General features: G+C 41.2%; 1 long non-coding RNA gene across 1 annotated transcript; it reads right to left on the bottom strand.

Annotated features, from left to right (window-relative positions):
- Positions 1–2,446: 2,446 nt before the first annotated feature.
- On the bottom strand, positions 2,447–31,421 carry LOC123348715. Its single transcript, XR_006573247.1, has 3 exons — positions 31,346–31,421; positions 21,868–21,940; positions 2,447–2,577 (listed from the first exon to the last, which is right to left on the bottom strand). It is a non-coding gene; the product is annotated as an uncharacterized LOC123348715 (long non-coding RNA).
- Positions 31,422–60,948: the final 29,527 nt, after the last annotated feature.

The following is a 60,948-nucleotide window of genomic DNA, read 5'->3' as shown; positions in this document are numbered from 1 at the left end:
AGCGAAGGACTCAGATAGCAGGGAAAGGCTGCGGCGGAGGGAGACAGCGGGGTAGAGCTGCCGCTGCCTTTCCCTGCTACCTGTACTTATACAATGCAGGGTGGATGCAGCCTACCTTTCATTGTTGTGTGTAGCTACATGTACCTTACATGCTGCCACAAGTATAGACAAGTCCTACGTGGAGTGAAAACATCCCTGCACTTTGATGTCAGAATAACCTTCCTTCCAATAAGTTTAAAAAATGGAAAATGGGTCCAGTTTGTACCCTGTTAAATAGAAACAATACTGAAATTCTGATTTTTTTGGAGGGGTGCGGCTGAGGGGGGGGGGGGATAAGTAACCCTGTTCTCAATTAACTCTACCTATTGCACTTTTGTTAATTTTGTCAATTTCCATAGCAGCACTTCATATTCCTTTGGCCTCCCTGTTTGCCAGTGATTGGTTAGCAGAGGTAAGAAATGCTTGCTCATGTTGATTCTAAAGGGACAGTTTGGTTAGTGTTAACTGTGAATTGAGTGTTCAATGCGCCCATTTATAGAGCTCTTCATTGCACAGGATCCACCATAACTAAAGCCAGGACTGGACTTTGCAGATAGAATTCTTCAACTGGTGGCCCTGGAGCATTTGATCTCTTTCTCCAACTGTTGGAATCTAAAAGTGCTACTGGCCAAATGACAACCAATGAGATCATAAATCAAGGATTCAAATAATTTCCCTTATAATTAGTGTTCTGTTCTCAAATCCCAGGGTACAATCTATCTGCAGCCAGTTTATCTGCAGATTCAAACAACACATAAAACCACTCAAGCCCCATGAAGAATTAACCTTTAGTAGTTTCACATGACAACATCTGCGAGTAAGATAACTAGAGAAGACCTAGCTCTCAGATTGACCTACTTCCTATTTGCAATAGATGAACCACCCTTACTTGCTGATCTCGCGATAGATTACATAACGTATACTTAAAGAACTAACCAGGAAAAGCAGAAAATTACAAATGTGGCCAATGCTTTTAAAATCTACCTAATTTTCAAACGTGGACGTCTTACTGGAATGTCAGCAGCACACTTTCGGATATACACATTGGCATGTAAAACAAAGAGAGTTCATATTTAAAGGCACTGAAATCTCATGAGCCATTCCCTCAATCTTTCAGCCAAAAGAGGAGAAGTCTCACTAGCTGTTTTTGTGAGATTTCAGCCACATCCAAGCCAGAAACAGAAAATAAGCTCCTTCCAGGTTTGAATCCACCTCAGATTCAAATCCTTAGGGACAGGTTCTGATCCAGTCACATGAATCTGACTTTCTACTAAATTTGAAGGAGTATGGATTTGAAGTTCTGGTTTTGGCCTCTCTAATTCCAATACGGCTTCTAGCAGTTTGATGGCTTCTTTCAGACAGGATTTTCTTTTTCTTTGCAGCAGGGTGCATCCAGTTCTGTCTCATTTTACCTATGTGTTTTCATCTCCTGTAATTTTTTTCTAACACATTTCACCACATGACCATCAGATAGGATTTGTATCTGCTCTTGGGCTATTTCAGCTGCCCTACATATGTCAGTGAATTTTTGCAGAGTCAGACTATTTTCCCTAAAGAATTTTCTATTGTCATCATTTATGATCCCCACTGTAGTTCCTGTCCCTGTTAATTCTCTTAAAAAGAATATTCAGACACATGTCATCTGCAGATCTGTGTTTTACTGGTCACTTTTACCTACTCTTTTTAGATAAGTCACAGCCTGGGTACAGTATATAAAACATACTATATATAAAAATCATATATATTCAAAATATTCAAATCTTAGTTTGTCATAAGCTAATTATGTTTGCACAACATTTTGAAGATACAAATTGTTATGTATTGTAAATGCTAAGTATTTTTATAGGGTGCTCTATTAAGTTTCTCCATCCCCTAAAATAGATGTAGAATACATTTCTAGACATCTGCTCTTCAGCACAGTATAGCTATGCTGTACATTATAGGAGAGATTTTCAAAGGTGCAAATGGGTGCCCAGGGAGGTTGGATAGGGGGTGGGATTCCCAGGAGTGGATGGTCATGGGACAAGGAGCAGGGGAGGTTGGATGGGTTGGAGCTTCTGAGGGGGGCAGTCAGAGGGTGGAAAGTAGGAGGGGCGGGGGCCAGGCTGTTTGGGGAGGCACATCCTTCCCTACCTGGTCCTCCATACAGTTGCGCAACCCTGATGTGGCCCTCGGGCCAAAATATTTGCCCATCCCTGTTTTAGTACTATGTTAATACAAACTAGGTATCTTTTAGAGCATGCCAGCAGGGTCTACATGGGGCAGTTAGAACACAATGTGTTTGCTGCACTTACTTTCCCTGCTCCACTGTGTGACCAAGTAAGGATTATGCAATAACCTTCCATTGAACAGTCCCATTGATTTAACTCGAACCAGTCATGGGTCAAGTGCTACTCAGTGTGAATAAGGGTCGCAGAATCTGTCACGGATATAATGTTTGTTTTCAATGATTCATGGAATAAGTTACTCATACTTACGGTAATGTATAGTATCATCTGGGGTCATCCACTTTTAGACTGAGCTGGCTGAATTTTTTTCCTACAGAAAATTTTGACAAAAGAAAATAAGGTTGTCTTCATCTATATTTTCCACACAAAACTTCAATTTTGGCAGAAATCTGAATGGCAGAATCTTGGTTTCAGCCAAAAATTTTTGGTTTCCAGCATACAGTTGTTTGACAACTCCCCCTCTCCCCCAATTTTCCATGGAAAGCAGACACTTTTTTCACTTGAAAATCCAATTTTCTGTTGAAAAACAATTATAGAAATTTAAACTTTCACCACTTTGTTCTGATTCTATACCTTCTCAGTGCATTCAGAAACCTCCAATGCAAACATTGTCGGAGATAAAAACTTGTCAGTTAGGGATCATAACATGAATACAGGAAAGGAAATGGTATTTTTGGGTAGCATTATGAGGAAGTGATACCAGATCATCATTGGGTCATTACATTAATTGAATCTATTTCCTCATGTTAAAATATCCTCACACCTTCTATGGGTCATCTCGATTATCACTTCTCAGGTTTTTTCCCTCTCTCCTGCTGATGATAGCTCATCTAAATTGATTGGCCTCTTACAGTTGGTATGGCTACTCCCAGCTTTTCATGTTCTCTGTATGTATAAATATCTCCTTTCTGTGTGTTCCATTCTATGCATCCGAAGAAGTGGGTTTTAGCCCACGAAAGTTTATGCTCAAATAAATTTGTTAATCTTTAAGGTGCCACAAGTACTTCTGTTCTTTTTGTATTTGTACCAGTATTTTTGGAGGGTTTGGGTGAAATCTGAGTAATCAGAAAATGCTGTTAAATGGATTTGTGTAGTTGTCCTATTCTTATTTTATGTAACAGCTTTATTATTCATATTCATTTTCAGTCACCTTTTCATTATTATTTGGTATTATAATTATCATGGAGTCGAAGAGCCCCAGGCATGACCAGGAGCCCTTTGTGCTTAGGGTGACCAGACAGGAAATGTGAAAAATCAGGACAGGGGAGGGGGTAATAGGAGCCTATATAAGAAAAAGACCCCAAAATCGGGACTGTCCCTATAAAATTGGGACATCTGGTCACCCTATTTGTGCTACGCACTGAACAAGCACTGAACAAGCACAGTTCTGTCCCAAAGACATTTGTTACTCTGCACAGTGGTAGTACTGGCTTGAGTTCCTGGAAAACAGCCACTCTCCACCATGAGGTGATAACACAGCAGGCAACTGCACACGTACGTATGATAAGATGCATATTTTGTTTTTCCCTCTGTATTCCACACATACTGTGCAGAGAACACAAGACAAATGGACTTTCCTTGACCTAGACTCACAGGACCCTTTGGGTGGGAAAGGACACCTGGTGACAGCTATCTTCTGTTGTTATTCCCTTCAGCATCATGGCAGGATTGATATGTTTATCCCTAGATGATCACTGATGGATGAGTGTCAACCCTAGACATCAGTTATAGTGAGGATGATAATTCAATTTCACTGATGCGACTGAAAGGGGAAGTTAATCTGCTACATTGTTTTATAAGGCTTTCCATTTATTATAAAGTGTTTCAAAAATGGTTCTCAACATCTTCCACACCATGACCCACTTTCCAATAACCATTTTTTCCTCTATCAGGACCACCCTGAGACCCACCTCCCTTTTAGCAGAGATCTACTGCTGATTCTCCTCTTGTTTAGCAATAGGGGAAGGTCACATGGTCATGACCCCCTGTTGAGAACTCAAAAAATCTTATATAATGATGATAACAAATGAACAGGTTTTTCTTTGTACCTACAAACTGCAGGCACTAATAATTCTGGGTAAAGTCTTTTGCCCACAGTTTGTGGGTTTCAGTTTCTGACACTTCTAAGTACCTGATTTTCAGGAACAATTAGGTATTTGGATGTTTAAAAGATAAAAACTTTGTACACAATGTCTAGCTATCTGTAGAGAGATCTCTATCTATACCAGGGATCAGCAATCTTTGGCATGCGGCCCATCAGGGAAATCCGCTGGCAGGCTGGGCCGGTTTGTTTACCTGCAGCATCCACAGGTTCAGCCAATTGCAGCTCCCACTGGCTGCGGTTCACTGTTCCAGGCCAATGGGGCTGCTGGAAGTAGGGGCCAGCACATCCCTCGGCCCACGCCGCTTCCCTCAACCCCCATTGGCCTGGAACGGTGAAACTGTCCAGGCCTGCCAGCAGATTTCCCTGAAGGGCCGCATGCCAAAGGTTGCCGATCCCTGATCTATACCCATACCTTGGGCCAGGTTCTATTATCTTTACTCACACTGAATAGTGCCTTGCTCCACAAGTAACTCCACTGAAGTCAACACTGAAACAGCTGAACCATTTAAAAAAATCATCTTCATGCAGACACTCAGTGTGAAAAATTTCAGCCCAAAAATTTAATTTTGGCAAAATTATAAGCAACTGAAAACATGATCTTATAATGGAAAGTGTTGGTAAACCTTAAGCATAGGTATGACTACCTGCCCAGGTTGTAATTTGCCGATACAGGCCATCAGTAAATTATTATTGCCCTACACAAAGGGAGAAGCAGGGAGAAAATTGTGCCTCTCAAAGGCACAATTGTTTTCCTGCATTGCTCCTGGGGTAATACATCTCGGAATCATCAGACACCAGGACAGATGCAAATGAAAGAAAATTAGAATGAAATAAATTATTATTTTTCACACAGAAACAGATGCACATAAATATATTTATATTAAAAAACGAAACAGAATTTTCCCAGAGTGAATAAACTGCATTCACTGTCTAGGTTGTGCCATTGCTCATAAAGATGATCTTGAGGTTTAGGCTGAGCCCTAGAGTGAATTACAGTACAGCCTTGTATTCACTCTGGTGCCATCTATTATCCAATCGTGTATACTGTTGATTAGGAAGGTGTTTTTTGATAGCTTAGTAGAGGAAAAAGAGCTAGAGGACAGAATTACAATAATGGTTAGAGGCAAAAAGAGGTTTGATATTAACAGCCTGTTAAATTTCTGTGCAAGAACATAGAGTCAAAAGATATTAAGTTGTTTTAAACAATGCAGTTGACACTTGTGAAGAAAAGATGTTCTTTGTTGGCCCTACTCCAAAATAATCTCCGGTTTAGTCCAGTACATCTCCAAGAATAATACAGGCATTCATATGAGGAGGACAGGCTGCCACTGTTAGAATGATGAAATTCACCACAGAAAGGTTGTTTGATTTGCCAGAATGTGGGATTCTGCCGTCAGAGAGACAAGAACTGTTGCTTCTGCTATTAACCAGGTTACAAAAGGAAATTACTAACACTATAAAGTTGCTAGGAAAATATGACAGACCCACGATAAACTGACTTGCATTTTAAAAAAAGTCAAACAAGTCTGTGGCATACCCAGGGTACAATCCAGATTAATGAGTAGTGTATCACCGCTGCCCTTTAACCTGGGGTGTCCTTTACAATGCTTACTGCTGATTGATCACACAAAGCCTCCAGCATGCAGGCCACTCCGATTTATGTCTTTGTGTGTGTTGCAGCCTGCCAGCCACACCCAGGTTCTTACCAACCTGAATTATACTGCAGGCTGACCCCAACACACTCCCAGTCCCAGATTTTGCCCCCAGGACAATTCAAATTTATATTGGTCCCTTATTTCGTCAATGGAAATAACATGCACAAGTTTTGATATCCCAAATGGAGGTACCCAGACACTTCAGTTTAACCACAATGGATTAGCTAAAACAAGTTTATTAACTACAAAGAGATAGATTTTAAATGGATACAAGTAATGAGGCATGAAAGTCAGAAATGGTTTTAAGCAAAATAAAGGAATAACTGGGCTGGTGGAAACCAGGGTGAGACCATTGTGCTGTGAGCAGGCTGCTGGTGTCACAGCACAGAAGCACCCAGAGCTGCAGATAGGTGGTGAGAAAACCTCTTAGTGGTCTGGATAAACCCCCAAAGTGTTACACTATCATAGTTACCCCCATGAAATTTTACGCTCCTTGGAAAAGGGATACTTGCTGATCTGTGGGTAGACTATGTACTTAACTAATCAGCACCCCACTACTTACTGGTGGGTCATCACTATGACATGGAGAAACATTTCCTCACACAGGAGATTTCCAGAACCAATGTTTAAGCACCAGAAATGCTATAAACAGGAATGAAATTTACTAGTCAGAGGACTGACAAACCTCCATTTAGAGAGAACGGAGCAAATGATAGTGGCAGTTGCATGTATATTCTGATCCTGCAGACCATACCTGGGCAAAACTCTCAGTTCTTTCAATGGCAGGTTTGACTCCAGGACAGAGGAAGAGAGAGAAAAACAGCAAGAGATGGAAAATTAACAGAATTGATCTGGTTGATAAGAACTAGACATATATGGCAGAGCAGGTTTGGATAAAATAAGATTCCACTTGAAACTTTGCTCCAAACTGTGCTGAACCATTTTTTGAGGATCAAAAAAGTTTAAATAACTTTCCCCTCAACTGTTTTAAATTTTTGTTCTGCTTCATGGCTCAAAGTGAGACTGAAAACAGACGTGACAAACAAAACTTTGCAAGAAATAGAGAACATGGGGTGGTAGGGAATTCCACTGCAGATGGCACTAGATTAGGATTCAGGTGTCCCGTGTTCAATTTGAGCTTTAAAACTACCTTGCTGTGAGACAATGAGCAAGTTTCTTCATTCTTTGTACCTCTCTTTTCTATTTAGATTGTAAGGCCTCTGGGGCAGAGACTGTCTCTTACTAAGTGTTTGTACAGCACCTAGCACATTGAGGCCTCTAGGTGGTACTGTAATACAAATAATACTTTAATAACAAAGAAAGAAGCTTTTTTGGGGTGCCTTCAGCCTGGTTCTACTTACTCAAGCTTGGGCCAGATTTCGATGACTTTTGCATCTATTCAATTGCCTATGCAAATGTGGTTACCTGTGCTTCTGTGGTATCTACTAATAAACACAAATAAGATGCATGGATACACGCACAGCTACAAAAATCTGGTTGAAGAGGTCTGGATAAGAGACACATTCAGAGTTGAGTGTTAGTCAAACTGAACCTCTAAATCTTTTAAGCTTTGTCCCTAAATACAGAAGAAATTACAAAATCCTCCCGTCCATTCATTATTTATGTTTATCCTTTGATAGATCAGCTGCAAGGCAGAGCAGTTGGTTAGTCATACACTGAGTGACTTTTTGTTTCCAAATAAGCATTCACTGTAGTGTGTTTCATTGGTAGACTGTACGCCTCCATCTCTGTGTTGAGACTGCGTGTTGGTTGTATTTGTTACATCTATCCTAACTGGCTAGTCTGAAGAACTGAATATACAATATGAAATTTTCATCTGTGCTCTGGATATGAAAATTTCTGTCAAAATGAATAGGGGGATGGAGTCCTGAACTAACCATTTATAACCCTCTTGCATCTATCTGGTATCCCTCAGGAATTCAGGATTTTTCTCATGACACACATGCCTTTAGAGGACAGTCAAAACTGCTTCCACTATCCTGTACTATCATCTGTTACTCTGCCATGTTTAACAGGATCTGTCTGGTACACAGCAAACTCTATTAGGCATGTGTTGACCTTGTAAAGATGATTGGGCAATAAAACAAACCCTCTCAGTTTCTTAAATATGTGATGGTAGGATGTGGACAATTTATTTTAAACTACACCTCTACCCCGATATAACGCGACCCGATATAACATGAATTCGGATATAACACGGTAAAGCAGCGCTCTGGGGGGGCAGGGCTGCGCACTCTGGCGGATCAAAGCAAGTTTGATATAACGCGGTTTCACCTATCACACAGTAAGATTTTTTGGCTCCTGAGGGGAACGTTATATCGGAGTAGACGTGTATAGAGTTTTTAAAATGTTTATACTGTTCTTGATATTATGCATGTAAAACAATGGGTCCAGTTCTACAGAATATATTTTAGAAGCAAATACTCATCCCTGCTTTACTATCATTCATTGCTGACACTGCTAATATTGTCTCTGCTGGCACAACAAAAGCGTTAACATATTAAATCACATTTCCACATGATTGTAAAAAGACAACCCATTTTTCATTTTTTACCTTAGATTCTTCAAGCTAGATTTTTAGAATTATACACACACAGCTGTCTGTAAAAATGTGCAAACATGGGAATTTCACAATAAACCACTCGAATTGCCCTTGCAATTGTAGTAACTGTGCATGCAAATAGTTCATTACCTGTCTGACAGATCACTTACATACAGAAAGTGAAATTCACTGCTGGGCAGAGGGCCAGCTCGAGCCCTGTGCAACACTTAAATATGACTACAGCCTTGGGCATACCCTCTGCACAAGGCTGAATTTCATCCACACTTACCATAATAGCATGCACAACTTAGTAATTGCAAATGCAAATTTACACATACAAAAGCACATGAACTTGTGTACACACAGTTGCATGCATGCAGTTCTGAAAAATGTGGGCCTCATGTTTTTGGGATGAAATGAAAGGCAACTTTTGAGTTCATCATTTGGCTACAAAAATAATGCAGTTTCTCTTGTTCACATTGAAACACTTGTAAAGTAAAAACTAGTGGTTTTACAAAGCTATTTTTACTAACTCTGGTATAGTGCTTAAAAACACTGAACTGGAGTCTGTACGAGTTTGATCACTTCACTGACACTGAACAAGGCTCTTCTAGATGTTCCGTGCTTCTATGGATTTTGCAACTGACACTGTATGTGGTTGGTATACAACAGTGACGTTTAGTTTGGTGTTGCAGTTTTTTATTTTGCTGACTCTGTGAGTTTGAGCTTTTCTACCAGAATTTCTCTAGAGGGCAGTAAGGATTCAAAGCTGCTTCAATATTTTTTTTTAGAAATGACAGATCATCTTTGCACAACATTAAAGGTTACAAGAGTGGGTGCACATGTTGCAGTGTAGGGTGGAACAGCTAAAAGCACATAAAGCATACTGTACACTGTTCCTTCTCATAACATCACCCAGTCTGATATCTCATTGCACATTTTTATTCTAAATTACTGAATGTACTTTGCTTTTAAACTTGATATAAAGGTAAGGAACACGTGGTTAACCATGAACAAGTAAAACGTGGCGAAGAAGAGAGCCTTTTTGTTAATGGAGAGCCAATTAATTCAATACATCTAACTGCACTGGGTGTGAACAAGAGTTAAAATTAGAGAGGGTCCTGAACTGAAATCCAGGATCTGTATACCCCTGAACCATGCTGGCATTCAAAAACTGGAGATTTGAATTTCATAGATAGCCCCTCTATCTAATATAGGAATGAAAGATCCTGAACTTTGGGGAATCAAAATCTAGATCTGAATCTAAATGTAGCAATTTTGAGCCTTCTCTAGTTACATCGGAATGTCTAACAATAGTGCATTTTAGGTTATTAGAAAGCAGAGCAAAACATATGCAGTAAGGCATGGGTTTATAGAAATAACACAGCAAGGTGGATATGAGACAAACTGAGCTGGAGAAAACAATATGATGTGTTTTCTAAGAAAAATGGCCTCTAATTTTTTGAGCACAAATGAAAGGACTTAGACAGCTGCCAGACTGCACCTGAAAAACAGGTAGGTGATAATATCTTGTTCTTATATAGCACTTTCCATGGGTAGATTGCCAAGCACTTTACAAAGGAGGTAAGTATCATTATCCCCATTATAATTTGAAGAGTGAGGTGGTACTCAATATGGGCAAGGGTGGCAGAATGGGGCCTTATATGTGCATTTTTGGGACATGCTGGAATGCCACTCTGAGAATTTAGGTGCAGTGTCAGCTCTATGTCAATATATTTGGTGGGGCCCTCTAACTTACCTTAGCAGCCCATGTGTTCATTAATTAAGAGCACTTATGGAAGTAACCGTCAGTGGTCTGCTATGGCTGTCTGGGGTTTCAATGGAGCCTGCTGTGACTGCGTTAGAAACCCACTATTAAAAAGGTACAAACTATACAGTCTGCAGCCCTGGAGCAGCTGCCCAACTTGGAACCTTCATCCGGAAGAGTTATTGGGCTAAGTGGCATTGGCCATTGAGCTGTCCCTGGCTATGGACAAGAGGACAAGCCCAGGCTGATTTTATCAAAACAGTAAAGTTACTTTTGATGACCCTAAGGTGGTATTGCATAGGTTGAATTAGTAGGAATGGATCGAATTACAGTGTAGAGCCGTTCAGCACATTTATAATTAATTGTGTTTTCATCCAAATATGCTTTTTTGGTTGAAGCTGAAACATTTCACAGGGGCATATCGATTCTAGTGATAGTTTCAATGGGAAAGTTTCTGAAGTCCAGGGCGTGTGCTGAACCAAAAATCTGATCAAAAGAAAGATGGTTTGATCCAATTCTATTTCATTAAAACAATTGAGAGGTTTTGTTTTCAGCAGACTGAGGCTCAATCTGCATGAGACAGATAATGTTGATGGGGGAGAGGCACCCAGAAGAGTTGTCTAGAATGATAACAGCACCATTAATTGATGATGTGCATCCATTGTTTGAGATTTAAGTTTGAAATTTAGGGAGATTATTAGACTTGAGGCTGTTACTGGATAGCCAGGTAGCAGTTCTGTTGAAAGGCACGATTTTCCACCTGTGCTTGGTAAGGTGAGTGCCAGCTTTTGTTTTGTATGATGGAACCTTGTGACATCATTTGAGAGTTGCGGGCGGGGGGGGGGGCGTGTGCGCTCAGTGCTTCTGAAAAATCAGATCTAGATATCTCAAGAAAGACACTCAGCAATTCAGGCAGCCAAAATTAATGAATGCCTTTAAAAATATTGACCTTTGCTTTCTCCATTACCCATCTGATGTGACGTCACTTCTTTCAATGATATTAGGTTGTAGAAGGCAGTATTCCTAAAATTGTAAGTTCAGTGCCAAAAATGCTGATGTCCTCGCAGACTTATTTCAGAAAGAGTGCTCTAAGAAACTGGTATTTTTGCAAATGACAGTGGATATGGTGTGCCACACACTCTGTCTTGAGGGACTGTTGAACCTGCACGGCTTTTCACTTTGAGGAGTTACAGTAACACAAAATCCTTGTGTCACCCCATAATTGGTAGATTGTATAAATTAGGGCCCATTGATACACCAATGAAATGGGAATTTCCCCCTGATTTCAAATGGAGCAGGACTGGGCATGGATCACTTGATGATTACCTGTTCTGTGTATTCCCTGTGGGGCACCTGCCATTGGCCACTGTCTGAAGTCAGAATACTGGGCTAGATGGACTTTTGGTCTGACCCAGTAAGGGCGTTCTTATGTTCTTATTTTCATCCAGCCTCAAACTTTTCTTATCCTACTTCTGTATGTGCATTTTGTATGTTCCCATTTTACACACTGAAAACTTAAATTTGTATGTGAAGCTCAGAGGGCTGGATGCCCAGTTGTTTACATTAAATACATAATGTGATGGAATTCCAAATTTTGAGGGGGTGTGTTTTCAGAATCATTCCCTATGACACATTCAATGAGTCTGAGAGTAGTATGCCCACAAATGAATGTGAGGCTGAAATACCAGTGGAGAATTTTTAATAAATTGCTAGCACATAACATTTTTTAAATGAGACAAATGGAAAACTTGAATACAATGAGGAGTGGGAGTTAGTTTTTATTGTAAGGGTCTTGTTTGTTTGTTTTTTCAAAGGAATACTAAATTTAGGGACCTAAAGAGCTTCATGCTTGAATCTATTTAAATAATTATTCTGTAAGTTATTCAACTTTGAATCTATGTCCTTGCTCTCCAGGAGTCTTGGCGTCTGGGTCTTTAAAAAGTATTGTATTGCTTCATTGTAAAATGAATTTAAACAATAACATAAGATGAAGAACCAGAGTTGCATGACAGTTTTTGGACTAATCTCTGATTTTTCCAACAGATTTTCACCTGCAGCCTATACTCCTTGCATTCATGTTCTCTGTCTTCTCTTAATATAAGAGGAGCTCATTACATAATGGACAAACAGTAGGGAGTACTTTATAGCCAGCAAAAACAACAAGGAGTCTGGTGGCACCTTAAAGACTAACAGATTTATTTGGGCATAAGCTTTCGTGGGTAAAAAACCTCACTTCTTCAGACGCATGGAGTGAAAGTTACAGATGCAGGGACAAGAGAAGGGAGTACCTCACAAGTGGAGAACCGGTGTTGACAGGGCCAATTCAATCAGGGTGGATGTAGTCCACTCCCAGTAATAAATGAGGAGGTGTCAATTCCAGGAGAGGCAAAGCTGCTTTTGTAATGAGCTAGACACTCCCAGTCCCTTTTCAAACCCAAATTAATGGTGCTAAATTTGCAAATAAATTTTAGTTCTGCTGTTTCTCTTTGAAGTCTGTTTCTGAAGTTTTTTTGTTCAAGAATAATTACTTCTAAATCTGTTATAGAATGTCCAGGGAGGTTGAAGTGTTCACCTACTGGCTTTTGTATGTTACCATTCCTGATGCCCAATTTGTGTCCATTTATTTTTTTACGTAGGGACTGTGTAGTTTGGCCAATGTACATGGCAGAGGGGCATTGTTGGCACATGATGGCATATGTAACATTAGTAGAGGTGCAGGTGAATGAGCCCTTGATGGTGTGGCTGATGTGGTTGGGTCCTCTGATGGTGTTGCTAGAGTAGATATGGGGACAGAGTAGGCAATGAGGTTTGCTACAGGGATTGATTCCTGGGTTGGTTTTTCTGTGTTGTGGTGTGTAGTTGCTGGTGAGTATTTGCTTCAGGTTGGGGGGTTGTCTGTAAGTGAGGACTGGCCTGCCTCCCAAGGTCTGTGAGAGAGAGGGATTGTTTTCCAGGATAGATTGCCGATCGTTGATAATGCGCTGCAGAGGTTTTAGCTGGGGGCTGTACATGATGACGATTGGTGTTCTGTTATTTTCCTTGTTGGGCCTGTCCTGTAGTAGGTGATTTCTGGGTACCCATCTCACTCTGTCAATCTGTTTCCTCACTTCCCCAGGGGGCACTGTAGTTTTAAGAATGCTTGATAAAGATCTTGTAGGTGTTTGTCTCTGTCTGAGGGATTGGAGCAAATTCGGTTGTATCTTAGGGCTTGGCTGTAGACGGTGGATCGTGTGATGTGTCCTGGATGGAAGCTGGAGGCATGTAGGTAAGTATAGTGGTCAGTAGGTTTCCGGTATAGGGTGGTGTTTATCTGACCATCACTTATTTGCACTGTATTGTACAGGAAGTGGATCTCTTGTGTGGACTGGTCCAGGCTGAGGTTGATGGTGGGGTGGAAATTGTTGAAATCCAGGTGGAATTCTTCAAGGGCCTCCTTTCCGTGGGTCCATATAATGAAGATGTCATCAATGTAGTGCAAGTAGAGGAGGGGCACTAGGGGACGAGAGCTGAGGAAGCGGTGTTCTAAGTCAGCCATAAAAATGTTGGCATACTGTGGGGCCATGCGGGTACCCACAGCAGTGGCACTGACTTGAAGGTATAAGTTGTCCCCAAATCTGAAATGGTTGTGGGTGAGGACAAAGTCACAAAGCTCAGCCACCAGATGCGCTGTGGCCTCATCGGGGATACCATTCCTGACAGCTTGTAGTCCATTGTCATGTGGAATATTGGTGTAAAGCACTTCTACGTCAATGGTGGCCGGATGGTGTTTTCAGGAAGATCACCAATGCATTGTAGTTTCCTCAGGAAGTCGGTGGTGTCTCGAAGATAGCTGGGAGTGCTGGTAGCGTAGGGTCTGGGGAGAGAGTCCAAATAGCCAGATAATCATGCTGTAAGAGTGCCGATGCCTGAGATGATGGGGTGTCCAGGGTTTCCAGGTTTATGGATCTTGGGTAGCAGATAGAATACCCCTGGTCGGGACTCTGGGGGTGTGTCTGTGTACATTTGTTCCTATGCTGTAGTCGGGAGTTGAGCAGATGGTGTAGTTTATTTTGGTATTCCTCAGTGGGAAAAGAGGATAGTGGCCTGTAGAATGTGGTGTTGGAGAGTTACCCGGCAGCCTCTTGTTCATAATCCAACCTGTTCATTATGACTACAGAACCTCCTTTGTCAGCCCCTTTGATTATAATGTCAGAGTTGTTTCTGAGGCTGTGGATGGCATTGCGTTCTGTACGGCTGAGGTTATGGGGCAAGTGATGCTGTTTGTTCACAATTCCAGCCTGTGCATATCTGCGGAAGCACTCTATGTAGAGGTCCAGTCTGTCATTTTGACCATCAGGAGGAGTCCATGCAGAGTTCTTCTTCTTGTAGTGTTGGTAGGAGGGTTCCTGTGGATCAGTACACTGTTCAGAGGTGTGCTGAAAATATTCCTTGAGTTGGAGACGATGAAAGTAGGCTTCCAGATCACCACAGAACTGTATCATGTTCGTGGGGATGGTGGGGCAGAAAGAGAGTCCCCGAGATAGGACAGACTCTATACCAGGGGTCTCAAACATGCGGCCCGCGGAGCTCTTCCCTGCGGCCCGCGGAGCTCCCCAGGGCCGCCCAGAGGGGGGGGCAAAGGGGGCAATTTGCCCCGGGCCCCCAAGAGAAAAGCGGAGGCTCCCGCCTCCGCCCCTCTCCTGGAGCTCCGTCCGAGCGCCTGAGCCGGCCCCGGCGGCTCCCGCTTTCCCCCCCCCCCTTACCCGAGCCGCCTGAGCCGGCCCCGGCGGCTCCCGCTTCCCCCCCCCCCTTACCCGAGCGCGTCTCCGTCCGAGCGCCTGAGCCCCGCCCCGATCCGAGCCGCGTGGGGAGGGGGCGGGGCTGGGAGCTCTGGGCTGAGCGCTGCGCTCGGCGTGGAGCTCACAGCCCCGCCCCCTCACCACGCGGCTCTGAGCGGGACGAAGCTCAGGCCTCGCCGGAGACGCGCTCGGGTAAGGGGGGGGGGGAAGCGGGAGCCGCCGGGGCCGGGCCGGGGCCTGGGTGGGAAGTGGGAGCCGCCGGGGCCGGGGCCAGGCCGTGGGGGGGGGAAGGGAAGCGAGACCCGCCGGGCCAGGCCGGGCCGGGGGGTGGGGGAGGGAAGCGGGACCCGCCGGGGCCGGGCCGGGGGAAGGGAAGCGGGACCCGCCGGGGCCGGGCCGGGGGGGGGGAAGGGAAGCGGGACCCGCCGGGGCCGGGCCGGAGGTTGGGGGAGGGAAGCGAGACCCGCCGGGGCCGGGCTGGGCCGGGGGAGGGAAGCGGGACCGGCCGGGGCCGGGGTGGGAAGCGGGACCGGCCGGGGTGGGGAAAAGAGGGACCCGCCGCCACCGAAGCGCAGCCCGGTCTTCGGCGGTGGGGGGCCCCTTCTGTTCCGGGACCCGCCGCCAAGCCACCAAACAGCTGTTGGTGGCGCTTAGCACTTTCCAGGAGGGAGGGGGGAGGAGCGGGGAGCCGCGCGCTTAGGGGAGGAGGTGGAGAAGAGACAGGGCAGGGGCGGGGCCTCATGGAAGGGGTGGATTGGGGGTGGGGCCAGGGGCAGCAAGGGGGCGTGTCAGTGATGCGGCCCTCGGGCCAATGCACTAGTCCTCATGCGGCCCTCGGGGTCATTTGAGTTTGAGACCCCTGCTCTATACTTTATAGCCAGCGGTATCCTTTATAAACAATGTGTAGATATGGCAATCTCCTGCAATATCTATGAGAGATCTTACCGTATTAAGTTTATGTATCATTTTGGGCCTGGGATTGCATGTAATTCCATGGGGGAGGGTGACCATAGCTGCTCCAGGAACTGTGTGTCAGGGGAGGGTTAAAAAATTCACTCAGGTTGTAACACCTCCAGAGAAGTAACCACCACCTGGAAAGGCTCATGTATACTAGCTCAAACTGGATTCTCCAGAGACCAACAGACAAAAAAGGACAGAACCTTCTGTCCAAGGGAGGCCCCAGTCCTTTCTGGGAAGGGTTGGAATGATTTTGGTTTACTGAGGCCTGCTTAGACTAATGGGTGACCTCTGGTAAGCTTTTAGCATGCATACAGAAGCTTGTATTTTTTATTTTTTCTCTGTAATGCTTTTGCCTTAAGAATAAATATTCTTGCCTATAAAGAGCTTTGTGGTAATTTGTGACTGCTGGCAATAATGCTATTCAATAGCTCTGGAAAGAAAGCAAAGTGCAATGCTGGTCTGTTTAGGCAGTCTGGCTATCACATTATAGGCAGAGAACATTGCAACCTGGAAAAACCTAGGCCAAGAGGGAGAGATCCCCAGTCTCTGCCCAAGAGAGATGATGACTAAGTAGCCAGGTGCCTAGAGTGGGTGCCATTGGTGGACCACAGAAGGGGAATCTGGGTACATTTGTCCTGAACTGTGACAACCAGCAGTTCATATGTGATGAAAAAAGACATGGGGGAAAAAAACACATGGGAAGTTTGCATTGTAGATTTCAAGTAGCTTTTACTCCCTGTTAGGTGGTTTGGTATATCAGTGAGCCCATAAATATGGGTGTCTTGGAAGTACCCCTTCAAAAAAAGGTTATCCAACTAAAATAGATCTATTTTGGAGACTGCAGCCCAAGAACATTTGCTATTTGTGGTCCACAATATAATTCACCACCGACTGTCTCTCAGAAAAAAAGCTTTTAGCTAAGAGGCCATGATTTTAGGAAGGCTTTATACTCCGTGTGTGCACTATGGATTATGGGAGTAGGAAGCGATAAAAGTTGAGCACAGCTAATATACCAGAGAGTGACAGCGTTACGACTTTTATCAATTGTGTGAGAAATAAGTGCAAGTCTCAGTAGAGGATTATGGCCCAACTAAACCAATAGGACCATACTCCTGTGCTATGGATTTATGGAACACAGTCCACCCTGTAAAGCAGTTGTTTAAAAATCAAGGGCCTGCAAACCTTATTCACATGAGTAGCTCCATTAAGTGTAGTGGAGTTGTCACATGAACAAGCACGATACATGGGAGTAGGGTGTGTGAGATCCATCCTCAACCAAAATATAATTGTTCTTGTACTGTGACAACTTGAACACCCAGAATGTTAAAATAACGAACCAATCAACCCACCTGTGGGAAAGATCATCTGAGAGACAGTGTGGCTCAACAGAGAGGACTAGACTGGGAGTTAGAACACCTGGGTTTCATTCCTGGTTCTATCACTGACCTGTTGCATAACCTTGAGCAACTTACTTTACCTCTCTGTGCTTCAGATTCCTTACCCGTGCAAAAGTACTTTGAGAGCTATGGATGGAAAGAGCTGTATAAATACTGAGTACACCTCTACCCCGATATAACGCGACCTGATATAACATGAATTAGAAATTAATCCGGTAAAGCAGTGCTCCGAGGGGCTGGGCTGCGCACTCTGGTGGATCAAAGCAAGTTCGATATAACACAGTTTCACCTATAACGCGGTAAGATTTTTTGGCTCCCGAGGACAGCGTTATATCGGGGTAGAGGTGTACTATTATGTTTTAAACCTTTCTCCATGTGGTAGTGAGTCGGGGGAGTTACTGGTGCTCAGCTCCTTTCAGGATCAAGCCTCTATTGGACTTTCTTGCTCCCAGAATATTCTTCCAATATCATTTGCCCAGACAGTACTTTCCTCCAAGAACACAACTGAACTGAAAGGGTAAAACAGGCCAAGTTTTTAGTAGTTCTGAGTCAGTCAGCTACCCATTAGTGTGAGATGAAAGGAAGATGGGTGATTTCTGTAGGGTACCTGCAGGGACATGCATGCCAGGACTCAAGCTTGGTGATTCATAAGCTGTTAGTCAGGAACTGTTAAATATCTGCTTTTTGCCAATGCTTGCTCTGTTTCGGTCTGCCAAAGATTCTGGATAAACAGTCACTGTCAAAATTTATAGTTACTCAGGGGAAAACAAAAGCTTTTTGTGGCATAATGCAACACCATAAATTAAAACAAATGGTTTAAAAAAATTAAGAAGTTACATCATGTTTTAATGTAATGTAACGTGGCAGGTCATGCTTTTAATTTGAATAAGCATTAAAGAGAGAGAGAGATATTTGGGAATGTGCACACTGCTTTTGAACTCATAACATCCCAAATTGGAGGCTCTGGTCAAGTGGGTTCACCTCTGAGACCTGGGTATAAATTTTGCTTCATGGAAATTATTTGAAATTCATTCTGGAGATGCACCGTCCAGGAAAGTGCCAACAGCAATATTAGCACCTATATAGTACTTGTCATCCACAGATGTTACAGTGATTTACAAAGCCCTATTACCCTTAGTTTAACGTTTCAAAATTATCTATTAACTTTTTGGTACCTCAGTTTTTAGGGTGGCCAACTTAAAACACCTGTGGCCTGGTTTTCAGAGGCATTGAGCAACCATAGCTCCCACTGACTTCACTAGGAATTGTAACTGAGCTCCTCTGAAAAACTGTCCCTAGGAATGGCATCTCAAGTTGGGTGCCCAAAAACGGAGGTACGCCATATTAATGGTCACTTGAAAATTTAGGCCTGAGTGACTTGCTCAAGGTCAGAACTGAGAATTGAACTTATTACTCTTGAAGTCTGTGGGAAATAAAAATGTTCGGCACCTCTCAATATGGGGCCTGCACTCAGACATAGGGAAGCATCATGGTCCAGTGAAGAATAGGGTGGTGTACTAAGAATTAGGAGACCTGGGTTCTCTTTGTTTTTCATGGCAAGGATTCTGCCTTCATATGTTTGTAAACAGCCTCTAGCACACTAGGGCCATGATCCCCAGTTCAGACCCCTGGGCACTACCACAATAGAAATATTGAAGAAGAAGAATTTGTAGGGATGGACACATTGGAAGCATGTCCAGGCTGTCCACAGGGGAACAGTATTCCATTCAAGATTTTGCTGGCTGCACTTTACTTCACTAATTTACCATAGTTCATGAAAGGTGCTATCTGAATGCAGCTGTTCATTTTTTTAGTCATATTTGACACAGCTTTATATTATGGCCTTTCCTCAGTTTAGCCTTGGGACACTGAGAAGTCTTGGAACTCTCACTCCCCAAGGCTGTCAGAAACGTGGCATTTTTTTGGAGACGTCATGCACAATCCTTGAGAGAATGAACCAGGGTATGACCACTGGAATATATCTGTGCAATTTGGTGTCCGGTTCAAAGCTGAGATAACCACCTGACTATATGCTAAACCTGATGTGACTGGTTGTGAGCTGCACTTTCTTCCATTCTCCCTTTTAATTTTTCTTTTTAATCCCCTTATTTTGCCTCTGTTTTCCTGATATTTCATTTTTCTTTCCTAATTCTCATTTTTGCCTTTTCAATCAGGTTCAGAATACAGGGGAAAGGGTGACCCAATGCCTTCATAAGGGACATCTGCCCTGTGACTTGACTGACAGGAGGTACCCTTACGAGCCATGCCACGAGCATCCCTCCAGTCCAGCTGAGACTAACAGTGTTACTCCTATGCACTCAGGGCTATATTTTGATCTCAGTTACACTGCAACAAAGACTGTAAATCATAAAAGACTGCAACAAAGTCCATAGCATTAACCTGGTATAGATCAGCCCAAATTAACACTTTCAGGCTCTGACAAAAAGGCCTATTGGTCTGACAGGGTCTGACATACTCATGACACCTCGCACACTGATGTCATGGTATTTATTTAAAAGGTGATGTTGTATATTTAAAATCTAATAAGACACTGGTCATTAATGTCACTATGAAATATTTGTAGGTGAAATTATGGATACTATGTCTTGGAGACTATGAACAGACAACGAAGGCTTTTTCCACATAAAGGCAAAAGAAAACATGGTGGGAGATGCCTTGTTCAGAGAAGAGAATTCTGACCTACTGATTTCAGTGGCTAACCCTCTGGCAGTTTTTCAAGTGGGGAGGTGTGACCCCAAGATGGCAAGGGACTCCCTGGTATGTAGCAGTGAGTTTCAGCTGGCCTGACCAGCCCAGTATACCCCAATTCTGGCAAACTTCATAATCTGTATTTAAAATGGGTCATGCAAGGTATCATATGCGAAGAGGTGACACACTGATGATTCATGTCACTGTGAAATGTTTGCATCAACACTATATAAGGAAGTGGCAGACATGGTATATCTTGCCTTTAATAAGGCTTTTGATACTGTTTCACATGACCTTCTCATGAACAAATTAGGGAAATGCAACCTAGATGGAGCTACTACAAGGTGGGCACATAACTGGTTGGAAAACTGTTCCCAGAGAGTAGTTATCAGTGGTTCACAGTCAAGCTGGAAGGACATAACGAGCGGGGTCCAGCAGGGATAGTTCTGGGTACAATTCTGTTCAATATCTTCATCAATGATTTAAATAAGAGTATAGAGAGTACACTTATAAAATTTGCAGATGATACCAAGTTGGGAGTAAGTGCTTTGGATGACAGGATTAAAATTCAAAATGATCTGGACAAACTGGAGAAATGGTCTGAAGTAAACAGGATGAAATTCAATAAGGACAAATGCAAAGTACTCCACTTAGGAAGGAACAATCAATTGCACACATACAAGATGGAAAATGACTGCCGAGGAAGGAGTACTGTGGAAAGGGATCTGGGGTTCACAGTGGATCACAAGCTAAATATGAGTCAACAGTGTAACACTGCAAAAAAACAAAACAAAAAAAACATAATTCTGGGATGTATTAGCAGGAGTGTTGTGAGCAAAACACAAGAAGCAATTCTTCCACTCTATATGGCCTCAATTGGAATATTGTGTCCAGTTCTGGACACCACACTTCAAGAAAGATGAGCACAAATTGGAGAAAGTCCAGAGAAGAGCAACAAAAATGATTAGAGGTCTAGAAAACTTGACCTATGAGGTAAGATTGAAAAAACTGGGTTTGTTTAGTGTGGAGAAGAGAAGACCGAAGGGGGACATAACAGTTTTCAAGTACATAAAAGGTTGTTATAAGGAGGAGGGAGAAAAATTGTTCTCCTTAACCTCTCAGAATAGGACAAGAAGCAGTGGGCTTAAACTGCAGCAATGGGAGTTTAGGTTGGACATTAGAAAAAACTTCCTGTCAGGGTGGTTAAGCACTGGAATAAATTGCCTAGGGAGGCTCTGGAATCTTCGTCATTGAAGATTTTTAAGAGCAGGTTAGACAAACACCTGTCAGGGATGGTCTAGAGAATACTTAGCCCTTCCAGTCCTACCTATGATTCTATGATTCTCTCACTAGTCAGGGTTGCAGTGCACGGGCAGCATCATATTTGTCACCAGGATCCCTGTTACATGAAATATATTGTGTGGCACTTCCTTCATTCCATTTTGCATGAATTTAGGACTAGCTGACAAAGGTACTGATAAAAAGGTTTCCCAAAGGAACAGGTGCCTTGAATTTCCCAATGAGCATGTCCATTCTGGCATTTGCCCTCAGTCACATAGACATAAATGCTGTGAATTTATGGTGTATTACTTCATTGTAAGTCATAACAGGGCAAACCAAAATGCACATCAGGTTTAACAAAGTATTTTTAAGGCTTTTTACTTACCACACTGTAAAAAAGCAAGGTCTCTTTGGGGTAAAGTTCACTGGACTCCAGCTTCAGAATTCACAAAGAGAGCCTATTGGAGATACAGAGACAAAATTCATGTTAGTGAGTAGAAAGTAACAAGACTAAAGTAACTGCGCAGAAGAGCTATAGCATAAGAATCAGAGGCAGCAGACTTGATTATGCTCTCATGCACCCTAGTTTTACACTGGTGTAATTCCACTGATTTCAATAGAGTTATTGCTAATTTACACTTGAGCAAAGTCGGGGTGTTAGAGAAGAGGTAGAAAGAACTGTAGATGTACTGTGGTTTAAAGGTGAGAGAGACAACGGGACTCTCTCTTTGTAACCAATGAGAAAAAAAGGATTTTTTAGAATTTGCTATTTTCTATTCTTTTTGCTATATTAAATTAATAGACCCATTTCTCATCTTTTTTATATTCATATAAAATTAGGAGCAACTCAACAAATTAATAGAATTACCCTAGATTAAATCAGTCATAAGTGAGGTAAAAAACAGGTTCAATCATTGCATTCAGTGTTTAACTAACTGTGACTGAAATTTCCACAGTACACGTTTCTGTGTATAAAAACATGCATTTGAGCCATAGAGGTATTTTGCCTGCTCAAATGGGCATTTGTGCACCTAACTCCCATTTTTAAAATCAGAAGTCAGAGGGCTCTTTGCATTTTGTGCATATGCGTGCATCTGCATGCTCACAGTATGTTTGCTTGTGCACATGCAACTGGGTATGTGCATGTACAAGTGGGTCTAAAACACTTGCATGTGAACTCTTCCAATTTGAATGCCCATGTGACAAATTGTACATAGAATAGTACATGCAGCCTTGTGCCTACAAGAGATTTCCAACATCTTTTATTTTTTAAATCAAGCTTCCTAATGTCTTCTTGGCTTGTGAAGTTACCTAATTTACATGCACAAATGCAAGTTTTTTGTGCATGCAAACACAAGCACTTGCAAATTTCAGAGCACGGTTGAAGAGCTCAATTTTGGGGACACCTTTGTACAAGCCTCTTGAAAAATTAGGCTCTGAAAGACTTTGGATTATTCAGACTTTGAGTGAATTTATCACTGTTGGCTTTCACAGCATTGGAAAACGTTGTTTGTATACTTTTACATGAGAAATTATGTTGCATACAGCAACTATCAATTTACTCTTTTTAACATGATTAATTATGAACCATAATAATCTCTTCTAGAGACTCTTCTATAGGGTTCCATCATTCCACCCTATATTGCATTCTTACTGGGAACTGGAAAGTTGCATCATGCAAACTGGACCTGCCCACTCCAAAGTTCTTTGTTAATGGTGGTTCACCCCAAAGCACTCCTTTGTGCTCACTCCACCTTCTGAAACCAATTTGGAAATTACATGCCATGTTTTATTTCCAGCTACCCCTAGACCTGGCCCCACAGGTCAATAATCTGAGTTGACAAGGTGGGTGAGGTAATATTTTTTATTGAACCAACTTCCATTGGTGAAAAAGACAAACTTTCAAAAGCTTCTCTCTCTCTCACCGATAGAAGTTGGTCCAATAAAAAAAATTACCTCACCTACCTTGTCTCTCTAATATCCTGGGACTGACAAAGCTACCACTACAAGCTAGGTTGTCAGAGAGACAGCAGAAATGACCTGGCATGCTGCTTTGGGCACACATGTCTAAAGTTTGCCAGACATGATGTAAAGCATCCAAAGCAACCAGCAGTTACATGGCATGTTTTATAATGGAACTGTAGCTTGCAAGATATCTTTGGAGTGCTCAGCTGTTCTGTCAGAGATTCAGTACCACTCACGTTATAACTAGAGCTTCAATATCTGTTTAATGGAATTTCATATGGAATTTTTTGTTTCTTGTGGTTTCTAATATCCTCAGTTTTTATTCTAGTTACAGTTTCAACAGAAAATCTATATTTACATCACAAACATACAAAATCTTGAGCTCTGTATTTGCATGGAAAACGGGAGCAACTTAACTTATAAACAGACCCATTTTTGTTAACAAATTTAAGGTATCATAGGGAAATTGTCCATGAACTTGAGCCTGTTTTAGACTTTGTGAAAAAAATGCAAAATATCTTAAATTTTGCATTTTGGTCCAAGCACTTCACACTGCTAACCATATTCCCCTTGTTCTATGGTCTCTGCAAAATATTACACATTTTATCTGTCTGGGTAGTATCACTGAATTACATAATTACAATTTATAAAATCCCCTTTACTGATTTTCCTCAAAAGTTTAAAAGTAAAATAAGAATCCATCCAAAAAAAGCACCCAAAAAGCTGCACACTTTTTTACATTTCATGATTACTGGGCTGTTTGATCAAATGGCAAATCACTAAAATAAACCATGCTTAAGGCTCTAAAATAGTTTTTAAGAATTGAAATTTCTGTTCTAAGGAGTTGGTCAAGCAGCTTTTTCAGAATAACCCTCTTATGGGTTATGTATGAAAGAGAATTTTAGGGTTTTTTTTTTTTTAGCAAAGGTCTGCTTATAAGCACACACTGATTTTAGTGGGGATCAAATTCACTTCTCTGCAGAGAACTAGTCCAGTCTTGTGTACCATTTGGTCCCCTGTTAAGTCAAAAAAGGTCTTAGTTGGTGCATAGATCTTGGGCTTATCCTCCACACTGGGGTGAATTTCACACTTAATAAGTAGTATGAGTAGCGCATAAGTGTTACAGAGGTCCTCGGGACTGTGAGGACCCTTTCACAAGGGTGAGTTTCACCCTAAAGCTGTTACAGGAAATATGAATTAAACAAATGTTGTTTCACCATTTATGTAATACCATTATTTCTTCTTTATACTAACTTACATCTGTCCAACCTATGCCTAAACCAAAGCTTTTGACTTCTCATTTCAGTCCTTCCTCCTGATCAGTTTATGGCATTTTCTCTAGTAACAGATTATCGTCTCTCAAGAAAACGTGAGGCATTCTTTTTTCATTTGAATATCCTATAGACACTCATTTACTTCATCTCACCAGTGATAACTTTTTTTACACTTGAAACAGGATGTCTTTCAAACAGAAAGTTGGCTATCTTACCAGAATATAAAGCAATGTGGATGAAGATCAGAGATGCTAACATATCATAAACAGATCAGACATTAACAACTACAATTTTACTAGCTTCAATGAAGGATGGACAATCATGACACTTCAACCCTTGTTTGATGTTCACCGCTAAAAGAACAGAGGGGCATTTCTGGCACAAGATGGTGTATATAACATTGGTGGATGTGCAGGTGAATGAACCAGTGATGTTGTAGCTGATCTGGTTAGGTCCTGTGATGGTGTTGCTGGTGTAGATATGTGGACAGAGTTGGCATCTACACCAGCAACACGATCAATACTCCAATACATCTGTTAGTCTATAAGGTGCCACAGGACTCTTTGTTGCTTTTTACAGATCCAGACTAACACGACTACCCCTCTGATACTTACCTTTAAAATGATTTTCACACAATGCAGCAAGGCCATAATAACAAACATTGCTAAGCTCACTCCCAGAGAAGTCAGGATTCAGTCCTCTATAGGAATAGCCCATTGTACAATATGGACAAAGAGCAGCAGCAGCAACATCCTCAGCGTTTGGCAAAACCACCATGAAGTTACCATCAAACCACATCTTCCTTTTCTGACCCCTTTACTTATTAACTCTTCATCACAGTAGCACGTGTTAAGAAGCGATGATTCAGACTTTATGTAACAAGAGTCCACACATAGAAATTAGGCCTGGAATTTTCAAAGGTGTGTAAGGGGAACTCTCTATTTTTACAATAGTCAATCTGTATATGAACACAACCACAGCAGCCACATTAGAGCATTCCTTAACAATATAATGATTAGGGGTAAAATTTGCAAAAGTGCCCAAGCAATTTAGGAGCTTAAGTTTAATTTTCACCTAAGTATTTAGACACCTCAATACCTTTGTCAATATGGACCTTAGGAGCCAAGTTCCACTGAATTTCAGTGAGATTTAGGCTCCTGAGTGACTGTAACTTTTGAAAATGGGACTTATGCAGTTTTGAAAATTTTGCTGTAGAACTAATTTTGCATGTGTCACACTCAAATCAAGTCCAGTCAGGAATCCCTTGGCTTCTCCCATACACTTGGGTACTACTTTATCATAGTCACAGAGGCCCAAGAAGTTATTGCTCTAAACAGAATTTCCCAGGAATAACGAACCCTTTAGGAGTTGCAAATCAACAGGAAAAGTTCTTAAAAGCGTATGGAACTATTGATCTGAGGACACAAGGAAGTTACATTTTTTAAACCTCATTTTATAGATGTGGAACTGAAGCACAGAGAGATAAAGTCAGTGGTAAAGCTGGGAACAGGCCCTTAAATACAAGACCATCCTTTCTCTACTTAGATAACCTTCTGACAAATCTGCTATGAATTTGGAGTTTGAAACAAACACAAAAATAGGTAATTCTTGCATGGTTTTGTAAAAAAATAAAAAAAGAACCAGACAAGTCTGGTAATTATCTTGAACATCTGGGATGAGAGCATTCTGCTTCCTTACTTGGGCTTCCTACCGACTTCAGCAAGTGCCATTGGCTTTTGAACTTTCTCTAGAGAACAGATGAACAGCTGGGTGTATGGAATGTTGATAAGACAGATTTATTTTGAATGAGGTGACTGTAAAGCATGCACAGGGGTATTACAACCAAGACTCTTGTTAATGCAAAAACATGGGGCATGTTCTGACCTACTACGGATGTCAGATGGGACAGATACAGAAATATATGAAAAGATTCTTCACTAGACAAATTGCTTTGCCGTCAGATTTGTTCTTCTGTTTCATGTGCACCATGGAAGAGAGGATGCAAAGAAAAGGTGAGAAAAGCACTTAAAGAGCAAAAATAAAAAATAGTGAAGAAAACTGGCCCTGGCATGGAGATAATGGGCTAGCTTCTCGGCCGCAGATGAGATAGGTTCATGGAGACAGGGCAAGAAAGTGGCTTTAAGATGATTTTCCAGTTTCCTTGTCCTGAGGTTGACCCTCAGTGTAAGTTAGAGCAGTCTCTGGCCTGCTGTAAATCACACACAACTGCCCAGAGCTCCAAGGGGCCATTTCCACATCCAGAGGCTGGTGGAGCAGAATGGTTCTCTGGTCACACTCCTTTAACTCCTAGACTGCTTCCTGTTCTGGGGACTGGGAAGGGGAGGGATGCATAAAGTCAGCTACACCAGCTCTACCCCCACCTGGGGAACCCTGAGCTCAGTAGCAGCACCAGTCACTGGCTGCTTTGTGCTGCCAGAACTTTATGAAATAGGTGGAATGTGTCCAAGGTTCTGATCCCTTGGGTCTAATTCACAATGTAGTTACACGGAGGCACCCTCTTGAAGTCACTGTCATTGCAACAGCACAGCTGAATGGAGAATTTACCTCAGAAAATATAGCACCTAGCCAATCTGAAATTCTGTTACCTTGGTGGCTAACATTCATGTTCTTAAATATATGTCTTGCTCTGTTTTCTCTCTTCAAGGGGTAAAGGCACATTTGGCAAATGTGAATTGAGCTTTTAAACTGGCACCAGAAGAGGACATTGGCTTATTGCACAGGGACCAGTACAACCACGGAGAACTCTTGTGGAGGTATGGTTAATGCTAATGAGGGAAGGATGAAAGAGAAACAGAAAGATGACCTTCTGAAGATGGTTTAATTCGAGTGCCACAAACCCTCCGAGAAACATGAACTGCCTCTATTGCTCTAAAACTGGTGTTAATCCTGATGCCTAAAAATGATCCCTCAATGTCAATGTTATTTACTATTTCATCGCTGGCAAAAACAGGTAAAAAAAGAGGTAAGATGATCATATGGGGAATATCTTGTACAATCTATTGTGAGTGGCATCTTGTTTTGACTTCTTATTTTGGTGGAGTGGGTAGAAGTTGGTTGGTGAGCAAAGCCTGAGAGACTAGCATTACTATTTTTTTGTTTTGTTTCTCCTAATTTGATCCCAGAGTGAATCGCTTCCTTGGCACAAGAGGATTTGCTGGCATAGGAAAGTTTAAATTACACCTCCCTGTGTTAGTAGCAGTGAATTTGGCCTGTGGTTATGATGTCATTTCATTGCTTTGCACATCAGAAGAAAACCCTCTGACACAGACACTGGTTTACCTTAACTGGAGTGACTCATCATTTTCCCACAATTAAATTTTGAGCTCTAATGCAAAGCAGACTTATCTGCTTTGACAGGACACTACAGAATAAACAGAAAAGATTAAATTTGTATTGGCAGCTACCACTGCGCTGCTGTTATGAGTAATACAGCATAACTAAAAAGGACACCAGGAAATCAACATAGATTCTTGTTGCTGAAGAACCAAAAAAGAAGAAGGACGATATGATGATCCCTGGCAAATCTGATTGTTCTGTACTATATCAAGCCACAGACTAGGAACAGCAATGAGAAGATTTTTCTTTTTTCCTCTCTCTGCATTTTTTAAAATTCATTCATTGTACTGGTTTATTTAAAATATGCCACTCCATCTACTAAAGGAGCAGGTACATCTGTTAAAAATATACCTTTGAAATATACATTGAACCAATGTTCACATGTACAGATTCCCTCTCCCTGCATAGTCTCCCTCCCACTTAATCCTCTTTGCACCCATAGACAGAAGAGCAAGATTAGGTACTATGGTGATGTGGGCTACTTCAATAGAAAGATTAGAACCACCACATATAACAAATTCAAGTTCTCTCAAACCAAGTCCAATTCCAGCACTGAGTCCTCCTCCCTGAAAACACTCTGCCTTTAGATTTTCTAATATCAAATCTAGGGTAGAGCTGGGTGAAATTTTTTGGCCCAAACTTTTTCCTCAGTGAAAACTGCAGATTTGGAGAGACAGAAACATTTTGTGAATTTACGTTGGATTTGCCAAGTTGTTTCCTTAAAATAACAAAAACCAAAACTAGAAAGTCTGAAAAAGTCAAAACATTTTCATTTCAACATTTTGAAACAAAATATTTTAATTATCCAGTTCAAAGCAACTTTTTGTTTTGAACTGTCCTTCAATTTTATTAAAAAGATACAAAGTTAAATGCTCAAAATCAAAACAATTTCTTCCCTGATTTTTCAGAATTGCCAGAGAACTGAAAAGCCAGTTATTTGCACAGCTCTAATATAGGGATGTATAGTTCCAATGCCTTTGCTGATCTCAGCTGCATTCATATCATACAAGGGAGAAAATGGTCTTTCAGATACAGTGCCAGGATCCAAAGCATTTACTCCTTTATAAGTTCATAGTCTATTTGAAGGCAATTTTTGATGGGCAAAGTGGTTCAGGAATTGAACAGACATTGAATCAAAGCAAAGCCAACATTTTTGGAGGTTCAAAGAAGTTTGGTAAACTTAATAAAATAAAATAAAATATAAAAAGAATCAGGCATGTTTTTATCTCTTGTTTTGAACCCAAATCAGCAGTAGCCATAAAAAAATATGATGAGAAAGGCTAGTCTTATAACATTTCCAGCTCAGTCAAGAAATCATATTTGTCATACACATTTCAAAGAGCATCAAAAAAGCACTTGAGGGCAGATTTTTTTTAATTAAAAAAAAAAGATTATGCATGCAATTGCATGAGCAAAACTCTCATATTGTAATGTTCCAAATTTAAATGCGAATTTACTGCGATTGAGCACACAGATCCGATAACGTCATGTGCAGACAAACAGAACTGCTCATTTGCATGAACAATTTTGTTAACTATATGAGCAATTAGGAAAATGATGCAATGTTGAAAATTTGGATCCCAAATCTTTGTATGCTCCTCTGAATTGAATCCCTAAAACTTTTGATATTTTGTAATCACTAATTGCAATAATGCTGATGCTGGGTCTGTAATTTCAAAATGAGAAGTATATTTAACAGCAGGTGACTAAGATCAGGTATTGAAAAAAGCAAAAACTATTGCAAACAATTAGAAAACTGGATAAAAAAGGCAAAGTCTAAACAGCCTCATTCATATTATATAACAACATAACTCAATTACCTACACAAAATTGGTAACCTTAAATAACACTAAATAATTTAAATAGCTCATAGAAGGTGGAATGACAGGGTTTTTATTTTTCAATATGCTTAGTGGTCTACTCTAATCTTGGTAAAGTAATATGGAGGAGTTCTGCTGGTAGGTTTAGATTTCAGACTTCAGGCCTGTAGAGGGTAAATTACCATTTCTTGAATACATCTCGACATTCATTTTCAAAATGTAGCACTTTAAAAATACTCCCTACCACAGAGACTAGGGGCACTGTGGTGTTTAGAAAAAGGTCAGTGTGGGGTTTGTTAACAGAAAGGAATTGGGATTGATTTCATTAGGGAGTTAACCTAGTTTTAATTTCTGGACCATAAATGATGATTTGAATCCTGACTTCTTTCCAAAAAACCCCAATATGAGCCCTGATCCCTCAGCCAGACCTATAGAGGTGAATCCTTGTGTCTGGTGGAGTCCCATTAAGTTCAGTGAAACTCAGCATGGTTGCAATGTTTGCACTATATGGATAAAGTGCAATGGTATCAGTATGCAGGGAAGGGCTCTCCAAGGAAAGACAAATGGAAGTGGCTCTGTGTCAATGTATCTTTGGACAGTCTTAAAAAGGTCTTTTTAAATTAATTTTTAAATACCAGGCATCAAGGACATGGCATCCTTAACAAGAAGTGAGAGTGACAACTCCAGCTTCCCCAGTCTTGGCAGGAGTTTGAGTAGCAGGTTCCAGTCTGTCCTCCTGATGGTTTTTCACACAAAGAGCTAGTTTAACTGTAACACTTTTAAAAAAAATATACACGTAGTGGGTGCAAAGGGTGCAGATATGACAGTTCTGCCTATGTTCTGGAGATAGTCATTATGACTATAGGAATACATGGTGGACAGACACATCATCACCATAAAGCTTTGGTCTGCGTTTGAAACACCAGATGGGGAGGACTCTCAGATACTAAAGAGAATCCTTTCTCATGTGTCTGGCTGGTGGGTCTAACTGAGCGCCATATTTGGGGTTGAGAAGGAGTTTTCCCCGTGTCAGATTGGCAGAGACCCTGGGGTTTTTCTGCCTTCCTCTGCATCATAGGGCGTGGGTCACTTGCAGGTTTAAACTAGTAACTCAGCCAGAGGTTAGGGGTCTATTACAGGAGTGGGTGGTTGAGGCTCTGTGGGCTCCAATGCACAGGAGGCCAGACTAGATGATCACAATGGTCCTTTCTGTCCTTAAAGTTTTTGAGTCTATGAGCAGCATGTCAGGCAGATTTTATGCTTCCATGAGCCAAATGAGTTCTGGATCCAGGCTTCAGCTATCAATCGTTTGAGATGAGCAGATCACTTAATAAACCATGCATCCCCTCAGGTACATGTCTTGTGTCCTTATCTTCTCTGGGATGGAATCCTATGATTCAACTACTCTCAGACTGGGGCCTAGTCCTCAGCACCCCATGTAACCTACCATGATTATGCAGCAGGCTCAGCTTAGTATGGCACCTGCAAGTCTTCCCTTCACGAGCGACCAGCAACCATCAGCTTTCAAAACAAAGTATTATGTATTTAATCTTAACAGTAGGAACACAGAAAAGCATATGAGAAAAGTTTTTTTTTTAACTGGAACAATCTATATGCATAGCTATCTTACCTAAGGCTTGCCATCCTAGTCCTAGCTTCTTCAGATCCCCAAGTGCCTGTCTGTCTGTCTGTCTGTCTGCTCCTCCTAAACATCTCCCTGACAACTGTCCTCCCCTACCTCTGGGGAAGGAAAGTGGTTTTAACTGTTTATGGTCCTTTTTATCTGTCAGTTCCCAGCCTTGGCAAAACTGCTGTGTATCGCTGGCTGAAACCTGGAAGTAGAATCTTCACAGCTAATAGCTCTTAACTGTTTACCAGGAGGTGTTTATCTTGATCCATTGTGTTGCCCTCCTATTTGTTTCGCAACAGCCATGCTATTAAAGTACCCCGTCATATGCATATGGTAAACATTCCAGCATAGTCATACAGAAAACATTTCCCATAGCCTGGTAACATACACTATTCATAAATTAATACCAAGCAGCCCCCACATCCTTCACACTTTTATTTTTGCTTTAAGAGTCCTTCTTACAGGAATAATGAACATCAACATCCAGTTATTGAGTAAAGCCAATTATTCAGTAAAGCACATTGGCAATTAAAATAAATTAAATTAAATTAGCACAGCCAAGCAAACAAAGGCACAATTGTTCAAGTCCTTTATTTAGGCTATAGTCACAATAATAGACTGAACAGTAACAATACAATCTATAAAGACAATGAATATTACATTTTTATTTTTAGAGAGCTTAAGCACTCAAAAATAGTCATTTTACCACAAAAGACTTCTATGTACTCTTCCCCCTTCACTTCTAAACATGACAAATCCAGATAAAATTAGCCTTTTATATGCGTCTCATTACTTGAGTATATTCAGCACCATCTTTTATATACAATGTTAGCTCATAACCTCCTGGGAACGTCCACTGCTTTTCTTGACCGTGCTAAAACAAGGATTGGCCAGTCCAGAACAGTAAAGAATGAAGGCATTAAAGAATAGTCTTGGGTCAAGAATTATTATTGCTTGAGGCCTCCAAAATCTAGTTATGGTTTCAGCAAACCCTGTGGGCTCTTATGATAATGCTTTTCTACAGTATTATTGTTATATGGCATTAAATCAGTCAGATTCATGAGCAACAAGAGGTCAATGTCTGATTGAAATTCATAAGGTCAAAAAGGAAACTAAAAATCAATTTATAAGATATGAAGATTTAGGCTCAAACTATATCCATGAGCAATAAAATTTCACATCCATAAATGTAAGAAATCAGTTATTAAACTTGAGGGGGGGGAGAAGACTTATTAAGTTTTACACACACATAAGGCAGCTAACACATAATTTTATCAGACATTACTGAAATCCTATGTGTAATATAAGAGATGATGGGCTAAAATGCTAAATGGTTTAGCACTAAATTATTAAGTGATGTATCCCTAAGGTATTAAACAGATAAGAAATGCAGAGCAGGTGTCTCTCCCACCAACTCTTGATCACTAGTTTAAGTGCATATTGATAACAAATGCACTTTAGAGGCAAAATAGTATTAGTAATATTTTTGCTGTATGAAAGCCTCATGTCAGAATGAGTAAAAGCTTCTACCTGACAAAGAAATGTTCATTTCTTTAAAAAAGAAAATTAATCATGTTAAATGTTAGCTCCCCATGGGCCAGAAGCAAAACTCTGAGGGGATTGGAGTCTCTCTCTTTCTCTCTCTCTCACACACAGAGAAATAAATACTGTAGGTGGAATAGCACATATATCACATTACAGAATGGAAATCATAGGCACACTTACCTGTTCTGAAATGAAACTATCATTTTATTAGCATTCAAGACTAATAGAAAATCATGTAAACTTTTTTTTTTTTTTAAAGTAATACCTCAAACAAGCAACTGATACTTCAGCTACTGGGCAACTACCCAATGTGTTGAGTATTGTGATGTAGCTCGTTTAACTCTTTGTTCATCTGCTTTTTAATGGTTCTATTCTATCAACTGACATTTTGATGCAAAGTGTAAAGAAAGCAGAATTTTGGTTCCTGTCTTATGGAATGTTAATGCCTCATTCCCTGCTAACACTACTGCATGCATGTGTGTGTTTGCGCCTGCATGTGCTTGGGAGGAGGAAAGCAGGTACTGAATGAGAAGGCTGTCTCTGACTTTCGTCCTGGATTTCTTGCCTTAACTTCAATTCAGAAAGTCCAACACAGAACTCCTCTCTTTCCTGAACAACTTTCGTTTGCCTTTTTCCATTGTCAACAACTTCCTCTCGCTCCTCTCTCCCCGACACCATCAGTAAATCCTACTGGTTTTCTCTCGCAACTTTTCCAGAAACCATCCATTCCTTCCCATTCCCAACAACAAAGGCCCTCGTCCAGAATTTGAGCTTCTTGAGCCTTAACAGGAACATCTCTCTGGTGTTCTTGACAATCACCTCTTTTCCTCTCCAATCAATTCAAAACTCAGATGCAAAAATTATTTCCTGGCCCAAACCCTTGGCCAAATTTACCCTTCTCCGAATCCCTTCACTAGCTTCTTATTGCATCAGTCACCAAATTCACCCTCCTTGTTCTCAACTTAATGCCCTTCCCAATTACTTAGCCCCCTCTTTATCTGTCTAGTCTTGTCTCCCGTTGCTCCCCATTCACCCATTTTGATCAGCTCTAGTCAATTGTCTGACTATGCCCCTTTGTCTTCTTTGCCCATGCCCACCTCCACATATTTTTCCTTAATGCCTAGAACTCAATATTGCTAATTCTCGTCATCTTATCATGAGTCTAGCAACATTTGATGGAGTTGTTTTGGAACTTTTTAAGACCCGGTTGTTGAAATCAGGAGATTGCCTGCAAATCTCAGCTTTCATTAAAAAAAATCCCCAAATTTAGTGATCAAAATGTATACATTTTTCGTGGCTTAATCTTTATCTTACTCAACAGAGGCTATCTGCTCTAGTTCAGGAAGTTGCTAACAATCACCAATAAAACTTTTGGTTCTAAAGTAATAATAATTAATTAAAAATGGCATCTTTGTTTAAAATGATTCTTTAGTAAAATTATCTAAAGTTTATTGTCATTGTTATTATATTACCCATGCTTTCTTATATTACAATTTAAATTATATGATGCAAAATTATAAATGGTTATGCAAAATGATATGCAATATAACTAGCAGGAAACCTAAACACAACTGTAAAAGATGAAATAAAAATCTATTAATGCAATAAAACTACTTAATAAGAGTTGCTTTCGTATTCAAAAACAAAATATTAAAGCATGCGCCATATCTGAAAGTCAAAAATGAAGGAATAAATTAACTAAGGTTAAGAACCTGGTAGCAGCTGACTAACAAAGCTCTAGGGGATGATAAAATTTCATGCTCTTGTAATAAAAAGGATAAAGGATTGGCTAGAAGACCACTAAAAGTTAAAATAAATGAACATAAAGATGATGAAAAAGCTTGACAAGACTGGGACCACAAACGTGTAAAGACCAAAGACACAGTTTTAAACCATTAGAGACCTGAATTAAATGAAAAATGAATTCTAGTAGTAGATTAATAAAAATTACAAAAAGGTAAATGAGTTTGGTTTCATGGTTATAGAAAACTTTGTATCTCTCATTTTTTCTTAGTACTCGTAAATGGAAAAGCATAATGAGTTAAATTCTGGCACATCCCCAAAACAGTTACAATTCCTAATATTTTTGCATACAGAAAAAACACATTTTTAAAGGCATGATCACACAAGCTATTTTCTCCCAAAGAAAAGGAGGGTGAGATTACCACTGAAAGGTTTGGATGTACACTTGGAGGCTTGCAAAGAACTAGATTTGTCTAGTGGATGAAAAAAAGCATTCAGTGTGACCGCTTAAACTCAGTCCGACCTTCTTTCACCTGAAGCTTTAAAGGAGATGAAAAGTACATCTCTGCCCTGATATAATGCTGTCCTTGGAGCCAAAAACTTACTGCGTTATAGGTGAAACTGCGTTTTATCGAACTTGCTTGGATCCGCCGGAGTGCGCAGCCCCCCTCCCCTCTCCTCCCCCGGAGCACTGCTTTACTGTGTTATATCCGAATTCACGTTATATCGGGTTGCGTTATATCGGGATAGAAGTGTAAAAGATTAACTTTTTTCCAGCCCTTCCTTCAGCTAAAGCAGTGCTTCTTAACCAGTGGTTCATGGCCTATGGGGGTCACAAAAAAATTTGGGAATTGGCATGGGGGGCTCAGTCGTGAGGCATTGAAAATGTTATTACAATCTTAAAACCAATGTATTTTCCAGAATAATTTTGGGGCATACGGAGTTTGTGAGGTCAAATGTAGTTGAAACATACACATACAAATAAGTTATAAAGGCTTATCATTGTTATTAAGAATATCTTACTTTTATAATAACTGTAAGGGAGTCGTGAACATTTTTGACTTTGAATAAGGAGGTCGCCAACATGAAAAACCTGAGAAAAACTGATCAAAAGGATCAGTCTCTTAGTTCACTCAGGAGCCAATCCAACTCTCATTAAAATACATGGAAAAGATTTACACTGACCTCAGTGAGGGAAGGATTGGCAATTGACTTATAGTGAAGACTCATAGATATCTGTATGGGGTGAAAGTATTCTGTTTTGACCTTTAGACATTGATCAGGATATGTTGATAAAGAAAATTTTTTATGTTATTTGGTCTACTAATTGTGATATCCCGGAGAATATTAGGAGCCGGATCAAAAGGCTCCTGTTGATTTCAGTGGGTTTTGAATTAGAGGCGCTACAGACTTTTTTAAAAAAATGAATGTGACCAATCTCTCTAGATGAATTTCACCCCTGTGCAGAAATCCAGCACTTAAGTCTTATTTTTTAGGGCTTACCTGGGACTTAAGTGGTGCATGGGCCTTGTGTCCCTTCTTTCCACATGCGTGAATTTCACCTTAGCTTAGTATCCTTTGGCCTCACTGGTGACACTACCTTGATTTCATTCTTCCTCACCAAGATATGCACACAACAGTCAACTTGTCACTGACTTTCTGAAAAACTATTTAAAAAAGAAGGAAGATCTTACCTTACAGTTGCAGTACCAGTCAAGTGGATAGGAATGAGAAATGTATCTGCCTTTCAGATCTCCTTCTCGCCAACATAGATATGTGTGGCTTTTAGGGACCTCAGAAGAATGTGTCAGCCAAACAGGTTTGCACCTTTGTTTTCAGCTACTAGTTTCAAGAAGCTGTCTTCTTCCTGTGGTTATTTGATGGGATTTTATTTTTGGCCCTAGGTGCCTTTCACAGTTCTTATCTCACACCAATAACATTTTCAATACATTGTCACTCAGGAAATTGTTATTTAACAAGTGAATAATGGGATCATAGCCCTCAAAGATACAAAAAAAAAATCTAGTCCACACATTTACCAATGCTTACTATTCAGAATATTTTCTTGTGCTTGGCCAATTCCCAAGCAATAGAACTTCTACCACTTCACGGTTTAATAATAAATTTAAGCAGTGTGAAAAGCCACATGCATTATGGACTCACATTCAGACTCTCTGCAAACCCCAGGTTTTTTTGATACCAGTGATACCAATAATTCTTCTACAATAATGAATGTAATGCTCAAAGTCATAAACCATAGCCCATCTCTGAGATTAATCTCATTGTCACCTTCAGTAGGTTCATGTTGGTGTGTTTCAATAACCTTTAATGAACAAAGTTGGACTTTCATAATAATGATGTTTGCCTTGCTGTAGGCACAGCGGTGATAGTAGATTAGCAGGGCAGACACCCTAGCATATTGCTCAAAGTGCTGTAAATGACATGCAACCATTATTTAATCAGTGATCTACCTATGGGGATGACAGAATGACAGTAAGACCCTCCTCAGTTTGCTTCATTGCTCTTCTGCTCAAGCCTTTTTTGAGCTGTGAAATAGCTTTCTTGAATGTTTGAGAAGGCACGTGGTAAGGGGAGGGACTGTTCAGCCATGCCTAGTTTGCTGGACACCACATTGAATGTTAACACAGGTGAGCTCTACAGTGTAATTATTTGAATCTTGTGCAAATATATCTTTTGAGATCCAAGACTACAAGTCAACAGAATAAACCTCTGGAGCCATGTCAGCTGCTGTAAACAGATTTAAGTCCATTGACTTGAATGAGCTATATTAAGTCACACAATTGGAGGATCTCTAATTATTTTACCTTTTGGTCATTTATCACATGACTAAATTAACAATATTATAAGTTTTGGTTTGAGAAACTTGATGCCAACTTTGTACCCAGAATAGTTTAGGAGGTAAATAAAACTATCAAAAATAACCGTTCACTGGAAAAAGTTGAAACTCAATAACATTGGTGATAATGGACTCCAATACCATATTTGGGAACTTTTGTACAACAGCACCATCACTGCTCATCATTAATAAACTGTCCTCTTTCTTCTCCTTAGACTAAAGCTAACACATCAATCTGACCATTTGTAATGAGATATAGGATAATACTGCATGGACCAGACTTGCTGTCAGCCAGTGCCTGATGGGTTTAGAGTAAGAAACGATCCTTCATTAATTAACCTTCACTTTCTATGTAGATTCACTCATTGAGATGCAGGTAATTAAACCAAGGTCATTTCAAGGACTGTCAGGGAAAAAACAGCAGTGCGAAGGTGGTGTAGTGGTTTTGGTAGAGGACTGTCACTACAATTTTAAAACAAATATAGGCAGCCTTTTGAAAAATTAACTCCTTTTCTAATGATGTAGGTTATCTCACAGGTCTAAAGAGGTTTTGGAGCTAACTTTACAAGTACTATATAGTTTTCAAGGTAGATTTTACAAAGAAAACATCAATAGAATAGGGGAAAACTCAAATTAAAAAAAAAGTACAGGAGTCAGAAAATTCAGGAGCTAATTTACAGGGAGCATTTGATAGCAAATTTATGGCAAAGGTGGCTGTGGTTTTCAGTAGTGATACTTACCAATGAAAGCCTGACTACATCAAGTTGAAGACTTTCTGAAAAGATATGGGTTGAATTTGTCTTAGCTTCTGTATTCATGGTCTCGATGTCCACTGACTTTAACCCTTATGAAAGCAATGATGTAATACTGATTGAAAGCTACATACTAAAAATAACTGCTTATTCAAAGATAAAAGATTCCAGTTATGAGTTTCTGTAGCTTGGAGATATAACAGCAGAATTTTTGCAATTCTTCTAAATTGGCCCTCACACCAGCCCGAGACATGAAGTACCAGTCTTTGATCGCTACTGAGAGCAACATGAACATTTTGAACCTGCAAACAGCCTTTAGTTCTTTCCAAGTGGCTCCCTTATAATTTAAGCATTAGATTAAAGTTGTATGTTGTAGACTTTAATAACTATCTTCCATTTAGTTTACTGAGTGCCACTTGCTGTGGATTATATGACTTACTCACCAGCATGCCCCATTATGAGCACTTAACCTTGAAAGTTGTAAAAATGGAACATTTAATCTGTTAAACTCAGTAAGAATCAGAAGGTTATATAATTACAGGTAATTTGGTTTAGTGTTTCTTCTAATATTTTCCAATTAATGAAAGAAATTGTATTAGTTTAAAAACATGTGCTTTTTATTAAAAAATGAAATCAGTAGAGATGGGCAAACCATGCAAACAAAAATATTTGTTCAAATGTAAATATACATTTGCTCTGGCCATGTTTGTGGCCTCTTTGTGTTCATCTCCTGCAATCATTGGTGCAGTCAGTTTTTACAAGCATGAATACTCACTGAACACAGTGAGTATTAAGCTGTTATGCATGAATACTCACAGAAAAGAATTTCAAATGTGCTTTCTATTTCCATAAGCATTCATGCTAGAAATTGATTACAAGAGATATGCTCACCCAATCAGTGAGCAAAACGGATACAATGTGACTTATGTGACCAATTACAAGTAAGCAACTCAGCTTGGATTTTAGAGTCTGAATATTCAAATACAAAGCTATAGATTAAATGAAAGTCACAGACACACACACACACACACACACACAAATAAACTTTAGAAAATCACTATCTGCTCGCAGACATTCTATAGACAGAGAAAGAATCACAATTGATTGAATCACTTATTTGCCATAAATGAATTAATTAAAAATCAGCCAAAACAAAACCCTACCAAAACAAAACACCATACTCCACACACAATTCTCCTCCCCTGGCCCCCAGAGAGAAGATCAAAGAAAGAACAAACCTCACAAGACAGATGATAGTTGCTTAATGCACTGCAGGATGGTTTTCAGATACTGTGGTGATGAAGGCAGTACAAGAACCTGAATAGAATAGAATTACCGACTGAGTTCTAAAGATAAGTTAACTCTTCAACAGAGAAATAATGTTCTTTCATAGGGGCACTGATCCTGCACCATTAAAGTCACTGGAGGCTTTACCATTGACTTCAATGAGAAGGCCAAGTTCTGGTGTATACTGTTGTAAACTTGCTTAGGGTTGAACTCAGGAAGAAACAACAGACAGACTTTGTTGATGAGCTCTTCTAAAAGCGAAATACCTTCTCACTGCTTATAGTTCTTTGTTCCAGGCCAATATTTTTCATCTATTGATCAGCATTGTTTTTTAAGCAGGAGTTTTTGTAACCAGGTAGATGGAAATCTGTTGTGGTCTTATGAGTTCTTCAAAAAATATTTAAGCACTATGGCCACCCAGGATTTAATATTTTTTCTTTTGGAGACAGAACTTCAGGGTGGGATTTTCAAAGAGCCGAAGGGAGTTCCTTGCTTAAGTCTCATTAGAACTGGTCTCCTAAATTGCTTCTGTTTCTTTGTTCCCTTCCTAAGTCTCCATCTTCCAAAAACATAGGCCACCGCCACTCAAACTAATGTGAATCTCTTTTCACAGAAGCAATGTTGTGACACACACTTGAACTGCTCTGATATTCCATCCAGTACCAGGCAATGGCACAGAGATGATGCACAACTCTTGATGGTGGGGGGCACAACGTAAATGTTTGGGGGGGGGCATGTGACTGCCCCATGGCATTGCCTCTGGGCTCAGGAGCAGTAGCAGAGCCAGGAGTGCCAGGGCAGCAGTTAGCAAGCACCTCCATGCATCTCCTCTGCAGTGGCATGATGTATTACAGTATAACATCCTTCAGCATTCACTAAAAATGTGATTCTACTTGAGACTTTTAATGGCAATGATAATCTGTGCAGTTAGAAAGTGCATTTGATTTTATTTACTAGACTAAAAAGACTTGATTTGTAAAGAAGTTTGGTGTGAAGAATGAGTGCATTTGCATGTCAAATGTGCATATACATTTACCATCATTCCATTAACATGTTGGGTACTCAGATGCACAAATTCATTATTATGGTTATTTGTCTGCACAGTTACCTGATGTCTGAATATGATCGTGATTTTAGCACATGCAAAGTAGGTGTGCAGTTTGCATTTTGTATGTGCAGCTGTGCACCAAAGTGATTAAAAATCAAGCCCACATATGAGCAGTTTGAATTACATTTAATTTGGAAAAGTTGCCAGAGTTTTCAGTATCAACAATATTTTTTTCTCCCAAGAAGGCAATACTGTCAAAATAGTTTGTTTATTCAAACCTCTAAAAGTAATGGGAAAAACAAAACAACCCCCAAAATAAAACTAAAATACACTAAGTCAGGAACTTGAATGGAGCTCCAATTACTCCCAATTTTTTTAAGCTTTTGCCAAAAATGTTTGAGCTTAATTAGGTTAAGCTATTTAAAAGCATGCCCAGTTGCTATAATTTGTTTGTGATACAGAGTTGCTCTTTGATCAAGAATGCTCATTTTTATAGAAACCTTGTTATCATTCTTGGGATAAGAAATAAAGTGAATTAAGTCTGTGGTAGGAAAATACAGGAAATTAAAGAAACAGTGAAACAAAGTGCCTGATTAATAAAAGAAAGATGTGACTTCATTTAACTAGCAGGGGAAAAAGGGGGCGGCATGAGATAAGCAAACTGGATGGGGGAAATTACAAAGTGCTCACACATCTTGGATTTAATTAAGAAAAAGCATGAAACTATGGTAGTCATTGAAAATATGCTTAAAATCTCTTTATCTGGGCTCAGCGCAAACTCTTCCAGTTCTTGGGAAATGCACATACGATGTTCAGTCACATTTTCTATCCTTAGACTGCATGCTATTAATTCTGCTACATGTAAAACAGCTCTCCCATTGTGATATTCTGCAATGCGTGAAAGGCTGCAGACATACAAGTGTAGCATAACCAACCATAAGCAAGTGCTCTAGCTCTTCATTATAAAGAAAGACTAACTGTTGGTAGAATTGGGTAATAAGAACACACTCAGTCCGTCTTTATTTAGAAGTATGAATTTAGATGACAGGTTTGAGTCTGACTTTTTTGGCTCATCTCCCGTTTATTTCCCCCCATCCCTCCCAAAAATCTTTTACATGGTAGGGTGGGTGCATAAATGGGACAGTGTTCTAGCTGAAGATCATCCCAAATACATGACTGCATTCTGGCTTCTGGAAAGGGTTGCGTTCACAGAGCAGTTAAAAGAAGTTTTTCAAAGATGCCATGAGGATACTTTTGAGCTTAAAGGGAACAATACAACTCTTCCTGTGGTACACTGGAACTGCCTAGGGACTTGAACAAGAACTTTAATAGCAAATATTTAAGTCTACATTTTAAAAATTGTGTTCATTAGTGTAATTGAATACCTAATTTGTGCATGCACGTTTCATCTTTAAGCAGTCACACTGGATAACTGCAGATGGAAATGACCACTGCTAGTTGTGTTCACTCTTCCTTGATTTATACGTGCAGCGGCAGTAATTGCACATGCAAATTAGGCACACAACGTGTGTGCATTTTTGAAACATTAGGCCTTAACAGCTCATCAACCAAAATAAAATGAACGTTGAAGAGTAAGTCTTGAAGAGGAAGCCCTCGAAAAAGCGGAGGAAGTATGTGCTGCATTTACTACTAGGGTTTAGTGAATAATTTATAGCAAACAATTTAGTCAATGAGATAGCTTCTTTTTTTCTTCACAAATTGGATGTGCATTGCTTATCATTTTCTCAAATTTATTCAGTATTTGACATTTTCAGAATATTTTCTTTCATAAGGGCCAGATTGACAAAGGTATTTAGTCACCTACAGATGCAGATAGACACCTAGTGGGATTTACAGAAGTGCCTAAGCAGGTTCAGTTCCTAACTTCCACTGATTTCATAACTTCCTTGAAGTCAATAGGAGTCACTTGCACCTATCTGCGTCTTTAGGTGCCTAATTGCCTTTGTAAATCTGACCCAAATTTTTGGTCTTTATATTGTTCAGAAGCAGGGTTTTTTGGACTACTAAGTATTGAATATCGAGGTGAGTTGATTAGCTCCAAGTGAACTCATATGGTAATGTTTCTGTTCCCTGACTAGATGGTGTCCGGCAAAGAGACCCATATTATTGAGTTCAAAATTCACTTTCCACAAACACTATGTAATATTCTCTTAAAATTTGCTGTTTCAGGGAATATTCCTGCCTATAAATCACTCACTCGAATATTCACAGAAAGCAAATACTAAAAGGGTGTGAACACTGCTGAAGGGAATTCAGTGTTTTATTCAAGGGAGTATTCATGGAAAATATTTTGAGTTATTTGCCTAGCTTTAATCGTTACCATGGGATATGTTAGAAATCTGATAGTAACAGAAGTGCGAAAATTTGAAAGCAATTAAGGATGTCTGAATAAAAAAATCTTCACTTTATATTCGTGTTGGAATTTTGGTACAGGAAGGGAGCAGGCTAGTATTTCCACTGAACAGACCAGTCTTCTGTCAAGCCAAGCGCCATAATCCTAAGTGCCTTCACTGGCCTGGAAAACTTAGCTCTAACCACTTACTTACAGGACTTTTGATGATTTTTGCTACAAATTCGTATACTTTACAACATATAGCTAAACGTAGACTACTCACATCACCTGGAAATGATGCAGGTAACAAAGCCAACCTGTGATAGTTTCAGAAGTCCAACCGGAACAAGCATCACATTTAGATTCCTATACGCACCTCATCTAGCTTATGTCAAACTATTTGGTCTGAAGAAACAGAATCATTTACTTTCCTTATGCTTGTGGTATGTCTTGTTAGTAGGCCTGATCTTGTGAGGTGCCAGTGATTTGCAAGGCCATCTCAGACTCAGACTCCATATTCATGGGAGTTGAAGCTCAGAGGCTCACAGGAAGCTCTCAACAACCTAGAGAATGGGTCCTGCAGTTGAGGAGAAAACAAGGAACTTTTAGTACTTCGGATATATTTGAAGCAGGAAGTGCAGCAGTGCATGAAAATGAGAAAAATAATAATTAACATTTATTTTTAAAAAAAATATGATATGATTATTTTAATAATATGAGTAATAATAATAATAATTATTATTATAATATAATATAACAGAACCTTATTTGCCCCGAAAAAGTTCAATCAAATCTTTCAAGATTAGTTACAAAGTGATCTCAAAAAGTAGGATGGATAGATGCGGAATAAAAGGGTACCAGAGAAGTGTATCCTTTTTTCTGCAGCATTCAGTGCTTAGCAGCTGTTCAGTCACTGGCAAAAGATAAAGTATTAATGAAATAGCTACTTAAACTACTTCATATTTAACTTTCTCATCAATATAGAATTTTATTGCTGATCACATCTCTATGTCCTACTATCCACAGCTTCAAAACTGATGCCACCACCAAATATTTTCTTTATTGCATTTCAAATTGTATGAATACTCACAGAATTGTAGAAGCTCCCTGCTGCTACCGGCTTTCATTTAAGAAAAGCAGGAGGCAATTATATTCCAACAATTTGGAAACTCATTTATGCGGCCGAGGGGGGAACCATGGCAGATTTTGTTAAACATGATCAGCAAAAGCTTTCAGTCCTAACTCAAGACTGTTGGTCCATGTACCTTAGTGCAAATCAGCATAGTTTCTAGATACCAGGCAACATATATTTACTTTTTTGACATCTCTCATTGGCTTCAATAGCAGTGTTGCATAAGTAAGTCTTGAATTACAACTGTTCCTGTTGCATTCATAGTACATTTACAAATCTGAACTGCTTTTTGGGGGTCTTTTTTGAAAACATGCTGATTGTGACGTGAGTTGTTGGCCTAAGTCCATTTTTCAGTAGACAGATATCTGTCCTCCAAAACCAGCACACTCACAACTGGCACCCTTGCTAGCAAAGAGGCTAAGGTTTCAAAGGTGTCCAGTGATGGAAATACCCTTTCACTTTTAGGTGTGATCACTCCAGCAAACAGTTGGGGGAGACTCATGAAGTGGAATAGGGTAGTGTGGACGAGTTTGCACTATCAGTGCACATACTCTGACTGTCTTGTGAATAAGCAGAAGTGGGCATGCATTTGCCTGAACAATTTCCCAATTTGTGTGTGCAGTAGCAGTAATTGGGTACTAATGCATTTTGAACATCTGGAGGTAGCATGGAGCCTTCCTCCCTCTCCTCCCCCCGCAGTTCCTTCTTACAGTGCAACGGACAAAGAAGGAAACAGATCTTTAGGAATTAGTAAAATATTGTAGTGCTGGTGTTTGTGAGAATGTGCCCTCCAGGTTCCTGCTCTGTTATTGTTTCAAGTGGAATTACAATTGTCTTGAATAAATAACAGGCAGCAGCACAGAACATGATCTTACACCCTGTACAGCTTAAGTATGAAATTTGCTATCAACATAAAAGCTGCTATATGTTCTTTAGTACAGAGTGAATGGGCCCAATTCTGCCATATGCTGTAGGGTGCAGCTCTGAGTGACTTGCACCTTGTAATTGTGGCATACATGAGCCAATTTTCTCTACACTACCATATATTCCAAAACAAATTCTAAGGCGCTCCAAAGGGGCTTTCAGATAAAATGTCTCTATGCTTTGCCTTCATCACAGACCTTTTCATTCTGTCAAGTTTACCATGGTGCCATTAGAAAGTTTGCAACACTAATGACCCATCTTAAAAATGTTTTCACTGTAATGTAATTGGATTTATCCAATTTCTATGGTTTTTTTGAAGTATCAACTCTATTGAAATTATCCATTTTTAAAACATTTTTAACAGCAAAATCAAAACACACAATGCCAGATTTTCAAAAGAAAATCAGCATGGTGGTTGCTGAGCTTTTTTGAAAGTCTGGCACTGACTTAGGTGCCTAACCAGGAGCTGAGCTCTTGAAAATCTGGCCTATGAGAGAAAGGAAAAAAATCTTGCCAATTTCATTTCTCACTCAGGATATTAATATTATTTGTTTATATTTTTAATTCAGTGGCACTATTCATATGCTTAAACTAGGCACACACTTAAATACCCCAATGAATCTGTTGTTCTGTGACATTAGATCATGTTTGATAATTTTGTACAGTGTTTGAAAGATAGTTGGTGATTTCTCATCCATAAATCCAATGAACTATTAACATATCCTAATGGCTGGGTGAGATAAGATATCCATTCAATTACTAATGGGAAAATGTTGTGGCATAGTATGATTTGTTTTACTGATGTAAATGCTGTACAGAGCTATATCTTCTGCTTTGCTAATAGATCTGATACCAGTGTTATTCCTTAGGCACAATACTGAAGTATTATTTTTGGACCAAATCTTCTGGGGTCAGGCTTTTGAAGGCGTTTAGGTACCTACTGATGCAGGCAGTACATTTTTAACAGTGAGAGTAATTAACCATTGAATTGTTCTTCAAGTACATAGTCAAATATAGTAAAAATCTTAAATGAATCACCTTGAATAATAGGAATATAGTAGTGGAAATATATTACCGACCACCTGACCACAATGGTGATGGTGAAATACTCAGGGAGATTAGAGCAACTACAAAAACAGAAAACCCAGTAATAATGTGGGATTTCAACTATCCCCATATTGACTGGGTATATGACACCTCAGGACAAGATTCAGAGAAAAAATTTCTAGACACCATTAATGACTGCTTCCTGGACCAACTAGTCCTAGAACCCACAAGGCAATTCTTGATTTAGTCATAAGTGGAACACAGGATCTGGTCCAAGAGAAGAATATACCAGACTGCTCGGAAATAGACTCCATAGTGTAATTAAATTTAACATCCTTGTAGGAGGAAAAACACCAAAGAAACCCACCATGGTAGCTTTTAACTTCAAAAAGGGAAACTACGCAAAAATGAGGAAGCCAGTTAAATGGAAATTAAAAGGAAAGGTCACAAGAATAAAATGCCTGCAAGCTGCATGGAAACTATTTTAAAACACCATTATAGAGGTTCAAACTATATGCATATCCCAAATCAGAACAAGAACAAAAAACAGTAAGAGGACCAAAAAACTGCCGCCATGGCTAAACAGCAGAATAAAAGAGTCAGCTAGAGGCAAAAAGGCATCTTTTAAAAACTGGAAGTCAAATCCTGCTGAGGAAAACAGAAAGGAGCATAAACTCTGACAAGCCAAGCGTAAAAGTATAATTAGGCAGGCCAAAAAAGAATTTGAAGACCAACTAGTAAGACTCAAAAACTAACATCAATTTTTTTAAGTACCTCAGACGTAGAAAGGCTGTCAGCCAATCAGGGGGCCACTGGATGACCAAGGTGCTAATGAAGCACTCAAGGAAGACAAGGCCATTGAGGAGAAGCTAAGTGAATTCTTTGCATCAGTCTTCACTGCAGGAGACTATGAGGGAGATTCCCACACCTGAGCCATTCTTTTTAGGTGACTGAGGAACTGTCCCAGACTGAAGTGTCAGTAGAGGAGGTTTTAAAACAAACTGATAAACAGTAATAGGTCACCAGCACCAGATGGTACTCATTTAAGAGTTCTGAAGGAACTCAAATATGAAATTTCAGAGCTACTAACTATGGTATGTTACCTGTTGCATAAATCAGCCTCTGTACCAGATAACTGGAAGACAGCTAATGTAATTCCAATTTTAAAAAAAGACTTAATCAGAGGCAGTCCTAGCAATTACAGGTCATTAAGTCTAACTTCAGTACCAGGCAAATTGATTGAAACTGTGGTAAAGAATTGTCAGATACATAAACACATTTGGGAAGAGTTAATACAGCTTTTGTATGAAAGGAAATCATGTCTCACCAAGCTACTAGAATTCTTTGAGGATGTGAACAAGCATGTGGGCAAGGGTGATCCAGTGTACTTGGACTTTCAGAAAAGCTTTAGACAAGGTCCCACACCAAAGGCTCTTAAGCAAAGTAAGCAGTCATAGGACAAGAGGTAAGGTCCTCTCATGATCATTAACTGGTAAAAAGATAGGAATCAAAGGGTAGGAAGAAATGGTCAGTTTTCACAATGGAGAGAGGTCAACAGCAGAGTTCCCCAAAGATCTGTAGTGGGACCTGTGCTGTTCAACATATTCATAAATGATCTGGAAATAGAGATGAACAGTGAGATGGCAAAATATGCAGCTGATACAAAATTACTCAAGTTGGTGAAGTCCAGAGCTGACTGTGAAGAGTTAGAAAGGGACTTCACAAAACGGGGTGACTGGATAATACAATGGCAGATGAAATTCAATGTTAATAAGTGCAAAATAATACACATTGGAAAACATAATCCCAACTATACATACAAAATGATGGGATCTAAGTTAGCTGTTGCCACTCAAGAAAGATCTTGGAGTCATCATGGATAGTTCTCTGAAAACAACTGCTCAATGTGCAGTGGCAGTCAAAAAAGCTAACAATGTTAGGAACCATTAGGAGAGGGATAGCTAGTAAGACCAAACATATCATAATGCCACTATATAAATCCATGGGACTCCCACACCTTGAATTCTGAGTGCAGTTCTGACTACTCCACCTCAAAAAAGATATTCGAATTGGAAAAAGGTACAGAGAAAGGCAACAAAAATGATTAGGGGTATAGAACAGCTTCCATGTGGGGAGACATTAAAAAGACGGGGACTGCTTGTCTTAGGCCTGGTCTACACTAGGACTTTAATTCGAATTTAGCAGCGTTAATTCGAACTAACCGCTCAACCGTCCACACCAGGAAGCCATTTAATTCGAACTAGAGGGCTCTTTAGTTCGAATTCGGTACTCCACCCCAACAGGTGGAGTAACGCTAAATTCGACATGGCTAGCTCGAATTAGGCTAGGTGTGGATGCAAATCGAACTTAGTAGCTCCGGGAGCTATCCCACAGTGCACCACTCTGTTGACGCTCTGGACAGCAGTCGGAGCTTGGATTCTCTGACCAGCCACACAGGAAATGACCCGGGAAAATTTGAATTCATTTTCCTGTCTGGGCACTTTGAATCTGACGTCCTGGCTGGACATCGGGGCGAGCTCCGCAGCACCTGCAACGATGCAGAGCTCTCCAGCAGAGGAGTCCGGCCAATCCAAGAATAGAAAGAGGTCCCCAACATGGACAGACCGGGAAGTCCTGGATCTGATCGGTGTGTGGGGCGAGGAGTCTGTGCTGTCGGAGCTGCGCTCCAGCAAGCGGAACGCAAAGACCTTCGAGAAGGTCTCCAAAGCAATGATAGAGAAAGGATACAGCCGGGATGCAATGCAGTGCCGCGTGAAAATCAAGGACCTGAGACAAGGCTACCAAAAAGTCAGAGCGGCAAACAGACGCTCCGGAGCCCGGCCCCAGACATGCCGCTTCTACGAGGCACTGCATGCCATTCTAGGTGGGTCTGCCACCACTGCCCCACCAGTGACCGTGGACTCAGTGGATGGCATAGTGAACCTGGACAGTTCCTCCTCGATGTTCGCCGATGGGGAAGATGAGGAAGGGTCTGTGGAGGATGGCGCAGGCGACAGCGAACACAAAACCGCTTTCCCTGACAGCCAGGATCTCTTCATCACCCTCACAGAGATCCCCTACCAATCCTCCCCGGCCATTAACCCGGACTCTGAATCAGGGGAAGGATCAGGCAGTAAGTGCTAGAAACATGTAAACATTTATTTTTTATAAAACAGGTATAAAAAAATAGAAATGCTATATATAAAATTTTCAATGAAAAACTATATGAAAAGTAGGTCCACACATATAGGGATTGAACAATAATCCTCCAGGGACAATTCAAGAAAGGTCTCATTTAGGTCCTCGAAAAGCCTCTGCAGGAGGTTCCTGGGGAGAGGTGCCTTGTTGGGTGCTCCGTGGAAGCACACTCTTCCGCGCCAGGACATCCTTATGTAGATGGGAATCATCGCCTCCACAAGCATGGCCGCATATGGTCCTGGTCTCTGCAGGGCTTCCCTTAGCATCTGCTCTTTGTGACTCCGAGGGACCCGCATCAGGGTGATCTCGTTCATGAAATGCTGCATCTAATTAGGGCAATTAGTGTATTGTTACTGTTGTGAATGGTTGACTTTTACTTTGCATAACAATGACCCTCGCTTAACAGCCACGTGTTGTAGGCCACATAGGAAAAGCATACATTGATCTTTCCCGTGCACTGGCGGGAGTGGCTGGAAAAGGGTCAGAGTATATGATTTCCAGATTGCCTTTAGCGGGAGGGCACAGCTATCCATTAACTGATAAGCAGAATGTACTGTAAGGCTTACCAGGACTGTCTGCTAGACGGATTCAGCTGTCTCTCCCCACTTGTCCGCTCTCCTGTGCAATGCCGCAGCCAATGAGAGCGTATTCCGAAATCTCGAACTTGTCCTGAGATCTCGTGAGACTTGTTGCCCTGTATGGTCTTGTTCAGAGAAACTGACTAGACTGTGTTCACTGTTCGCAAACATGTATCTGTTCAAGGAAATCAGTTACTTTTCCCATCACACAGCTTCGGCTCTTTCCCGGACTGCCCCGGCATCCCCCTCGCAGAGGCTGGCACAGATTAGGCGGCGAAAGAAAAAGACTAGGGACGAGATGTTTGCGGAACTGATGGCCTGCTCCAGAGCTGAGGCGGCAGAGCAGAGACAGTGGAGGGAGACCCTATGTCAACAGCATCGCACACACATCGAACGGGAGGATAGGTGGCGGCAGGAAGACCAGCAGGCGACTCAAACGCTGCTTGGGCTAATGAGGGAGCAAACGGACACGCTCCGGCGCCTTGTTGATGTTCTGCAGGACCGCAGGCAGGAGGACAGAGCCCCCCTGCAGTGTATCTGCAACCGCCCTCCCCCGCCAAGAAGTCCTGCCCCCCCTCACCCAAAAGTACAAGACGGAGGGGCGGTAGGGGCCGTGAGAACTGTCACTGCACCACTGCATAGCGCTAATGTACCACACACCTCTCACGCTATACATTTGTAGAAGTGCTTCCCTTACAGGCTCACCCAGTCCCAAATCCAAGTTTCATCCCCCCACTGTGTATTAGATTATTAAAAGCTGTTTGCTGTTATTCACTGTTTCGGTCACGTCTTTCGTGTCAGAGGATTTTTTTGTGTATGGGGGGGGAGGGGATTTATAATTGCACGGTATAGCCTACATTACCAGGGTACAGACTTGGGGGCATGATCAACTGCAGGGCACACACACACTGCAGTCAGTAGGCACCAGGGTCACTCTATGTGGTGTATGCTGCCCCGGGTCATTCTGTGATGTGTATGCTTGTCCAGGGTCCTAGCGCCTGCCACCCCCTTAATGTTAAGGCACGCTGCCCTTACCATGCACTTCCACTGTAGCACCGAGCCTCTCCGCTGCCCTGAGCCCCAACAAGAGCCCTCATCCACGGACAGATACTCACCCTTCCCCCACACCCATTCACCCCTTCCTACGCCCAAACCCGCAGCCCACTGCCGTCATCCAAACCCCTATCCAAAGAAGGCACCACTCGCCCCTTCCTGCAAACCCACCCCTTCCTGCAATCCCTCCCCTTCATGCACAACCACTTGCAACCGTCCCCCACCCCAGAGACCTATGTAGAAGCAGGAGGATGTCATTCCTCTATGGAACAAGCGGTCTGTACATCAGTGCACACCGTGCCCAGCACAGTATGCGTCCATGTTTCAACACCTGAACAGAAATGCAAAGTAAAACAAAGATTTATTAATAATGAGTGTAACAATTAATTTGCTTTAAAACGTGCTTTGGAAGTGGGGGAAACTTGGAGAACGGGGTATGTAACCGCAGATCGAAATCGACACATACAGACACAGGTCCAGGGTCAGTTTCTCTTGAAAGCAAGTGGAGAGTCATAGGTTACCCTGCTCTCTGAGGAAACTTGCTTTCAAAGCCTCCCGGATACACAGCGCTTCCCGCTGGGATATTCTCTCGGCACGGGTGTCTGGCTGAGCGTAAACTGCAGCCAGGCGATTTGCCTCAACCTCCCATCCGGACAAAAAGGTCTCGCCCTTGCTCTCACAGAGATTGTGTAGCACACAGCAAGCAGCAATAACTATGGGGATATTCTTTTCGCTGATGTCCGAGCGAGTCAGTAAGCTCCGCCATCTCCCCTTGAGACGTCCGAAAGCACACTCCACCACCATTCTGCACTTGCTCAGCCGGTAGTTGAAGAGTTCCTTCTCTCTGTCCAAGGCGCCTGTATAGGGCTTCATGAGCCAGGGCATTAGCGGGTAGGCTGGATCCCCGAGCATCACTGTAGGCATCTGCACATCCCCAACCGTTAGTTTGTGGTCCGGGAAGAAAGTACCTGCCTGGAGGCGTCTAAACAGACCAGAGTTCCTGAACACACGCGCGTCATGAACCTTGCCCGCCCACCCAACGAAGATGTTGGTAAAACGTCCCCTATGGTCTACCAGTGCTTGCAGCACCATTGAAAAGTAGCCCTTTCAGTTAATGTACTCGCTGGCCTGGTGGGCTGGTGCCAGGATAGGGATGTGAGTCCCATCTATAGCCCCACCGCAGTTTGGGAATCCCATCGCGGCAAAGCCATCTATGATGTCCTGGATGTTTCTGAGAGTCACTACCTTTGAGAGAAGTTGCTCAACGATTGCGTGGGCTACTTCAATCACAGCAACCCCCACGGTAGATTTGCCCACACCAAAGTGGTTCGCTACTGACCGGTAGCTGTCTGGCGTTGCAAGTTTCCAGAGGGCTATGGCCACTCGCTTCTGCACACTCAGGGCTGCTCGCATCCGGGTGTCCTGGCGCTTCAGGGCAGGGGACAGCAAGTCACAGAGTTCAAGGAAAGTGCCCTTACGCATCCTGAAGTTTCGCAGCCACTGTGATTCATCCCAGACCTGCAGCACTATGCGGTCCCACCAGTCCGTGCTTGTTTCCTGGGCCCAGAATCGCCGTTCCACACCATGAACTTGACCCATTGCCACCATGATCTCCACGGTGCGGCGTACCCTGCTTTGTGAGAGGTCTGCGCCACTCTGTGAATTCCTGTCCTCACCGTGCTGCCGGAGCCTCCTCGCCCGATTTCTCAGCAGCTGACTGTGGAAGAGGTGGACGATAAGGTGCGAGGAGTTGACAACGGCCATAAGTGCAGCGATGATCGCAGCGGGCTCCATGCTTGCAGTGCTGTGGCGTCCGCGCTGTAACCGACCAGAGAAGGGCGCGAACAGATTTCCCGCTGGAGCTTTCAGGGAGGGAGGGCGTGATTGACGGTTCAATGACAACAGTTACCCAAAAGCACCCTCGACACATTTTTCCCCCAGGAGGCATTGGGAGCTCTACCCAGCATTCCAATGGGCAGCGGGGACTGCGGGAACTGTGGGATAGCTTCCCACAGTGCACCGCTTCCAAAGTCGACGCCAGCCCCGTTACTGTGGACTCAGAAATTCGAATTAGTGTATTTACTGTGGATACACAAATTCGACTTCATAAGGTCGAATCCACAAATTCGACTTAAGTAGATTCGAAATAGTCTTGTAGTGCAGACAAGGACTTAGAAAAGAGAGGGAATATGCTAGAGGTCTATAAGATGATGAATGGGATGGAGAAAGTGAATAGGGAAGTGTTATTCATCCCTTCATGTCGCACAAGAAGCAGGGGTGACCTAGTGAAATTAATAGGCAGCAAATTTAAAATAATTTCTTCACAGAATGCACAACCTCTGGAACTCATTGCCAGGGGATGTTGTGAAAGCCAAAAATATAACTGGGTTCAAAAAAGAATTAGATAAATTCATGGAAGATAGGTCCATCAATGGTTGTTAGCCAAAATCATCAGGGATGCAATCCTATGCTCTGGGTGTCCCTAAATTTCTGACTGGACAATAGGAAATGGATCACTAGATTATTATACTGTTCTGTTCATTCCATCTGGCACTGGCCTCTGTCAAAAGACAGAGTATTAGGCTAGATGGACCATTTGTTTGACCCAGTACGTCCGTTCTTATGTTCTTAATTTACCAACAGTCATAGTGGATTCTCAATCACTGACAGTTTTTCAACCAAGATTGGCTATTTTTTTAAAATATGCTCTAGGAATTATTCTGGAGAAGTTCTATGGCCTGTGTTAGAACTTCTACAGCAGGTCAGACTAGATGATCACAATTGTCCCGTTTGGCCTTGGAAGCTATGAATCGATGAAAAACCTTTAAAATCTGACCTGTAGCCCTTAACTCTCTTTGAAAACTGCCGGATTTGGCCCTTTGTTTGCATCAATACTTAATGAAAAGTGGTCTATTTTGACTATGCCAATTTATACAAGATTTATAGAGCACAGAACTTGAGTACACTGAATGCAGAGATAGACTTGAGCCTATTCCTTGGCTCCATCAACTGCCAGACTGCTGTATTTGGAAATTTTGAGACTTGAGCCCATCACCAGCAAAAAAGAAGCCACTTTTCCACATGAGAAACTTCAGTGTATGTCTCTGTGTAGGTTTTGTTTCTCCGTCTTCTTTCACAAGCTTATCAGGATGATCATTTAAAAAAGATGTTAAGAAATGCAAGATTTTTCTAGAGGCATTTCACGGCTAGATTACTGGATTTGTCTGGCTGCTTTTCTCTCTGGTCTCCACCCATCCACCTAAGGTAATTTCCAAAGTACCACATGCCGTACAGTGCAGCATATCTATGCAGAATGGTTTGCAACTTAGTAGGTGAGAGCCCCAATTCTGCAAAACACTTAAACCCATACTTAGTTTAAAACATGTACTTAAGTCTTACTGACTTCAGTGTTTTGCTGCTTCAGTAACCATTCACTACTTACTGAGTAGGGGTGATTTTAAGCCTGTACTTAAGTAACCTGCCTAATTGGGGCCTAATAACTTGGTAGTGTTTTCCCAGAAAAGTAAAGGTCACAAGAGATTCCAGATTTTCTAGCATTAGCTTTATAGTTTATGGAAGGAGTCCATTGACTCAGTCTATCCAAACGGGGGCTATATGGACTCCTGCATACCCACTCACTCTGAAGGACACAGGTATTTTCCACTGAAATCAATGGGAGTCACTTATGTCCTGCAAAGGGGAGGAACAGGGCCCCTGGATGTGAAAAGAGCATACGTAGTCTGATCTGCCTATCTTCCTTAACAAAGCTGACACAGCTTAACCAGGGCTGATTTCTGTGGTGTTCCCTCAGTGCCTAAGGTTCTAGCAAGACATCCAGCTAGCCTTAAGAAGACATTCACAGTGCCCTGCCTACTCTGTCTGGAAAACTCAGACCTTAAAGGCACGGTCCCCAATACCCCAGTTTCCACTTTCAGGTACAAGTACACATAAAACAATATTTACTATTTAAAATGACACTTTTGCCATAAAATAATAAAGTTACTTTGCCTTTCAGGCTCCTCAGCTGGATAAGGAGAAAGAAAAAGAAGGAAGAGAAAATGAATGAGAGAGAATGAAGAGGCAGAAGAAACAGCAGATTGTGGGTAAATCCCTCTTTTTTCCTCTGATAACATACACTATCAGCCTAACCTCAATTTGGCAATTCTTTTCCCCAGAACAGGCTACAACTGACAAGAAACATTGTTCTGGAGGTGTCTGTAGCCCTAGAAATATTGAGTGATGAGGTATTTGTCATACAGCCACACCGGAACTAGCTGAAGGGGCCGGAGACGCTTGGTGTGTGTGGGGGAACATATGTTATATAGCATTATTCAGAGACTAACCAAGAGCTCAAGTGGGACAGGTCCATAAAATGGCTGCTGGGAACTGGCGTACCTAGGCACTTCAGGCTATTAGGCAATCTGAATCTCCTCCTTACTCACTGACTGCCTGTAAAAATAGCACAGGGACAACAACCCTGCCTAGACTTAAATGCTCCTTTCACCACTGACGCAGTGCAAAACCAAACTACATAGAACATAGAATATGTACATCTGGAAACAGCACCAGTATCTAGCAAAAGGCCACTAATGCTGCCTAACTTTGTGACTGGCTAGCGGAAATACACTCTAAATCATCTGGAATAAGAACATTGTCTAATGGAGTGCTGGAATCATTTCTATTTGATGTGGTTTCTAGCCATCCTTCCAATAAATATAAAGGCTGGCTTTGCACTGCAATTATCCATCTCAAGACATTATTCTCCATAGAGATCTGTTTCATACTTTTACGAAGTTGTGTTTGCAAGATGTCTGAGAAGAAGGGCATCATGTTCATACGCTACAGTATGGGGGTCTCAGAGTGAGTGACATCCATCAGCACCTTGGGCCTCATTCTCTGCATGCTTACACCAAGTCGGTTGCGTTACAACGGTGTATACGAGAAGAGACTCAGGAGAGGAGACACAATCAGTCTAAACTCTGGTTCTGGCCCTGATTCCCAGACTGGGGCTATTGAGATCATTCTTGATAGGATTTGTAAAGTGCCTTAAGATTCTTCTGAGATGAAAGGTGCTATAGAAGTATAGGACGTTATTACCACAATCGGACAAGCTCTCCATTTCCCTAGCAATAATGCAGCTCATTGGTAGGGATAAACTACGGAGCCAAAGCAAACCAGATTATTGCCTCATAAAATGGGACATCTGCCCTATTATCACTTAAATAAATAAATTTTACCGTAATAATAAAATATAATGGTGAAATATTTATAGGTAATTTTTCAATGTAACAAGGATTAAGCCATTTACAGGAGTCACACAGCTAAATCCTCCCCATGCAGTCCACTGAAAACTGATCTACAGTGTGTGTGTGTGTGGGGGCGGATTAGGCTAAAAATTATATTGATATTTTAAAATATGACTAGCAACCACAGAACCCCTTCTCTCACATCCCAACACAGAGAACCAAAGTAGAGAGGAACGCAGTTCAAATAATCCAGAGAGAACTGTGATATTAATCATAAAGAAAACACTCTAGTTAGGCCCACATATTCAAAATTGCACATGCAGTTATTGCAGTTGTGCACACACAGCAGCCACCAGCATGTGTAAATGGTTAGTTAGGCAGACTTGTGAGTCCTCTTGCTATGACTGCACTCAATCCCAGCAATAATTGTATAGATACAAATTAGATGTGCAAATGCAGTTCTTGAAATTGTTCTTGAAAACAGCAGGGCAAACAGAACTCTGACTAAAGCCAATGGGAGTTCTGTCTGTATAAGGAGAACTGGAACAAGTTAATAGTACAATGCAAGGAATTATTAAAGGAACACTATCAGCTCAAAAAATGATAGTTATGTTTCAAAATTTCTCACCTACTATTTTTCCAAGTAACATCTATTACTTCTATAACTGGAGGAGTTCAGAGAGAGAAAAAACTCCCTGTTTTAAGTTTGTTCACTAGGCAACATATTGTGTACAAATAGTATCATTGTTTCCTTTATATACTTATTTTCCAACTCTTCTGTGTGTGTGGATATTACATACAGCAGCGGTGATCAGAAAAAACTATTTTAAAAAAAAAACAATATAAAGATGTATATTAAAATAACAAAAACCAGCAAGGTGATTTTGAGTCAAGATAGGACTTGAAACTACTTTTAACTCAGTGTTTGAAAATGTCTAGATTTTAAGTTGACAGTATCCCTTTAATCTTTGAAAAGGTTGAGCTCCTGAGTCCATGTTTAATTTACCCCTTTTAGGGCATAAATTTCAACACTTACTGCTCTAATAACCAATAATGCAATAAATCCAGTTTAATTTTAGAGCGAGATCCAATTGATTAAATCTACAATGTAATAATATAAAATAATATGCATTAGAATTAACAACATAAGATATTAGATAAAAGTAAAATAGTATCAATGCCTTTGAATGATTTGAACTATATTTTTGTTTAATGTTGTCTTCCAGATCATTGTTTTTAAAAGCACTGTGAGGCTGCTACATCCAGCAAGATCATTTGCTTATCTCCATATCACTGCTATCTTCTCCAGTCAGCAGCACAAAACTAATTGATTTGCTTGTTTTTTCTGCATGTTTGTGCATATTTGTGAAGTTGAAAGAGGAGTGAATGTAAAGGTACAGCTCTAAAAATTACTGTGTGTGAGACAAACAGACTAAAAAACTCAGACAATGGCCCTGAAGTCAGAAACGGTGTGCCATAATTTGTATGCATATACCTCTGCATGATTACCATGAATGGGCTTGCTGTTGCAGTATTTGCATACCCAAATTATGCAGAATTATTTTGCATATGTATTTCCAAGTTTGCAATTCTAAAAATTTGCCTGTTATTTACACCCCCCTCTATGTAGCTACATAAAATACGTGTGCATGTGTGTGTGATTCCATTAAGCCATTTCTCTCTTAGTGCACTACCTTCCTGCTTGAAGAGTTCCTATGTTTCTCTTTGTATCACTTTGGCTTCTAGTACTAAAAGCCACATCCTGTTATGTTTGGTTGCTAGGTGGAGAAATGTTATCATGGGCTTCAGCAATAATTTATCCATAGAGCTAGAGGAGCTGTCATGTACTTCTGACAGTGAGCTGCAGCACTTTATCAGCTTGCCTGTAAATCAACCGTGTGTGGGTGAAGATGCCAACAGTGTTTGATCTCTCTCAGACACTCTAATAATCTGCTTTTGTCTGATTGATTCCTTCACATCACCAAGCACATTGCAACCGAGAGTGGAGTGCCCTCTGTTTATCTCCATTGGTCATCTGCTTGAGGGCAACAGGGCAGAAAATGCTGTTCTCACCAAGATGTAAGAGTTTTTTTTGGAATTAGGGGCTTTACATCATATCCTGAAGCAGGTTTAGTCCAGTAAATCAATGATAGCAGAATTGAATGCACCATAAATACCTCAAACCATATCTCGTACAAGAATGTAAGAGTAATTCATAGAAACAGGAAAGGTAACTTTGCTGGAAAGAATTATGACCCCTACAAGCTCAAGACATGCAGGTCTTTTACGGCCTGTGTTTGCATCTACCCTCTTGAACTTTGGAAAGACATGCACTGCTCACTGGCATTTGGTTCTAGGCAGTTCAGAAATAATATCTAGTTGAGCAAGATGCTGTCAGAATTGATCACTGCCTCTCAATCTAAAGCCAACTTTTTCTAAATTTCTGTCAACTTCCATTACACATGGCAGAAGCCCATGCGCCATGCCATGCACAATGTTAAAATGATGTGCAATGCACTGTGTTGTTTGATGCACTGCTTTCAAAGGTAAATATCAAAGGGTGCAGCCTAATTAATAGTCTAAATTCCTCAAGAGTGGGCATGCGTCTCTCCTTTGCATTAGAGTCCAAACAGAGATCTGGGTTGGTTTGGGGTAATTTTTTTTTTACATCACTCTATCCCCCAGCTGAAAATCAAGAGCTTATTATCGCTCAGAGTCTGGCAACAGCTCATTGTGCAGTGATCTGGGGTCAGAAGTGGACTTGGGTTCTTGACCTATATGAAAGCTGAGGTCAGGAGATATTGTAGATGTGATTGACTAAATCTCATCAGGGGATGCTTTTGGCTGTAGCATTCCCTTTCTGGCTCACAAGGGGATGGTATTGGCCGCAGCATCCTTGGCGAAAGCAGTCATTTCAGCCCAGCCCACTGCAAAAACACTGTACAGAAAAAGCACTGCTAATAAAGGGTGAAATTCACACCACCTGCATAAGGCATTTGTATTCGTACTCAATGTGAACAGAGCACGGGGGAGAAAATTGATGGCACTAACATCCAGGGTAAGGATGCAGAACTTTCTATATGCCAGAACAATGGCTACAGCGCCTCCACATTTATTGCACGGGATACTAGGGCCCTGCATCTGTGCACATGTGGATCCATAGTCTCTCTCTTGGCCCTTCCCCATGTAGCCCCCATACATAGATGATACATGGAGACTAGTTCCACAGTACAAAGTGGGAGGGGAAGACGATGGCCCTCCACAGCTCGTTAGCTTGCTGACCTCATGCACAGACCCAATGGGGGCTTAATTGGTACAGAGGGACTTGTACTAGCCTTCCATACTGAATTTCCGTCACAGTGAAATCTGGGGTTCCTTCGCTGGGCTTCCAACATGATCATCCTTTCTATGGGAATAAGGATAATAGTCACACGTTGCTGCACTCCACACATAACATTCCTGACTCAAAGCCAAAGAGCAAGGAAATGTACAGTATATACTCTCCACTCCTCCATCCACAGGCACATATCTTACCACTTCCACAACTACACACACAAGACACACACCACAGATCTTAACTCTATGCCCTGTATGGTTGCTAGCCTTACAGCACCCCACTTACCAGACTACCCACTCCCAACACTATGAGTTGCTTCCCATGAGATGCTCGGTGTAGCAAATGTGCAAATATTATGTGCTTCCCGTTCAGTATGACATCTCTCTGTCTGTCTAGTATAACAGTGAAAGATTAGGATGCAATCTAGGAGGATTTTATACACAGGATCATATTCTAGTTTTGGATCCAGATACCTGACACCCATTCTACTGGAGACTGGAATATGGCCACAAAGTTTAGCGAGAGAAAGGGCCAGATCCTCCGCTAGTGTAAATCAGCTATCTTGAAGGGTAACCTCATTGTTCATTATTCCCGGGGCTTGATTCTGGTCTTGCTTATACGGTTTGAGCAGTGAGTCTATTGACTTTTATGGAATCAGTCAAGATTTACTCTGGTGTAAATAAGAACCAGGGCCTATATCTTCCGTGGAGTTAAAATATACTCAGCTTATACTACTACCCACTATTATATTGTGAAATCATTATGATGTTCTGTCTGTAGGGGCTACTCATCTCTACTACCAGGGGCCACTCTAGCTATAGGCAAACTAGGCAGATGCCTAGGGTGGCAGATTCTGCTTAGGGTGATAGGGCCAAAGCTTGGTGGTGCTGCCACCCCATTCCAGGGCATAACACCACTCACTCAAATTTGGCCCAGCCGCCCAACTGTTGTGATGGCGAGGTGGTCAGGCCAAACCTAAGTAGTGCTGTGACTCTGCATACCAGGTCGCAGAGCTACTCACTCAAATTTGGCCTGGCCACCTCCATGTCATGACAGAGGGGTGGCTGGGCCAAATCTGAGTGAGTGATATTGCAACCTGGTGCTTGGCCTCCCCACGCCTACCATAACCATTGAACCATCAGAAGGCTCATTTACCCCCTCCCTAAAGTCCAATGCATATGTCCCTGCTTAAGAACCTCTGCTTTAGGGAGTAAAAGGTGGGTGGCACACTGAAGTTTTGCCTCAGGCAACAGATTGTCTTGGGCTGCCTCTGTCTGCTACCACAGTATCACACTTTGTTCAACCAGCATCTCCTAAAGA

Source organism: Mauremys mutica, chromosome 13 (genome assembly GCF_020497125.1).
Source record: "Mauremys mutica isolate MM-2020 ecotype Southern chromosome 13, ASM2049712v1, whole genome shotgun sequence".
In the NCBI taxonomy this organism is placed as follows: domain Eukaryota; kingdom Metazoa; phylum Chordata; order Testudines; family Geoemydidae; genus Mauremys; species Mauremys mutica.
The sequence above is the reverse complement of the archived record's forward strand: the minus strand, read 5'-3'. Positions and strand labels throughout refer to the sequence as shown.